The 72,089-nt window shown below is 47.1% G+C and overlaps 1 protein-coding gene and 1 pseudogene across 1 annotated transcript; one reads left to right on the top strand and one right to left on the bottom strand.

The window, feature by feature from the left end:
• Positions 1 to 26,432: 26,432 nt before the first annotated feature.
• On the top strand, positions 26,433 to 68,692 carry LOC112553750 (annotated as a pseudogene).
• On the bottom strand, positions 43,938 to 44,927 carry LOC112554320 (early nodulin-75-like). Its single transcript, XM_025222056.1, has one exon. The coding sequence runs from the start codon at positions 44,925 to 44,927 to the stop codon at positions 43,938 to 43,940; it is 990 nt and encodes a 329-aa protein (XP_025077841.1).
• Positions 68,693 to 72,089: the final 3,397 nt, after the last annotated feature.

Raw genomic sequence — 72,089 nt, 5'->3', positions numbered from 1 at the left:
GAGGTGATAAGGTTACTAACATGTGCTCAACAGGACAACAGATATGTTTCTTTCTTGTCTTTAACACTTTAGGAAAACAGTAAATCCTGCTTTGGCATGAAACCCGAAGCTGTACACGTGTCTACAGACGACAACATGAGCACGACACCGAGAGCAGGTTTGGTGCAACATGAGGCTGATGGGGTATTCACGAGCTCAAATCAATGTTTCTTTACTTGCCTCCCTTTCCTCTGTTGCCTTTGTAGTCTCCAGAACCACTCGTCAGACTGGGATACATTATTAATGCCTTTGTGTTGTCGCTGTCGCATACCCTGAAACTGACCTTATCGACAGTCACGCTTGCCATCAAATGAGCATTTATAAAGTGAGTGCACGGCCAAACGAGTTTATAGCAGAAAATGGTTGGTGGCTGTATTTATTGCGAAATTGTGAGTCGTTGAATTTGTTAAATTTCATTTTCTTACACGCGGAATGGCCATGAATTTCCTGTCATCACAAAGTGAAGCTCTGATGTTTCTGGCCTTCAAATGAGCATTTATAAAGCAGGCTGTGACGGGTAGATCAGAGATGTAGGAGGTAGGGTGACGGGTACATCAGAGATGTAGAAAGTAGGGTGGCGGGTAGATCAGAGCGTTTTCAAGAGGACACAAACTAAACTCCATCCAAAGGCGACCAGGTGAGTTGTATAAGCAGGTGACTGGAAGTCAGTTAGAAGCACGGTAAGCCCGTGCCAAGGCACACACTTGCAGTCTTTCCCAGACATGGCGGAGGGATAAAAGGGAGTAATTTAACAGCCTGGCTTTGTGAAGGTCCAGGTCTTTGTACCTGATTGAAAGCAGCCTTAGTCTTGTGTTAGTCCAGGTCTTGGTAATGCATCTGAGAGATGAAGGCTATTCACAGCAAAGAGCCGCCGTCAGATGACAGGCCGCCTTGTCTTTCAATTTTCTACAGGCAGTGTCACGTGATCGATGACATCCAGTTCTACAGACGCCAGCATCCTGCTACACTTTGATTACCTTTAAGGAATTTTAACAGCATTCCGTTAATACAGCTTGAGTGCCATGGTGCTGTATTAACATCCCGCTCTTGAGAGAGTCCCTTGACTACCTCAGTGAGGTGCCAGCTGTGGAGGAGAACTTTGAGAAAGCCCCTTTGCTATTAACGGGGAGATGATGCTGAATGCAGCAGTAACGAGGCCTAATCATCGAGTTAAGAACCTCGCAGTGGGAGGGGTGAGAGCTTTAGCTTTTCTGAGGACGAGGCGGGGGACTGTTAGGGTGAAAACTTGGACTGTTTGGGTTGTCCTCCCTGGTAATGGGCTGCACAGCGAGGAACGACCACCCAGGGAATCGATAAAGACGATAACGATGATGGTGGCAGGCTTACGACAGGCTCCAGGGCCCGGCTCCACCCGGCTCCCATCTTGAAGTTTGTGAGGAGAGTCGGGGAACCGACCTACAGGTACGACTGTTGGACACAGACACAACTGCAATGACCACATTGTAACACCTGGCAGGTGAGGCCAGAAATGTTTTGTCCGAGAGGATGGTAGGTCTGTCTTTAGCAAAGCCTGAGAGGGCGGAGTGAAAAGGAAAAATAAAAGGGCGAGAACAACATAGAAATAAATGCGAAGGGTACATTGCTTACAGACTCTGTACATTCTCATGACAACTATTAGACACTCTCATCACAGACGACATGTACTTGTATCACAGCCACATTATATTTTTGTGAAAACCACGATACACAATATATTGTGACAGCCAATACACATTCTCTTGGCACTCACTCTGCCCTCCTGTGTAGACAATAATATACACACAGCCTGTGTAGACAGTAATGTACACACACTATGGCATCCTCATCACAGACACTACACACAGTCTGTCTACACAATTATCTATAACAGACAAAAGCAATTAGCTTAGACATCAATCAGCAGCAACAGCAGCAACAGCAGCAACAGTGGAGTTTGACTAGTGACTAAAGCCTCCACTTGTGTCATTGATCGCATCTCTCAGTCTCGCCTGCTGACTGCCTCTCTCTGTCTCTGTCTCTCTCTCTCTGTCTGTCTCTCTCTCTGTCTCTCTGTCTGCTTGTCGGAAGAAACAGGCAGGCAGCTGACGAGAGCGGTTAACAATGTCTAGGAGACATTTCTTAATACCACAGCATGAAATTGGAATGTCTTTGAAACACAGGCTCAGTAATCCATTCAGTAGCTTCCTGAAGAAAGCCAGGATTGCAGCAATGCATTGTGAAGCGCTTCACAGTCACCCAGCATCTCTGTGCCACTAGCGAGTTTCTACTTGTACATCCATTCTTTGACAAGAAAAGAGTGAGAGAAAGACTCACTTCTCCAGGCAGAACAATCTACTGAGGCTTAGTCAAGCCAGAACAATCTTTTATTCTGTCTGAGTTCTCTGGACACAACAATCTTGTGATTGACTGGCACTTGAGACAAAGCAGTCCTCTGCTGTAACTCCCACACCTCCACAAGGAATCGGGGCTTGAAAATACATTTTTAAAAGGAATGGGTGGATGGAGAGACAAGCTGTTAGTCGTGACAAGCTTCCAGAGTTGTGATCCCGCTGTCTGGCAGCTGACGTCAAGGGGTTAATGGCATTGGGAGAGAAGCGCGTGTGTCACGTGACTTGTCGGACCACCTCCAGAAGCCCACACTTACCCCGAGTGTGCGGTGTCTGGTGGCTTTTAGACAGCTACCCCGAGTGTGAGGTGGTTGCCCTCCCATAGTCGCCTTCACCCAGTCTGTGCAGCTGTCTCGAGTGCAGCTGTTTGGTGAGGTTGTCACGTGACCATGCTGACATGAGGAAGCTCAGACAGCGGTGGATAAACAGAATGTGTAAATGAGGTGAATGAACGAGGAATAATAGGAAAAGATAGACGAGCTTGAAGCAACCTTCGTTACTGATTAATTTTGATGAATAATTTTTTATGCCAAGACCAAACTGACAAAATATTCTTTTCATCAAGAAGCGATGTAGGGTCAGCAGGGTCAGCCCTTTAGGGACAAACGAGTCTGGTGCGGGTAGATAGGCGGATGGGAATGTAGTCAGAGTGAAAAGCGGGAAGACTTTAGGCTGAAACTAAATTCCTTTTAACGACAGGAATGATGGAGTCTTAGCCTTAGTTTCCTGCTTGCAAGGGGGTCACTGACCTCAAGGCTGGCTTCCGTTAGAGGGCGCTGGTGTGGGGTCAGCAAAGTCACAGCCAGGGAAACAAGAATTCTGTTCAAGATGAAACCGACCCCATTCCTCAGTGTCACAGTGCCACAGGGTCACATTACCACAGTGCTACAGTGTCACAGTGCCACAGAGTCACATTACCACAGTGCTACAGTGTCACAGTGCCACAGGGTCACATTACCACAGTGCTACAGTGTCACAGTGCCACAGGGTCACATTACCACAGTGCTACAGTGTCACAGTGCCACAGAGTCACATTACCACAGTTCTACAGTGTCACAGTGCCACAGAGTCACATTACCACAGTGCCACAGGGTCACATTACCACAGTGCTACAGTGTCACAGTGCCACAGAGTCACATTACCACAGTGCCACAGGGTCACATTACCACAGTGCTACAGTGTCACAGTGCCACAGAGTCACATTACCACAGTGCCATGTGAAAACACCATATCGTGGTGACTGTGTGGTGTTGGTAGTGTGTAGTAGGACTGCAATGCTACTTGACATCACACTGTCACGTGATCATTTATTATCAGCTTGAAGATAAAGATCGCTGACACTAGCCTGTAGCCTTATTGGTGGCAGTGTGATGGATGGCTGTATCGGCGATTACAGTAACATTGTATTTGTTCAATGGCAGGTGAATGTATTGTGCAGATTGTAGATTGAAGCATTGTGGATTGTATTTTTATTTCTACTTTAAGGTGAGAAAGTAATAAACACAAACTGGTAAAGCTGCCTTCACACAACTGTACCAGCCAATCAGCTTTCACTGACAACAACTTGAGGACAAGGTGCGTCTACTCGGGGTCTGTAATGGAATATCATGCAATAAATATTCCAGACTGTGAGGCAAGAAGGTCATTTACAAATAATGACTGTTTGTCATTTACATAGCAACAAATATCAATACTTCACTTATCAACAATCACTTCACATATCGCTATCATCGTGTCCAGCTTGCTCATCCTTGCAGCCCAGCACCAGGCCGACAGTCATCGCCAACATCTTCAAGGCTGTCAGAGGAAGCAGCAGGGTGACAGGGCAGAGAGAAATGTCGGTGGTAGGTGTGTCGGTGGTAGGTGTGTCAGTGGTATATGTCAGTGGTAGGTGTGTCAGTGGTATGTGTGTCAGTGGTAGATGTGTCAGTGGTATGTGTGTCAGTGGTAGATGTGTCAGTGGTAGATGTGTGTCGGTGGTAGGTGTGTCGGTGGTAGGTGTCAGTGGTAGGTGTGTCAGTGGTATGTGTGTCGGTGGTAGGTATGTCGGTGGTAGGTGTGTCAGTGGTATGTGTCAGTGGTAGGTGTGTCAGTGGTATGTGTCAGTGGTAGGTGTTGTCAGTGGTAGGTGTGTCGGTGTAGGTGTGTCGGTGGTATGTGTCAGTGGTAGATGTGTCAGTGTATGTGTGTCGGTGTAGGTATGTCGTGGTAGGTGTGTCAGTGGTATGTGTCAGTGGTAGGGTCAGTGGTATGTGTCGTGGTGTGTCTGTGTCAGTGGTAGTGTGTCAGTGTGTAGGGTGTCAGTGGTAGTGTCAGTATGTGTCCAGTGGTATGTGTCAGTGGTATGTGTCAGTGGTAGGTGTGTCAGTGGTATGTGTCAGTGGTAGGTGTGTCAGTGGTATGTGTCAGTGATGTGTCAGTGGTAGGTGTGTCAGTGGTAGGTGTGTAGTGGTGTGTCAGTGGTAGTGTGTCAGTGGTAGTGTATGTGTCAGGTGTTATGTGTCAGTGGTAGGTGTGTCAGTGGTATGTGTCAGTGGTAGGTGTGTCTTGGACTGTCTCCTGCACACAGGGTGGAGCACCGCAAGCAGCAGCATTCTGTGAGTCAGTGATGTAATGAGATGCTGATGGTAAAGGTATTTTTGTGTCAGCCCGAGATAAAATTCCAGACAAAAGACACCAGGCTGCAGTTGTGGAGGATCACGAGGCCGTTTTACAGTCGATATCGGAGCGTTATCTCCCTTGGGCCTGACGTCTCGCCGTGACGAATGCGTTGTACACTCGGCGACTGGAGGTTACATGCTGCCTGGGCCTGGGCCTGGTGTCTCCACACTTGCGGTTTTCAACAGGACTGATCTTCAGAGAAGTGTTCTTGTTTATTTGTTTAGAAGGAAACAGAAATGTCATGTAACACCGGCTTACTTGCTTACCGTCTCTCAGGCTCTCTGACACTGAACCTGACCCTGACTCGGTCCCTAGGTCCTCGGATCGCTACCTGCTGCATCATCACTCATACGTGACGAGGTGCTGGCATCTCTCTCCGGCCCATCACCTCCCACCCGAGATGAAGCCCGGGTGGCACAGGCTTTCTTGTCCGAGGGCTATCGATCACCATCATGGCTTCACGCTTACTTCCCCTTTATCTCTCGCTGACATGTTAGCCCTCCTCCCTCTGACACCCCCACCAGCCCCCATATCGATGAACGATGAGCGACCGCTGGGGCGTGGCAAGTACAGACCTTGTGACCAGGAGGCCGGGTGGGCTGATCGCCGTGTGGACCCCACCCCGCGGCTCACCACCACCTACACGCGCGCTTGGCTTTCATGCGCCCGGGCCCTTTCAGGGAGAGAGAGAGCATGGAGAGTCGAGGGTGGGAGAGAGAGAGAGAGAAAACCGAATAGAGCGACTGAGTGTAAATGGGGAGAAGTAAGAGACTCCAGACTCAAATTATATATTGGAGAGAGAGAAGAAGAGCAGTCACGTCATCAAGGCTGTATGTGTGTTTTAGAAAATGAGGAGGACAGCTCCTGAGCGAGAGATTTCCGTTGCTATGGCGCCGGTGCAAAAAGCCCGAGACGGGCATTCATTCCGCTGTGACTGGTTCCTTCCTCATCATGATGACTCGTTGCTCTCGCCGTCTCTCTCTCTCTGTGTGAATGTATTTATCTCATCATGATGACTGTTGCTCTCGCCGTCTCTCTCTCTCTGTGTGAATGTATTTATCTCATCATGATGACTGTTGCTCTCGCCGTCTCTCTCTCTCTCTGTGAATGTATTTATCTCATCATATTTGCTACTCAGTCACTCTTTCTGAGCGTATTTAGTCTCACTCACTCAGCATCATTCATCGTTAGTTGAGTTTTGTTAAAACATTGTGTTACGAACATCAACACATTTTTACCTGGATTCAGGCATGTCTAGGTGGTATTAGCTATGTCTGCATATATATACATGTCTACATGGTACTAGCTTTGTTTACACAGTAGGAGAAATGTCTGCATGCTATTACTTGTGTCTGTCTACTTACAAGTATGACTACATGGTATTATCTGTGCCGATGTCACGTGACAAAAGTCGGTTAAGCTGAAGACAGATGTAAAACAACAATTTAAAGTCAGTAAAAGCAGTTAATGTGACTCGTCATCACGACATACTTACTGACATCTGTGCACATCACTGACATCTCTACATCTGTGTAAAGACAAAGCCTAAAGATAAACATCTACACATGATGCTGACACCTCAGTGGACTGACACTTTCCGGCCATGACCCCGAGCCGACAGGTTGGCGAGCAGGTCGACCCACGTGCTGTGCTTCACTTGCAGGGCGAGGTGGGCGCCACCCGAGTGTAAGCCGCAGACACGATGTCCACCATGGACACACACATGGATGCTTACCGCCAAAGCAAACTCATGCCGAACACCACCGTCTGGCTGCACTGCAGGAAAGGTCAGCTACAGGTGTGTTGCTGACACTACAACAACAACAACAACAACAACAACAACAACAACAACAACAACAACAACAACAACAACAGAGTGAAAACAACTCACCTAAGAGCGAGAACGGGACTGGGGGTGATCCTGTGACTGGCGGAGGGCAGATGGCCAGGAGTTGGGGAGACAGCAGCTGATGAAGGCTGTCAATGCTGGTGTAGTGGGGAGGACGCTAGATACGAGCATTTCATTGGCTTCCTTGTACACAGAGGCGTGGTCAGATGTATCATATATCATATACTCATATCCTTCAGGTTCATCTCCATCCACGCCTCTGCCAGGCCAAAACTATTCTTATGGTCCAACTCTATGCTGCGACCTCCAAGCACGAAGAGAATGAAGTGGAGGATTTTTACCAAGAGGAAGACAAAGTTAGGATGGCAGAACCAAAAAAGGACATCCTCTTTGTACTCAGCGAAGGGTACATGAAGGTCTGCCGACCAGAAGGACAGGACCGATGGACAAAGTTGGCCTTGACCGTGGCAAAACCGACACAAGGTCTCAGACTCCTAGAACTTGTGGAGAGCCAGCGACTCACCTTAGCCGACATCCTAAGCACCTCCTTTCACGAAATGAAGGCACTACAGGGAGTGGTTGATGACCAAACCGACTTACACCTGGTGCCTAAAGGCTTCAAATCAAATCAACAAAGACGAGGACATATCTAGGCACTGACATTTGCAGGGACCACAACCTTGTCAACGAACCTGAAGCTGAAGCTGAGAATAAAACGATGCCTTGAGCATCCCCCACATTCGTTTTGATTTGAAGAAACAACCCTGGGCTACGAGCAACATCATAGACTTCTGTGATCAAAGAAGGGCCTACAAGGGAAAAAGGAAAAGCAAACCCGAAGAAGCTTTCAAGTCCAAAAAATGAATTGTGTCATCAGGATAGGGATGAAGGCAGCTAGGGGGAACTGGATCGATGGCGGGTGCCGGATAATACGGGAGGGAACGGCACAGGGGGACAGCAAGGGACCTACCAAATATTAAAGACCCTCAACTAGTCAGGTCCACACAAGACCTCAGTCTTCATAGACAGCAATGGCCACCTTCTCACAGAAAACACTTGTCCTCAACCGATGGACTGAGTGCTGCAAGGACGTGTACAACTTCCAGCGGCAGACGGACGCCAACATCCTCCAAAACAACCAGACTAGAGACAGTGAACCTGCAGACCTGCCAGTCCTAGTGGAAGTGGTGGAAAGAGCTGTACACAGTCTGAATGGAGGAAAGTCGCCAGGCCTTGATAATGTTCCAGGTGAGCTGTTCAAGCAGGGTGGCGATGAAACAATGAACGCCCTTACTGCTCCGTGCCAAAGAGTCTGGGAACTCAAAATAATGGACAGAGTCACTTATACTCTTTAAAAAATAAAAAAAAGGCAACAGCAAACCGAAGAATAAGGCTAATGCACTAAATACACTAAAGACAACAAAAGTAGAAAACATATTTTCTACAGCCACCCAAGTAAAGTAATACACAATCATATCAACACCGCCGCTCAGGAACTGCCAGAGGAAGAGGCTGGCTTCAGTCCAGTAGGAGCACAACTCAGCAGACCTTTAAGGGTCGCATCCTGATGGAGAAGCATCCATGGAGAAGACCTCTACCATAACATCATAGACTTTAAAAAGGCTTTAGACGGAGTCTGGTAGGACAGGTTATCAAAGTGCACACTCAGCATCCCAGAGGCTCTCGTCTAGGACATCGCAGCTGCACACTGGCCCCCGTGCTGCTGGAAACTGAAGGGTGAAGAAGGTGAATGGGACCTTAGGGAGCTTACGAGACAAACCTCACAACTCTGCTTCATTATTCTTACAAAGCTCCGCACACACTGCTCTGTAACACACTTCTGGCTGACAAGAGATGGATTGAGAGCTATTGCCTGAAGAATAAATAAATAAACAAAAAACCCTAACTGCAGCATCCATGTTTTGCATTTTCGACAACTTGAATTAAATGAGTGACGTACAGCAGCAGGTGTCACAATGCAATGCTTTTGTCAGGTAACACTTGTCAGGGCGAGCCACACACACTGACACGCATCACAGACAGTCACAGATCACTGCGTGTCTTACAAGACGTGACTGAGGTCTACAGACATTAGTGTGTGTCACAATCACTGTGAAGTGTGAGTTGACTGAGGTTTATAGACATTAGTGTGTGCATGTCACAATCACTGTGAAGTGTAAGTTGACTGAGGCTTGCATGTCACAATCACTGTGAAGTGTGAGTAGCAGGCTGACTCTAGTGTGAGGGTCAGAGGTCTTTGGGTCGAGAGCGGAGGAAGGGGATGGCGGTGGTCCATCTAACCCTGAGGGTAGAGGGCAGGTCGCTGATGGGGAGAGCACGTGGTGTTAGTGGAGGAGGGCTGAGCTAAGGGAGGATAACTCTGGTGTAATGACTCTTTCATGTGCAGACGGCGCTGTCGGCAGTGCACTTAAAGCAGTCGGTGCTGTAGGCATGGTAACGAGTCTTTGTTGTCCGGCTTCAATCCCCGCGTGAGTGGCTTGGCCTACGGGGCTATGGCGGATGTGACGTCATACTCAGTCACCAAACACTGTTGTTATAAATAACAACCTAAAAACTCAAACAAGCAAACACACTTGTGGACTGTGCCGCTCCCTCCTCAACTCACGACTCACACACCAGTGTCGATGGGTGTCACGCACTCGTTTGCTGGCTTGTGAGGCTTCGACTCGTGACATTGTGTTGTGGGTTCGAACCCACTGTCCACCACTCAACCTGTCTCCTCATCTTACGTCTGCAGACCACACGACCACAGCTGCTCATAGCTGGGGGCTCAAGTCATGTTAAGGTGACTGCAAGTCTTGTCAAGTCCGAGGATTACACAGCACGTGGTATGGTGGTCCCCAGTGATGCTGCTCCACAGACACGTGACATTCCTGTAGACTAGTCAACAACAACAACAAAAACGACAACAACAACAACAACAACAACAAACTGTCATGTTATGTATGAAGCAAATAATACAAATAATAACGATTAACGCGTTGGCCACAACTACTGGATGCAGGTGCCGCGCATGACGGAACAGATGAGGATGAGGTACCAGAGACGGAGAAGACAACAGAGACAGCAGTGACGACGAAGAGTGAGCTGAAAACACTTGTCAAGCAGACGATAGAGATAAAGGAGAGCGAGCAGGTGAGTGGTGACTGTGTTTAGTAGTGCTGACAGGTAAGGTACAGGTGAGATGCTCAAACAGGTGATGGCGGGCAACTGGCGGAGGTAACAGGGACGAGAGACTGGCGGCTCGTACACCACAGCCCACACCACAGCCCACACCACAGTCACCTTCACCGGGAGCTGGTCACACCAAGGGTGGAGGGCGTCAGTTGTGATGGTCAAGACGTTTAGAGAAATACACTCCGGGTCGTCGTCAGTCACGTGACACGCACGTTAGCAACCAGACCCTGTCCGCCATCTTGATGCCCTCGCGATGTTTATTCAGCGACTCTCAAGCTTTGTTGTCATGTCTGTCTTACTGACTACACAGTGTCACTGCCACCACGTGACACATAGGAAATAATGTGCCAGCTGTGTGAGTCCATCTGTAGTCACAAAACACAGTTGCTACACGCACTTGTTTACCTTTCGCTCCAGTAGCAGTCGCTCAGGTAGCTTCTTTACTGTGGTACGTCAGCTCAACCAATCATAAGCCTTCATCGTTCTTCTACGTCATCTACATATCATGTCATGTCATGGCATGTCATTATTTATTATGTTGTTATTTTAGTACTAGTTAGTAGTGTCAGCACACGTTGCTATATAGTGTGTAGATATGTTATAACATAGTGTGTAGATACGTTGCTACATGGTGTGTAGATATGTTTCTATATAGTGTGTGTAGATATATTGCTATGTAGTGTGTCTGCATTTGTTGTTTTGTAGTCTCAAACCACAGGATGTCTTGATAACCCTGCTGTGTGCTTTACACGGTGACTGCCCGGCTTAACCTATCGCTGGCCTGACACCTGGTGGTGTAAGTGGTGTAGGTGGTGTAGGTGGTGTAGGTGGTGTAAGTGGTGTATGAGACACAGTGTCGCTACTATGACAACTGGTGGTGTAGGTGGTGCAAGTGGTGTAAGAGACACCGTGTCCTGTAACATGTCGTTGCTATGACAACCGTAAAACCGTTAGGACAAAATACGTTTCATAGTTCGCCTCACTGTTCCACCAGGGGAAGCTCCACTCAAACTTGCTGAGTCGCCAGGTGGATTAAACACATTCACGGGTGGGGAGGAGAGCAGCAAGCATCCTCCTTACCCTGCTACCTATCAATCAATCATCACCTCTCTCCTAATGAACACTCATCTCTAAGATGGCGACAGTTTGTAGCACTACAGGCATCTTTCCGCACATTTTCTGAGGTTTGTGTGTCTGGGTAGCGACAGCGTTGGTAAGGGTGGCAGGTGTATGTGTGTTCACTATGTCACACTGATTGTTACATTGAAACTTACTACATCAACATCTGTTTACCTTCAGTTTCACGGAAACCAACCAGCACTTTAGGGAAAATATATAAATAGAATAATGTGTAGCATAGCGATATCACTGGGCGGCCCAGTGGCGCAACGGTTAGCGCTGTTAGCGCCTGTCACCAATACAGTGAAGGTTGGCTGCCCTGAGTTCATTTCTCGTCTCGGGCACGCTGTTCTTTCTCTGCACGTGGCATCTGTTTACAGGGCTGGCCGCCCTCCGCCAAGGACGGTCCCAAGCCCGGCTGAAAAAGGAGGAGGGTTGGGCGTGGGGCCAGCACCCCCACCCCGTAAAACAAATACTTGCTACCGAAACATCGACAAGTTACTGTAGTCGATGGCCTATGCCCCAGGAGGGGTGAAAGGGCCTAAAAAAAAAAAAAAAAAAAAAATAGCGATATCATTCCTATATATAGATATCTGGGACAAAAGCAGACAGAAAGAGGAAAGGACAAACTCGGAGAAAGAAGGAAAGACAGTGTGGGTGTGAACACTGAGCAGCCAGGCTGCTATGAGCATCAATACAATGTCATGAAGTGAGTGGTGAGACGAGGTTCCTATGAACACTGAGCAGCCAGGCTGCTAGGAGCGCTGACGAGAGGTTTGTGAACACTGGCGGGCGATGGAGACTGTGAGCAAGATGAGCAAGAGTCCAGTAAATTACTGGTAAATGACAGGAGATGCACTGAGGTCAACAGTCTCGTGGAGCCGGGGTCAGCACAAGAGCAGAATGACCGTGACACATGTCACGTGCAGTGTAAATAATCACGTGCTGCACTCGCAGCAGACAACGTTTCCAATCGCCTTTGTCAACATCCACACCAACAGCAACCCCATAGGCTCCAGAGGATGGTAACTATGGAAACAGGAAAGACAAATGTTGAAAAGAGGGTTGAGAACTCTTGACACACGCTGGCTAATAATGAGCTCGTACACACAGGAAAGGGGGATGACAGGCTGGATGACGGTTACTATGCTAACACATCATCATCATCATCGTCGTCGTCGTCGTCGTCGTCGTCGTCGTCGTCGTCGCCGTCGTCGTCGAAGTTAGAAACAGCTTTTAGGAGAATCACCAATGTCTTTCTTTACATGGTACATGTAATAATCACACCTATAGCAACACACATCAGCAAACATCTAAGACGACCACTCTCTGTCTTGTCTTATCACTCAATGTCATCAGAAAGTGTGGCTTGAGGTGGGAGGAGACTGCTCCACATGACACACTAGCCTCATGGCATGGAGGGGACAGAAAGACAACCACCACCTCGCAGGCTGTGTTTCTATACATTCCGGAGATACTTTACTCCTAGACAGGAACCCTGACTCCAAAGCATTTTCACCTGATACCCTAGGCCCTGGTATGTACCTAGTCATCTAACCCTGAGTAGATAGCAGTAAGTTCTGTGAAAGGCGCCTGCATTTCAACTTTTGTTATTCAAGAGGTGGCTAGCTGAGTGGTAATGTGTCATTTATTCTGCTGCCCTTGTAAATAAAGTTGTGTCACTTCCATCTGTTTGGCTGGTCTGCCATTATCATTACCTGGCTGAGATAGTCTCTCCAAAATTGACAGAACAGGGTAGCTGTCATATTCCATGCTAGTGTCTCCAAGGTGGTAGTAATCAAGTCTCTCCTACACTGCAGTGGCTGGTCGCTGTGAAGATGCAGCTGATATTTTCTACACCCCAGCAACTAGTCCCTTCAAGGGTGTAGATGCGCTAACGAGGGCTTTAGTACCGTGCAGCCGCTAGTTCAAGACCTCAGCCATTGTGGGAAAGTGCAGGGGAGGGAGAGGCTGGTGGTGGGAGGCTGCAGGGACTGAATTATTGATGGTGGCGATCGTTAGGCGCCGGCTGGTGGTGGGAGGCTGCCTGTGCAGGCCAGACAAGAACGTGTGAAGAAACAAGTCACGTCCACTGCCGCCATGCAGTTCATCACACTCTCCTGCTCGCACCGCACAACAGCCACACCGACATTATCACAGGGCCTTACATCAATGATGGATGAAAACTGCTCGACACTATCGCTGTGAACTTCGACCTTTGTGTTGTTCCCGCGCACTTGACGACTAGGTTTGATGTTCTGGCTTTTTGGGGGAGTGTGTGCCTGATGGAAACTTCCCGGGCATGGATCCCCTCCATCTGTCTCTCTCAGGTCTTGTGCCATTGATGTGTCTGTTGTCAGACCAGCCAGTGAAACAAACACAAGCAAACATATCAACAATAAGCGGAAACACGTGTAACCAACAGTAAACAGAATACACGCCAACACTAATACAAACAGCATAGAGAAACATACGTAAACAATAATAGACAACGAAAGTTAATAACAGAACAATAATATAAAATACGTAGAAAGCATTAAACGATAATGAGAAGAATATTACAAACATAAACTGAAACTGGCATTCTCAGAAACAACGCTCATCTTGAGAAAAGTAATAAACAGTGACACGTGTAAGAAAGGCTGAAACAGACTGAGAGAAACAAATAAAGCGACAAGTAAGAGTGACACAGAGTGACAAGAGTGAGTGACACATAGTGACAAGTAAGTGACACATAGTGACAAGTAAGAGTGACACAGAGTGACAAGTAAGTGACACATAGTGACAAGTGAGTGACACATAGTGACAAGAGTGAGTGACACATAGTGACAAGTAAGAGTGACACAGAGTGACAAGTAAGTGACACATAGTGACAAGAGTGATTATACAACCACTTCAGGCCGTGACACAATCTGTCATTACCAGTCAGTTCAGGTCGTGACACATGACACTGCAGCGACCTGCAGGCTCTTCATCCGAGTACTCATCGTCATGGATACAAGTAGGATGAAGACACCAAGACAAAGACCTGAAGACAGGACACTGTAGAGCAGACAGGATACAAGTAGGACGAAGACACCAAGACAAAGACCTGAAGACAGGGACACTGTAGAGCAGACAGGATACAAGTAGGACGAAGACACCAAGACAAAGACCTGAAGACAGGACACTGTAGAGCAGACAGGATACAAGTAGGACGAAGACACCAAGACAAAGACCTGAAGACAGGACACTGTAGAGCAGACAGGATACAAGTAGGATGAAGACACCAAGGCAAAGACCTGAAGACAGGACACTGTAGAGCAGACAAAGACTAGAAAGCGGGGCGCTAAGGGCAGACAACTCGCACTTGAGGGGAAGCCACTGCTGCAACATTCAAAATGCGATTAAGGAACTTGACGAAGACTATAAACATCGACTGTAGTGACACGTAGGACAGGTCGTAGGACACTGAGGTGTGATGGGGTCTGTGTTTGTGAGGAAGCCTGACTGTCACTGTACTAGTGACAGTGCCACGTGCTACTGGTCAGCCGACTACAACGCCACCTGCTGACAGCCAGGACCTTCAGACGGTAGTGCAGCAAAGCGAGAAGCCCCATCTGCTTCACCAAGTTCTCGAAAACAACAGACAAGATGGCGGCACGCCGACTGCGAGGCTACGACAACGACGACGCCTTCACGTGTTAAGCATTCGCTGGTGCAGCCTCAGGAAATGATGGCATGTAGCACGTGACCAATAGTGAGACCTGCTGACCTGCTGAACTGCTGACCACAGCGTGAACAAGCTCACGTTGTAACAAGCTGACAAAGTACAGAGAGTAAACAAGCTCACGTTGTACATAGTGTAAACCGTGTAAACAATCTCACGTTGTAAGTAGTGTAAACAAGCTGACGAAGTACAGAGAGTAAACAAGCTCACGTTGTACATAGTGTAAACCGTGTAAACAAGCTCACGTTGTACGTAGTGTAAACAAGCTAACATAGTGTAAACCGTGTAAACAAGCTCACGTTGTACACGCCACTCTCTTGTTTACAAGCTCATGCCAATGAATGTTGATGTCAAAGCTTCTTTAGGGATTTCAAGTGGCTTGCCTACTAGACTTCTTTCATCCCCATCTCCAGCCATGTTAGCTTTGATTCTCCCTACACACAAACACACAATCCTACATACACTCCTACACACATACCCACACTCCTACACACACGCGCCTACACACATACCTACACTCCTACACATACACTTCTACACACATACCCACACACCTTTATATTTGTAACTTATATTTATACACGTCTGCTACATGCAGCACCCTAACCTTCTGTCTAGCGTAGTCGGGTGGAAACATTGCAAAGCCACAAATTGAATAAGAACATTGACAAACCAGGAGGGGTGGCTGGGAAGGGACAGGACGGGTAGAGACAGTGTATGACACTGTATGACATGGTATGACACAGACATAGTGTATGTCACTGTATGACATGGTATGACACAGAGATAATGTATGTTACTATATTATGTGGTATGACACACACACATAGTGTATGACACTGTATGACATGGTATGACATAGACATAGTGTATGACACTGCATGACATGGTATGACACAGACATAGTGTATGACACTGCATGACATGGTATGATACAGACATAGTGTATGACACTGTATTAAGTTGTATGACAGATATAATGTATGTCACTATATTACGTGCTATGACACAGACATACTGTATGTCACAGATACACTGTATGACACTGTATTACGTGATTTGACAAGAAGATACTGTATAACAGAGACACATGACACTGTATGTCATAGAGACACTGTATGACACACACGATGTATGACGTAGAGACATTGTGTGACATAATGACACAGCCCTTAACAGACATCAGTGTCAGCAGACAAGGACCAGAGTGCGACTGTAGCAGTCACCGTGACAGACCCTCTACAGTCCGGCCAGACAGACTCTCTACAGTCCGGCCAGACAGACCCTCTACAGTCCGGCCAGACAGACCCTCTACAGTCCGGCCAGACAGACTCTCTACAGTCCGGCCAGACAGCTATTAGTCTCAGCACCGCCACGTCAGCCTCATCAGCTGCAGCCACCTGCGGGTGGCGAGACGTTTGCTTCGAACTACCGGGGCTTCCACCCATCAGGACACCATGGAAACCTTTAAACATGGGCATTACAACGAGCTGAGCATTACAACATTACACAGCGATCTGCACAGGCATGACAATCAAAATGTATTACATCATTACAAGCTACACATACAGTCATTACACAGACTGTATTACATCATTACAAGCTGCACAGTCATTACACAGACTGCATTACATGGCGAGCCGCTTGGGAACTGATAGAAGTGAAGAGAACGATGACGACGACGAGTAGATGATGTGTGTGTGTGTGTCGAGGGTCCAGGTGTCCACTTTCTTGCCGAGTGCTGGCGGTGTTCAGACGGTGAGCTGCCTCCTCATCATGCGCTCGCCGCAAACTGTTCTGTGTGTCACCATGGTGATGGCAGTGCGCTTACCAGCAGCACCTTACCTTGATGTGTGATACCCTGTGATACCCTGTGGTACCCCGTGATACCATGTGATACCCTGTGGTACCCTGTGATATCCTGTTGCACCCTGCACACAGGCGGACCTGTCAACATAGGAAAGTGTCGGCAAGATGACGCTTCAGTGGGTTTGGGAAAACCTGTGTTAAAGGCGTGAAGTGCAGTCTGCCCACAGTGCAGGAAATCGGCATGTTAGTAATAAAAAAAGACCTAAAAAAAAAAGGGAAGAAGAAGTATTTATCCCCACGTAGGGGCGTCTCAATCTTTATTTCGATGGACGAACATTTCGATTCAGTGCTCCGACTTGGTGTCTCTACGATGAGGCCGGACATTCAGAAGTTGGTTTCGGGTAAACAACTTCAAATATCCCACTAATTACTACATAATTAATGGTAAGTACAACTTGTTTCTAATAAAAATGGTATCTGCTCTATTTTTTTTCTTTTTTTTTGTATTTGTGCGGTGAAGTGGCCCGCGACACGGCTGTCCGAAATGGATATGGCCCGCAGGCCGAAAAAGGTTGGGCATCACTGTGCTATACAAAGGTTGCGATTCTTCTTCTTCTTCATCATCATCGTCGTCATCTGTATTTAGCACGTATAGAGTGTATGATAGCTGTGTGTGTTTAGTATTTGTAGTGTAGATATATATAGTGTATATATATATATATATATAGTGTATGATCTATATAGTGTGCATAGTGTATATAGTGTATTGTGTGCATTTAGTGTATATAGTGTATGTATATATCGTATATATATATAGTGCATGTGTATATAGAGTATCTGAGTGAGTGTGAGAGAGAGGGCATGAGAGAGACAGAAAGAGAGGAAGGGTGAGAAAGAGATATAAAAGTCAGACAGATGACGATCGCTTGTCGGCGACCAATCACCAGAGAGTTGTGACTTCCGGAAAGGAGGCGGGTTTGAATAGAGCATGGTCAATAGATACTTGCCTGTCGGGTGATTGACGAGAAAGCATGCAGGATACAAGCCCCGAGTGGAAGGAAACACCCCGGGGGAAGATTCTCTCCCCTAGCGGAAGCCGCTACTTAATCAGACGTGGGGGTCGTTCCGCTCCACCTCGCCATCGCCATATTGCGTGCCACACATTCTGCACGTTTCTGTAGAAAACGCGAGCATTGACTATGGAGTGTGTTACACACATTATTACACAGGTGTAGGTGATGTGTGCAGTCATGCATCTCCTTGTTGACTTGTTGACCTTCAGTTACTCACAGGGTCAGTACACCTCACTCACAGTGTAGACTACAAGAGTTAAACTGACCTTCATAAGGAGATACTACCTTGGTCAGGCTCGTTCTTAGCCCCCGCGGGTCCCGAGGCAAAGGGCATGTGCGGGGCCCTCACGCCACGATCACACGGTTTTAGTTGGGATCTAAAGTCACTTTTGTCCTCAGGGATATCTCGTCTTTTATCATTGACAGCACGCTGCATACACATTACAACATAAGCCTACGATTAATTTATTTGTAACGTTCGTCAATCAAAAGCGCGGGGCCCTAGGCAGATGCCTCGTCCCCTGCCCCTAAGCACGGCCCTGACCTTGGCACTAACATCTACTGGAGACACCACCATGCTATTAGCATCTACTTGAAATAATACCTACTACTAGCATCTACTGGAGACACTACCTTGGTACTAACATCTACTGTAGACATCACCACACTACCAACATCTACTGTAGACACCAACATGGCGCCAGCTTGTAGCAGAACCAGTATGAGACGAGAGAGAAGTCACTAACCATTTGTCTGTCGTAGCCGCTACAGTGGACCACACGACATCGCCACGTCACGGCTGTCTGCTACTTCGTCTGTCTTCTTGTTTCCTTGGTTACCGTGTGTTTAGACATTGACTGTAGTCTGTGAGTGTGTGTGAGTGTGTGTGTGAGTGTGTGTGTGTGTGTGTGTGTGTGTGTGTGTGTGTGTGTGTGTGTGTGTGTGTGTGTGTGTGTGTGTGTGTGTGTGTGTGTGTGTGTGTGAGTGTTGTGTGTGTGTGTGTGAGTGTGTGTGAGCGTGTGTGTGAGTGTGTGTGTGTTCTGTCAACTCGTAGAGCCACAGTATACAGTATACACTGTCGGTGTGTGGCTTACTAACCTCAGCCTGTAGAGTGTCGTTGTTGTCGTGTTGTCGTATTGTCGTTGTGTGAGTTGTTTGTGGTGTCAGCTTGTGTCCTGGTGTTGATGTAGGAGAACTCCTGTGTTCACATCCTGCCTGCATTTCAATCTTTTAATATTTTTACTGCCACGTGTGTGGCATGAGTGTCACCAAGGCTACACAACAATGTGTGTGACAGTGAAGTATTCAGGGTGGGCTGTCAGTGTACAAAGTTCGGGATGAAAAAAGTTTGTTTACGTTTAGGTGATAACTAGTCACGTCACTGAGAACAGAACATGTTGGTCTGTGACTTCCTGTGGTGACGACGGCCGACAGGAGGTGCAGGCACCACAGGCTCAGTCCTGCCAGGTGTCACTGACAGTAAACAGGCTCAGTCCTGCCAGGTGTCACTGGCAGTAAACAGACTCAGTCCTGCCAGGTGTCACTGACAGTAAACAGGCTCAGTCCTGCCAGGTGTCACTGACAGTAAACAGGCTCAGTCCTGCCAGGTGTCACTGACAGTAAACAGGCTCAGTCCTGCCAGGTGTCACTGACAGTAAACAGACTCAGTCCTGCCAAGTGTCACTGGCAGTAAACAGACTCAGTCCTGCCAGGTGTCACTGACAGTAAACAGGCTCAGTCCTGCCAGGTGTCACTGACAGTAAACAGGCTCAGACCTGCCAGGTGTCACTGACAGTAAACGCGCTGGGAAAGAAGAAAACATCTATCAAGTATTTTACATTTTGGAGAATAGAAAGTTTGTAAACAAATACACGAGTTTCGTGGACACAGAGAAGGAAACATTATCCTTCATCAAGATGAATTGTAAGGTGTGAGGAGGGCGGACATGTTTGTGAGGAACTGTATTCCTCTCCAAAGACAGGAAGGGAGACAGTCGCAGGTGCACGTGTGCCATGAGTGAAGGGAGGGGTGGTGTAGTGAGGGCAGGTTGAAGTAAGGTTAGCGACCTTTGACACAGTTCTTGAAGCTTCTCTGAACATAAATACACTAGTTGTGTTGATGTAACGGCGATATTGTGACGTGTAAACTACAGGTGCACTAAGCGTCACGCTAACTTATCTTCACGTCTCAGCACGTTACAAGACAAAGGTCAGCAATCTTTACAGGCATCAGTAGACGTCTAGACTACTGTAGTGTCAGCTGACTACAGCTAATGTTTTGTTGTGTAGTCACTAACTACAGCTAATGTTTTGTTGTGTAGTCACTAACTACAGCTAATGTTTTGTTGTGTAGTCACTAACTACAGCTAATGTTTTGTTGTGTAGTCACTAACTACAGCTAATGTTTTGTCACGTAGCCACTAACTACAGCTAATGTTTTGTTGTGTAGTCACTAACTACAGCTAATGTTTTGTCACGTAGCCACTAACTACAGCTAATGTTTTGTTGTGTAGCCACTGACTACAGCTAATGTCTGCTCCAAGTCTGCTTTGGTCTCTCAATTCTCGTCTTCCTTTGAGGCTTCCAGTCAAGTGCCTGCCTGGCCATGGTGTCAGCTGGTGTGTGCAGGGTGTCCTATCCACCCCACTGGCACTTGATGTCTTGGCTAGTGTCATTTGGATGGTTGTTGATGAAGCTGATGAGGAAGAGATGTTAAAGATAATAAAATATTTTCCACATCAACCCAAACGCCACAGGTGATGGAGATGCGATCACAGACAAAGACACGGACCTTTGATCAACTGTCACAGTGATCAAGTAAAAACGATTGTTTACTACTGCAAAAGGCATAAAACATGGACAATCAACTCCGACTGTGGTGAAGGAGGAGAGCCTGCCCCTCCATGTGTACTGACCGTGTGGCCAACGTTTCACAGGCGCACAGACTCCAGCACACAGCAGGACATGTCACGAGGCGTGACCCACGGTCACACAAAGAACCAAACTGTTGCTGTGCCAGACTTGCTGAGCACCAAGTAATAATCACGTGACGCCCTGGCGGCCATACTGAGCACGTCATCAAGGAAAGTGAACAACAACAGCGGACATCAACTACTGAGCTCTCCTGTGTCGTGTGTCCTCCGTGCCACATGTGACGTCATTCGCCGTCAGTCTGTTTGGTGCTCTCCCTTGTTGTTTGGTGCTCACCCTTGTTGTTTGCTGTTTTTATTTACTCGAGTAAACATCGCACGTATCGCGGGTGGGGTGACAGGTGTCACCTTAGCTCTGCCCTGACACAAGAGGCACAGAACATGATGGCTGTTATTGATGCTGTGTATTATCCACGTGCACGCTGTTGCTAATGTAAACAGTGCTGAGCAGGAAGTGATGTTTACAAGGGATTACCTCTGGGTTAAAATAACCATGAAATAAAAGCTAGACGACTTTGACACCAGTGGTTAATGTCAGCGCTAACTTCACCCTAACCCACCAGTGAACTGTGCAGGGCTGTAGGGTGGCTGTAAGCGGACATACCCGGCAGAGACGGTCGGACGGCTGGGGATCAGCCACTTCGTCAATTACCGATAATGGGATATCAGATGACAGGCAGCATTCAGCAGCGCCCTCTGTGTGACTCGCTTTGGATGATGGGACTTAATGATGAGCAGTCTATAAGCCGACAGACCTGCACAGCGTTAGACGAGTGCATGACGTCACAACGTCATCACGTGACTTCGTCAGACAGCAAACATCGCCACAACGCCCACAACCACCTGCATCAGTGTCATCCGTGTGCCTGTGTCACAGACACTGCCAGTGTGTGTCATGACATCCTGCCAGTGTGTTACCCTGTTGACGTAGCCGCGGCTGTGTGATGGTGGAGGTGTCCATCTTCATGGCAACCGCTTTTCCCCCTGTTTGTGGGGCTGTGACTGGCACCCGCTACACACACACCCGTATGTAGCCTCGTGATGCTGGGTGTACAGGCTGGGCATGCTCACGCCTGAATGTTTGTGTGAGTAGCATGCTATACTCAGTGTGTGAGTATTTTGTGAGTAGCATGCAATACTCGGTGTATGAGTATTTTGTGAGTAGCATACTATACTCAGTGCATGAGTATATATATGTATAGTAGCATACTATAGTCAGTGTGTGAGTATATATAGTAGCATACTGATGTGTACAGGTACAGTGCGTGAGTATTTGTGAGTAGCATGCTATACTCAGTGTATCAGTATTTTATTAGTAGCATAAAAATGTATGAGTATGAGTAATTTGTGAGTAGCATACTATACTCAGTGCGTGAGTATATTATTAGTAGCATGCTATGCTCAGTATTTTGTGAGTAGCATGCTATACTCAGTGTAATCAGTGTATGAGTATATTATTAGTAACATACTATGCCTGAGTATTTTGTGAGTAGCATCCTATACTCAGTGTGTGAGTATTGTGTGCAGTGTATGGCGACTTATGATGTAGAGACGTGGTTCATCGTGTCCAGAGGTTGTAGGGTCAGACACCGAGAGGACAGTAGCCTGGTGTACACGTGAGGGTGTGAGCTAGAGGTGGTGTGAGGCTATCAGTACATCACATTCACAAAACACCAGCACAAGTCTAGTGCAGTCTATGTCTAATTATACATATGTGCAGTCTATGTGCAGTCTATGTGTAAGTCTAGTGCAGTCTATGTGTAATTACTTATAATACCTTGCTACTATTTCCTGTACGGAAACGTTCCCTCTTATCCGGGGTCCAATGGCTGAGGGGTACTGACGCGACCCCGGCAAGTGCAGGACTTGTGAAAATATCACAGAGCGAAAGTTCTCCTGAAGTAGTGCCGACATCTTTATTTCTTGTACACCAGCACTGACGTGGTGGGGCCGGTACACACCTGCACCTTGTACTCTGGTGATGTCCACCTCAGTCACGTGACTGCTGGGTGCACGTCACCGAGAGATGTCAGTAAGTCTAACCCCGGGTGATCGCATCTTCCTACTGCAGCTAGTGCACAGAAACATGCACACGTCACCACGTAGCGCTACGTCTGGTAAAAATAGCTCGTCACACAGAGTGACGTGGCGGCAGGTGCAGCACGTGGGCTCTCCAGCGCCGCCAGGTGGCGCGACTTGTATACACCAAGCCTCCATCTCGACTCTGTGTTTATCGCCATGGCAGCCACTGCAGGCGACTTGGTGCCAGACGTGGCCGGAGTCTGTTCCGACGCCAACAGCTACACTTGTCTTGCCCGCGGTCCCCCCAGCCCCCCTCGCAGTACAAATAACACAGCAACCTGACTCCAGCCCAGGGGGCGCTGTGCAGGGGAAGCGTGCTCGCGCACACGCACAGACAAGACGTCACGCAACGCTCGCAAGCACGTGGACGAACACAGACACACTCGCTCTTACCGCCCCCCCCCCCCATGTGCCGTGTGATGACTGGCATACTGGCATACACGTGACACCTGTACCTACACCATGTACACGTGTACAGTGTACCCGGATGTGTCTATCAGTTTGTCTACCTGTCTGCCGTCAGACACAATCACCGTCGGCTGGAGGAAACTGTGGCGCCCCACGACTACTTCTACTTTCTACAGTCACAACCACAATTTCTTGGCGTTCCCTCCCCTGCAAACTCCCCTTCAACTGAATGTACAATGTACACGGCTTCACCTCCCAAGAAGGTACCCGGGTACACAGACACACAGCCAGCTGTGCAGGTCACGTGAGGTCACTACACACTCTACCAAACAGTCGTACGATCGCTTGACTGACGCCTGACTGTGTAACGGGATGAAACTTCCCAGCAGTACTAAACGTCTCGGTATAGTCTGCGCATGTTACTGATAGTGAATGAAATTGTAAAACGCATGTTGATGCCTAATGATAACTCATGTTACATGCTAGAGCTGCTTGACAATGGGAAAGTAAACTAAGAATTTGGAATTCCATCTGAAATATGGCTTTATTGCTGAATCTGGGTAAATAAGGGCACCACATCAAATATTTCCACTTGGCTCTTGCTAGAAATAAAACAACATTGTAAAAGCAAAATTTATACAAGCATATTTTGAAAATATCAGCGTACTATTCGAAGGCACAGCAGCGAAACCAAACGTCTCGTCATGAAGCGAAGAAAAATAAAGCCTATCGGTCAAGTGAATCTTCGATTGGTAGTTTACTTGAAATTAAAGGACGAAACATTACAGGACATACGAAATAAAATAACATTGCAAAAGCAAAATTATGCAACTCACAATATGCTTTGAGCTGGTTTTGATAAATAAACCCAAGAAAATGTTTACTAATCCATCGGAAGTTTGAACCGAGACGTTTAGTACTGCTAGGAAGTTTCATCCTGTTACAACTGTAGCATCTACTTGACGATTTACCACTTTTGACTTTTCTAAAGGGTTCAAAGGTTAAATTCGGCGTAAGGCACTGTACAGTTAGTGGCACACACAGTGAACAAACATGTCACCTGTCACTGACAGACAGGTGTGAAGAGAAAAAGGTTGACACTCAACGACCAAGTGACGGCTAAGAGTATCAACACCATCACACAGAGTAACACTGTGAACACCACTCACACTCTCAGTTACAGTCACGTAAACACAGTGAGCGCCATTCACACTGACAGTTACAGTCACGTAAACACAGTGAACGCCATTCACACTCACAGTTACAGTCACGTAAACACAGTGAACGTCATTCACACCCACAGTTACAGTCACGTAAACACAGTGAACGCCGTTAACACTCACAGAGATTCCAGCCTGGCGTAACCTCGCACACACAGCATCACAAGCTTGGTGCCAGCCACGTGCTGTCAGCTGTACAACGGTACTGCGAGCATCTGTGTGTGTGTGTCAGTGTTTGTGTGTGTGTGTGTCAGTGTTTGTGTGTGTTTGTGTGTGTGTGTCAGTGTTTGTGTGTGTGTGTGAGTGTTTGTGTGTGTTTATCTGTGTGTGTGATAACATGTTGCTCTGTACACGAGAGCTCTCACGGATAATCTAACAAAGCTCTTGAACTTTACACGTGGGTTGGAGTTGAAGAGGAAATGGGTAGAGCAGCAACAACAACACAACAACAACAACAACAGAATGCAATGTTGTCTGGTATGGAGGAGGTACCAATGCCAGGATGAGCGGTTATGTCAGGAGGGTTGTGTACCGGTGTCAGAGGTCAGCAGGTGAGTAGAGACCTCCACATCTTACATCTCATCGCCCGTTGTTCCAGGAACCTGCTGGCTACACACTTTCTACAGTTCCAGCCAGCGTGTAGACAAGTGACATGAGTTACATACATCTGTGACACTACAAGTGACATGAGTTACATGCATCTATGACACTACAAATGACATGAGCTACATTTATGACTCTACAAGTGACATGAGTTACATACATCTATGACACTACAAATGACATGAGCTACATTTATGACTCTACAAGTGACATGAGCTACATACATCTACGACACTACAAGTGACATGACTTACATACATCTGTGACACTACAAGTGACATGACTTACATACATCTGTGACACTACAAGTGACATGACTTACATACATCTGTGACTCTACAAGTGACATGACAGGGCGTGTGTTGTACACTGTGTACGCGCCTGTAATGACGAGGCAGACGACGTGCTGTGGGCGATGACGTGTCAGCTGTGCGTATCAACACTTTAATCGTTCTGTCTCATCTCGCCGCACTCTACCTCCCTAACGATCCCTACAGGGTCACACGTCACATCCTGCACGGAGTAAGGCAGCAGGCGGCCCCTGCTCTTGTCGTGTGTCACGTGTGCAGGTAGGTGTCCTGTATGTGTAACGGGTATGTGTCACGTGTGCAGTTAGCTGTCCTGTATGTGTAACACCTAACGGGTTACGTGTCACGTGTGCAGGGTAGGTGTCCTGTATGTGTAGCGGGTATGTGTTGCATGTGTGCAGGATACGTGTCCTGTACGTGTGCAGGGTATGTGTGTTCAATGTGTGTAGAGTGTGAGTAGTACACGGAGACTAGTGTTTATTATCTTGTCGCTACACGATACAAGTGTGACGTGCACTAACTTATTGACATGTGTAGGAGAGCAGGCGGCACATTACTAGCTTTGCTTATGTGTAACCTCTGCCTGTAAGTTAGTGTCTAGTTCATTATGTAGTAGTCATGTAGCCCGGTAGCCGACGCTACTATACGCAGTTCATTTCACTCATGAAGGAGAAGTGAGAAGCTGTACAGCTGTACGTGTAGAACATTAGACAGAAAGCTCTACAGGATATACATGTACTTACTAAACTCAATAAACTATTGGTGAGTGGCTGCCTATGACAGACACACGCTATGTCACGACAGCAACACGACTATGTCACGACAGCAACACGGTTAGGTCACGGCTGTGTGGTGACAATAACACGGCTGTGTGGTGACAGCAACACGACTATGTCACGACAGCAACACGCTATGTCACGACAGCAACACGGCTATGTCACGACAGCAACACGCTATGTCACGACAGCAGCTGCGTGTCCCTGAAGCACGGCAATAACATAATTTTCGTGCAGTCTCCAGGTTGCCCTTTGACCTGCGCGAAGGCTGGGCGACTCTCCCGTTGTGGTTGGTTTCGCTTGGATGGCGTTGTCGCCGGGCGTGCTGTGAAGCATCCTCAGGTGAGATAACGACACACACATCTACCTCCCCGCTCTGCTGCCTGCTTGGTAGGAGGACAGCACCTGGGAAACGACAACCGCCGCCGTGAGGAGGGACGAGCAGTGTTGGGGCTGCAGCTGCTGGCGTCAGCGTGTGGCGGCGACGTGCGCGTGCGCCCAGCGCGAGGAAGAGAGCGACTGGCGCTGCTGCTGCTGCTGGTGCTGTTGGTGCTGCGCGCCGTCTCTTTGCTGCGTCGGAAGCTGCGTGTAGGGTGCAGTCAGTGCTGCGTCAGTCGCCACACGAGGACCGCCGCGTCCTGCCCTCCTGCGTCTGGTGCCGTTCTCGTCAGGTGTGTCTTCGCTGTGCAAGAGGTAAGACCGTCCTCTCCTCTGTCCACATCATCATCGTCATCATCATCGTCATCATCATTGTCATCATCGCCACAGTTAGCAGCTCGTGCAGCAGGTCTAATCATGTCAGAGGGCAGTGTGCAAGTGGTTTGAGCTTTTGTGGTTTGCTGTGTTTGTCACCATGGTGCTCGCAAGAATTAAGTTAGTACAAATGTTGCTGATTCGGGAAAAAGATTGAAGTTACAGCAGTTGTTACTGAGTGTAACAGGCTAAAGTCTGAAATCAGTGCAGGTGTTACTGTAAGATGATAAGGTCTGGTCAGTACAGTTGTTATTCACTGTAACACGCTAAGGTCTGGTCAGCATAGTTGTTACTGACTGTAACACGCTAAAGTCAGAAGCCAGTACAGTTGTTACTGACTGTAACACGCTAAAGTCTGGTCAGTACAGTTGTTACTGACTGTAGCACGCTAAGGTCTGGTCAGTACAGCTGTTACTCACTATAACACGCTAAGGTCAGAAGCCAGTACAAATGTTACAGACTGTAACACGCTAAAGTCAGAAGCCAGTACAAATGTTACAGACAGCCAGTCTTTCACGCTGCTGCGCACACGGGTTGAGAAAACTAAAACATTGGATGGGTGAGAGCAGACAAGCGTACCCCGCGCGTTGTTATTATTTACACACACACACCTGTACTCAGCAGGTGTAGATGACATGATCAAGCAGGTGTCTGTGTGTTCCCTTTGACATCTATTGTGCGGCGTCAACCACCTGAATATCTTGCCACCGGCGACCATGCTACGCCTGGCTTCTTGGTGTCGCTTGACGGAGGGGCAAGGGGGGGGGGGGTTATGGGCCGCGCGCGGAGCCACACAGGTGACACAGTGACGTCAGCATCAGCAGGGGGTCGGCCACGTCCCGCTCCGTTAGTGCCCCCCACTGTCCCCTTGTGGCTTCGCCTCATCATCTGTTTCCCCCCGGTCACGGACTCACGGCCTTCCACGCGCGGCTGCCCCCCGGGGCGCCAGACACGGACTGCGCATGGAGAGCAACGTCCGTGGGGCCATGACGAGGGGGGAGGGAGGTCGGCAACTCTTTGTCTCCACTTCCTCTCTCACCCCCCTCCCCCACTTCATGGGCATCGCCTCAGCCAAGTGTATCGCCACTCACATCTCAGCCTCTCCTGCTGCTGGTGGCTGACAGATAATCACACAACTTAAAGACCTACTGGAGTCCAGTAGTCAGCTGTTAGCACACTTTACAGGCCAACCCATGCAACATCCTCTCTTATGATCCGCGTTCATTTCACAAAACTAATTCCACAAATACGAGAACATAATAATGTTGAATGTTCAACACGTGTCTTCAAGCGGCGGCATTCCCAACGGCCATTAGGAAAGCAGAACAAATTTCTCTCCGACACTGGAGAGCTCCCTGAGTAGTGTTTGTGACAGTGAGTGTGGCGCACTTCAGTTGATCGTGGATTTCGACCCTGCAGATTGAAACTTCATTTAGAAGCTTGGACGGAAGTCCAGAAACAATCAAAAGGTCCAAACGGAATTCACTCCACAGACTGGTTAGCAAATCTTCTCCACGAGCAGCAACCCCATCACAGTCCACGCTTCATTCTTGTCTGTCACTAAGTCGACGCATTAGGATTAATTTTTTTTCATGTGTATTGTTGTTAAACACATTTCAAGTGTGGGTTTGTCTGAGATAAACGCATGACATTTTGTTTATTGTAGGCGGCTAATTTCCAGCATTACATTTTTATTTTGTATTCACAAGTGACTGACGACAATGACATGGCTAGTCTAAAGTTTGACACACATGTCGGTGTAAACACGTCCTTGTTTACGTGAACGCAGGATGCACTGTTTACTTCATGCATCCTGTTTAAGCTGCTGGTGCGTGTGCTACCATCATTCCTTCATGAGTGGAGGCCTGACACTGTCAGTTGTTAATCTTGTGGTGGAGAGAGATAGGACTGACGATGTGGTTGTGACTGTCACGATGTTGCTTGTAGACCACACGGTGTTGATAGTGTCAATGTTCATATCTGTTGCTCATTTTGTCTGCAAGCTCTCTGCAGCAGTCGTAGCTCGTAGTTGCAGCAGCTCGTGCTGTAGTACAGTCGCCGCTGCTGTAGGAAGATGTCTTCGCTTGCCTCCAGGTCCAGGACTTGCTTGTTCTGTATCAGTGACTGGGTGACGATTGATGTTGAAATGTTGTGAGTCAATCTTGAGTAGCGTGTGGGGATGAAGTTCACACGGCCCGTTACAGCAAGCAGAGATGTGATCTGTGCACACATCTGTGAACAAAGTCAATTCACGGGCGTGTAGCCAGCATCTCTCGGATTCCTTAAATGAGTTCAAACTCCACCCGAGTGTCGACAAGAGCATTCAGCAGCAGCACACTGTGTCTTGGTCTGTTTTCTTTCACCAAGGATTCACCTCGTGCAGACGTCGCTCCTTTTAGAAATACTTCCCTTTCGTCACTTCCTGTTTATAATATTCCTCCTGCCTCTTCCTCAAAGATTGCCACCGAACTCTGCTCCTGTGATACTTTATTCCGCTGTCCTACAACGCCATCGTTAGCTTGCCGCCACTCCTTTGTAACAAACAAACAAACAAACAAACAAACAAATCTGCGCCACTATTGTTTCCCCTTTGGGGAAAATGTGAATGGTAAAAGCACACGTTGACTGGTGTAAATGTACACGTTGATGTCAGTGAAGGCTGCAATCATCCAATGGCAATGAAACGTTTGCCTTGTTGACGTCACAGCTAATTAGGAGAGAGAGAGTGAGAAAGAGAGAGACTGAGAAAGATCATTAAGTCCAGCAGGGCGGACATCGTTGTCTGCTATCAGTTAGTATTCAGCAGATGTTTCCTGGCTTGTCTCTACAATCACCGACTACAGATGTTGATGTACACGACATCAAAGTAATGTCAGGCACACACACACACTGATATAACACGGAAGGCTGCGCTCAAACAAACACCTTCCACTCATATGAAAAGTTGGAAGTGTGTTGGATATTGAAGACTGTGCCACCATCATACTGACGACAAACTAAGGAGAGAGAAATTATGAATCAAGAAGAAAGTACATTATCATATATTTTCATGATGGCCGCCCCCTTCTTCTTGTTGGAGTGACTCACTTCAGAGTTTTGCTGTCCTTCAAAAATGTTTCCATGTTTACGAGACTGGCTGTCGTGACTCGAAATTATCTTTGCTAGTCAGCGAGGAATTTTCCTATTTTCTTGAAACATTTTTACATTTATTTGTTTGTCAGGCCGATAGATTGGACCTTCACCTTGTAACACGTAGACAAACTGTGTCGCGAGCAGTCACCTGCATCCGCCACTAGGCCCACCATCCTGTGGTCTTGGCTCCTCATCTGAGACACAGCTGTGTGCTGTAGTTTGCTGTGTGTTGTGTAGTTTGTCTCGTCTCATCTCATCATCTCAGCACATGGTGTCAACACATCATGTAAACACATCGTGTATGTGTAAACACATCGTGTATGTGTAAACACATCGTGTAGTTTGTGTGTTAGTACCGTGTCCTGCGTGTGTACCAGCTGCACACTGTACACAGGGCAGTCTTACTGTCATCAACATAGGACTGACAGACAGTAGACCAGGGGTCTCAAACACGCGGCCCGCGAAACATTTTTGTGCGGCCCGCGGCCACGTCCGCGGTGTATATGTATGTTGTGCTTAGTGTTTTTTATGGGAACTACAGTTTCTGCTTTTTTATTTAGTGACAGAGACAACGTCAACTTATTTTAATAAACTAAACTGCCTGTGCATGTAATAAACTACACTAAATGTAATTAATAATTATAAAAACTTTATTTTAGCATTTAACTGCAGTGACAGTAGTGTTCGTAAATTTAATGAAAAAACATTTTGTTTTCGTGGTGCGGCCCGCTGACTGGCTGTTACTTTCCACTGCGGCCCACATGCTAATATGAGTTTGAGACCCCTGCAGTAGACAAAGCGAGTGTCAGCTTTATGCCAACACCAGGTGGCGCTAGGGAGCATGCCTGCCACTGTATAATGTACAAGTTGTACAGGGTGCGTACAAAGTCCATGTACCCCTGTGTTCGGGAGGATTTTGAAAACTACAGGCTGCCTGTCGGGAATTCCAAACATCTGAGTGAGTGTCTCCATGATCTGTGGAGAGTCACAGGCACCTCCAGCTTCTCCCTCTGATCGTCTGCACCTTTGGCAGGTGACTGTGGAGCACTGCGCAAACCGCATGTTTCTGACAAAGATAGTGACTGGGAGCGCCCCCTGTACAACTGTACAACCACTGTGTCAAAAGCCACCCGTAACTTGTATGAGGTGATGCGGGTGTTAGCCACCGTTTGTGGTAGCAAGCGTCACGTGACAGTGCAGCTCATCGCCTCTCCCTCTCGCTCCGCTATGTGCCTCCCTCTAGCGCTCTCTCTCTCTTATGGTGTTTAATTACTTTAATTACTCACTTTATTCTTTCCCTGTAAATGCGAGTGCTTAAATGAAAAAGCTTTTTCTTGCTTATTTTATCTTATTGTGTCAGTCGTCTAGCTCTGTCTCCGCCTATCTCCCTCTCTATCCGCCTAGTCCTCGAGCTCTCTCTATCCGTCCTCTAGCTCTCTCTATCCGTCCTCTAGCTCTCTCTATCCGTCCTCTAGCTCTCTCTATCCGTCCTCTAGCTCTCTCTATCCGTCCTCTAGCTCTCTCTATCTGTCCTCTAGCTCTCTCTATCCGTCCTCTAGCTCTCTCTACGTCTCTAGCTCTCTCTATCCGTCCTCTAGCTCTCTCTATCTGTCTCTAGCTCTCTCTATCCGTCCTCTAGCTCTCTCTATCTGTCCTAGCTCTCTCTATCCGCCTAGTCCTCGAGCTCTCTAACCGTCCTCTAGCTCTCTCTATCCTCTCTAGCTCTCTCTATCTGTCCTCTAGCTTCTCTATCCGCCTAGTCCTCTAGCTCTCTCTAACCGTCCTCTAGCTCTCTCTATCTGTCCTCTAGCTCTCTCTATCCGCCTAGTCCTCGAGCTCTCTCTAACCGTCCTCTAGCTCTCTCTATCCGTCCTCTAGCTCTCTCTATCTGTCCTCTAGCTCTCTCTATCCGCCTAGTCCTCTAGCTCTCTCTAACCGTCCTCTAGCTCTCTCTATCTGTCCTCTAGCTCTCTCTATCCGCCTAGTCCTCGAGCTCTCTCTATCCGTCCTCTAGCTCTCTCTATCTGTCCTCTAGCTCTCTCTATCCGCCTAGTCCTCGAGCTCTCTCTATCCGTCCTCTAGCTCTCTCTATCCGTCCTCTAGCTCTCTCTATCCGTCCTCTAGCTCTCTCTATCCGTCCTCTAGCTCTCTCTATCCGTCCTCTAGCTCTCTCTATCCGTCCTCTAGCTCTCTCTATCCACCCTCTAGCTCTCTCTATCTGTCCTCTAGCTCTCTCTATCCGCCGTGTGAAGGCAGTAAGGAAGACGGCCTGTGATTACTAACATAAAAGTTGGCGTGGAAGCACTCGAGTACCATCAAGCAAACACCCGATATTGTTGTGCTTAGTGTCTAAACGACAGGAAAGGGGAGAGCTGGGGTGGACTACAGGTAAGGGAGATAACCCTGACTGGCAGCAGACGACGAGCGCCTCCAGTGAAGTCTGGTGTCTCCTTGGCACCAACGTGCTCCTCCCCCTCTAGACATCTGTTACATCTGATCATTCTAAGATTGAGTGATTAGATGATTAATATTCAATAATGAGAGGATTAAACTAGCTTTAGTTAGCACTCGTCTTCCATGGCTTACCTCCCTTCAAAGAAAACATTAAAAATGTACATGGTGGACACAGTTTTACGGAAGTAATGTTTACTTCTAGCAGATTGACGAAAACAATTGTGTTAGCAACAAAAAATATCATGTCATGTAAACACAATGTCAACAAGTAAACAACAATACGACACATCTATAATAAACACAATATCAACAAGTAAACAACAATACGACACATCTATAATAAACACAATGTCAACAAGTAAACAACAATACGACACATCTATAATGAACACAATGTCAACAAGTAAACAACAATACGACACCTCTATAATAAACATAATGTCAACAAGTAAACAACAATACGACACCTCTATAATAAACACAATGTCAACAAGTAAACAACAATAACAGTAGGGCTAGGATCAACCAAGTGAACATCCACAGCAGACGACAGCTCGTGCTGCTTGTTCTGCTTCTCGAGGGCTTCTCTCTACATTGTCTGTGTACAAGATGCTTTAGTGCACACTTGACATCCACTTGATGCTCTCATTTTATTGTTTATCTTCATTCAATTGGGACAACAAGTAGAAGTGTGCTGTGTGCTTGTATGTCAAACGGACGAAGCTGACATTCATCCTATTGATACCCGAGTTCACGTGCGCCTCGCCTGAGTGGGGGGCAGACTGGAAGTAAACGGCGCCCTCCCCCTCACGGAACTATTCCTGACAATCTACAGACGAGGCGACGACGGTCTGTGACTCAGGCTGCTGACAGCAAAGACACTGAGCCCCACAAGTACCCGACATGTCATTGCTTTTGCACCTTTCTCTTGCGCACCTCCAAACCTGTCCACAGAGGCGGGTGGGTACCCACAGCTTGGGTCCACTTGGTGGAGGAGAGGAAGTAGGAATTCGCGCGAGTATTGACCCGGCGCCTCCGGGTTCCCCCCCCCCCCAGTGCTCTCTGTCCGCTCCCTCCCTCCATCCCCCCACCAGGTGCTGTAACAACTCAGCTGTGTCTGTAACAAGCTGTTACTTCAAACGACTTGAATGTAACAGCTCGCGAGTGAGTGCGTGCTGGCATCTAGTAACGGTCACCAGTATAGTGGCATCCGCACCACTACACCAGGTGCAGCACCATCAGCAGTGCCGACAGCCACACAAGCCGCGCGATGGCCTGTCTGGCTTTTCAGCTTCGGGCGTCGCCACCTGGTGGTGGTGTGGTGGTGGTGGTGGTGGTGGTGGTGGTGGTGGTGGTGGTGCTGGTGCTGGAGTAATCTCACAGCATCTTCAGCTTGCACCGGCCCGGATCAATCGGTCCGCCATTGTCGGCAGACACCGCCTGATGTTTCACTTACTGGCACTGGCAGCTTGGCCCCGATCAATGTTATACCCGTATTGTCAGGGATATACCCGTATTGTCTCATCGCAGCCGTTTCCTTTCACTGACAACTACCTCCCCGCCGTCATCCCCACCCCACCCCGCGACACGTGTGGTTGCAGTGACACAGTGGCGACAGATGCTGAGCAAGTACAAGTACCCGGTTTTCCCACCCAAACGTCTGGAGGGTGGAGTCAACATGGGAGGGGTGGCAGGCACTCGCTGGGTAAACCTAGAGCATGTCACGTGACGCTTGACGTGCCTGAGCTCTGACCTGCGTGATGTCTCCGAGTAAATGGTCTTCCCTCGACGCCTGGCTGCTGCGTCCGTGTGTCGCATGACTACCTGCAGATGTCGCTAGGGATGCAGCTGCTGTCGGCAGACACCTCAGTGGCGTAGGCAGATGCTCGGCTTTTTGGGGGGAGGCGAGGGAGGGGATAAACTCCATGCTAGCACATTCTTGCCTCCTCATTATCTTTTTTGAGAGCTGGCTGTCCCTTTCCCCTTGTCTTACCCCCGGTTCCTCCGCCTTCACCTCTATATTTGGCAGAGTAAGGAGCCTCACTGAGCCTGCAACTCACAGAGTAAGGATCTCACTGAGCCTGCAACTCACAGAGTAAGGATCTCACTGAGCCTGCAACTCACAGAGTAAGGATCTCACTGAGCCTATAACCCACAGAGTAAGGATCTCACTGAGCCTGTAACTCACAGAGCTGGTAGAATAACTGAGCCTGTAACTCACAGAGTAGGATCCTCACTGAGCCTGTAGCTCACAGAGTAGGATCCTCACTGAGCCTGTAGCTCACAGAGTAGGATCCTCACTGAGCCTACAAGTTGCCAGCATAAGGATGGCAGACACTCGTTCCACAGTCGGCGTCACTCGTCCATTGACTCAAGTGCTACAGATGCGCGTTGGGTTGGACTAAAGTTCATAGGTCAGGTGGGGAGACAACTCAGGCCTGACAGTGGTGTCGTAGCACCTACAGCGGATCCTTCTGGTCGCACACCAAGGCGCTTTGTCACGTGACTATCCTGGCGCTGAGCACCTTTGTGGTTAGGGTGTGGGCACGGAGGGTGGATGCACAGTCCTGTTTCCTCTCACCTGTCACAGCGCGGGTAGAGTGTGCGCACGTGTTACATCACACACTGTCTACACACATGTCCTCATTAGTCTCATCTCGTGTTACATCACACACTGTCTACACACATGTCCTCATTAGTCTCATCTCTTGTTACATCACACTGTACGCGAGAAGACTTGTAGTGTCACATCGTGTGTTTCTGATTGCAGCTTATTCAGTAACAATTCTAATTCTAATAATAATTATGGGTGATCACATGCCTGTAGGAATATGTGTGTGTGTGTTATATGTATATATGTGCGTGTATATATGTGTGTAAATATAATAAATGTAGGAAAATAGAAATGTCCATAGAGAGTGTCACCTTGACCCTAGAGGTGAAGGCAATGGGTTGTGTCCCACCCGACTGTGTGGCACCCGACTGGTGTCGGTGACTGCTGCTAGCGCGCTGCTCTGTAGAGAATAGAGCTTGTGGCTGGAACCTCCATCATAAACAACAACAGCCCCGGCTACAAACTGTCAACAGCTTCTCTCCCTGTACTATGTCTGTGCTCGTGACGGGTGTGACGTACCCGAGACCGTCCTGCAGGGAGAGTGTAAGCAGCAAATCGAATGGGCAAGCAGCAGACGGGGTGGTTGACTGACATCAAGTAGTGGGTAGGCCGTCAGAACCTTCTGGAAGGGGCAGGACAGGTCCATGGTGGCCTCTAATTATGTCCCCTCACCCCCTCACCCCCACCCACACACACACACACACACAGACGGACACACACACAGACCAGCACACTTACACACAGACAAACACACACAGACAAACACACACAGACGAACACACTTACACACACACTTACACACAGACGAACACACTTACACACACACTACTCGTGGATGCTAAGGTAGCGCGAGATCATGTCGCGGCTGTCAATACAGACTTTACTTCAGTCCACAGGGTTCGCTACCTCTTCCTTCCTTCCGTGCACGCTGCTGTTAGGTTTCAGTGCATACCTCGGTGCTTGAAGACAAGACAAGACTGATGCAATAAAATGAAACTGTCTTCTTTATGAATCTATTATTACTGTTTCGAAATATTAATCAATAAGTACTCATAGTATGCTAATCATTAATCAAATCAAACCTTATTGTCTGTCCGAGGAAATCCAAGGCAGAAATTTTTCTTTTGCTCACAAGCTCAGCCATATGTAGAACATAATCTGAGTATATCTATACACAGCATGATGGGCAGACACACCTACCATACAACACACACGCACACCCACACCGTGTCACACACACACACACATGTCAACTAAGGAGGAGGCCAGGTAGTGCGACAACCTGCGAGTCCCTGTGTCTTGTAGTTGGATGGCGATGGCTGCTGGCACCAAGACTTTCATTGTCTGGCATTTTCTGTTTCTACATATTTCAATGAACCGTTCGTGAACATTGCAGAAATATTATTGTTGTTTGGTGCGACAGCTCAACGACTTGATGGTCCAGAAGCCGAGCTGGTGTCAGTAGAGTTTGACACATGACATTGATGGTGACACGACTAGTGGCGACACAATATTAAACAGCAGGCAGGTCTGTGGAGCTGATACTTTCAAGTACCACTCCATCCAGCCTCACCCTCCTCCCATATACGTCACCACCACATTCCTGCGATTTCATCACGTGCAATGGTCCAGAAAGAGGCGGTAATTGAGTCTCTAGTGGGATGCTGTCCCCTAATTAGGTCCGGACATGTTGGAGACGAGGGCCGCGTGATAACATTTTCACTGACTTGTGTTCCCGACAAGTGCAGCTCTGTGCTTGAGAGGCTGTCCCTGCAGGTCAGGGTTCGATTTCCGCTCTAGGCACGGACCGACAGACCATGTCAAGAGCAATGATAAACTCTGAATAACCTGTCTGGCAGCTACATTTGTGTGGTATAACCCCAGTGTAATAGCTACATAAGTGTAGTACAACACAGACTAATAGCTACATTTGTGTGGTATAACCCCAGTGTAATAGCTACATAAGTGTAGTACAACACAGACTAATAGCTACATTTGTGTGGTGTAACCCCAGTGTAATAGCTACATTTGTGTGGTATAACCCGTCTAATAGCTACATTACATTTGTGTAATATAACCTGTCTAGTAGTTACATAAGTGTAGTACAACACAGACTAATAGCTACATCTGTGTTGTATAACCCCAGTCTAATAGCCACATCAGCATAACAGCTGTCTAGTGGTTATATCTGTGTGCTATAGCTGCAGTCTAGTGGCTACATTTGTGTGATATAACCTTAGTCTAGTGATTACATTTATCATTTCTTGATGTTATCTCCATCAGCTGTGATTGCAGTCTGTTCTCTTTCTCGCGGCTGGACAGTTGACATGTAGCTAAGCAGAGCAGATGTTCACATGTTATTTCTCACTTCACACTTCACGGCGATTGTCAGTTACAACTGGGCAATTCTGAGGTTAAAGGTCACTAGGCCGAGACCTAGTCATGCCAGGTAGCTCTTCCAGCAACATTATAAACATTTGTTAATGGCGTGGCCTCTCTTTCAAGACTTTTAAGGAGCAGACACCATGTGAATGTTGGACAATCTGCACACACACATACATATGTATGTATAAAGGTGAAAGGTCTGACACTGAACATTCAGCTTTTACAGTTTGTGACACTCACTCTGTGGCATGTCCGTCTGGCTCCTCGCTCTGTGGGCAGGTGGGGAACTTATAGAGGTCAAGCCAGTTGGCCGCTGCTTTTTCTGGTCAATACATTGATAACAGCATCATGTTGTTGTCAATACATTGATAACACAATCATGTTGTTGTCAATACATTGATCACACAATCATGTTGTTGTCAATACATTGATCACACAATCATTTTGTTGTCAATACATTGATCACACAATCATGTTGTTGTCAATACATTGATCACACAATCATGTTGTTGTCAATACATTGATCACACAATCATTTTGTTGTCAATACATACATGAGAGAATCATTGTATAGTCAATGAATACATCACACAATCATGTTGCTGTCAATGAATACATCACACAATCATGTTGCTGTCAATGAATACATCACACAATCAGTTCTTATTGTTGACACCTTTGTGCTGCTGATAACACACTGTCCTTGTAGACACGTTCATACTGTTTATCGTCTACTTCTCTCATTATTTACTTACATACCATGCTGCTTAGTCTTGTGTAGACCTTCAATAATACTTGAGAGTTTGTTCCTGAGCCATTTCTTTATGATTGTACCTCTATGTCCACTTGTGTGTAGAAGTATGCGATCTACTTGACCTATATATCAAGTTGTGTGTAGAAGTATGCGATCTACCTGACCTGTATATCCAGTTGTGTGTAGAAGTATGTGATCTACCTGACCTGTATATCAAGTTGTGTGTAGAAGTATGTGATCTACCTGACCTGTATATCAAGTTGTGTGTAGAAGTATGCGATCTACCTGACCTGTATATCCAGTTGTGTGTAGAAGTATGTGATCTACCTGACCTGTATATCAAGTTGTGTGTAGAAGTATGTGATCTACCTGACCTGTATATCCAGTTGTGTGTAGAAGTATGTGATCTACCTGACCTGTATATCAAGTTGTGTGTAGAAGTATGTGATCTACCTGACCTGTATATCCAGTTGTGTGTAGAAGTATGTGATCTACCTGACCTGTATATCCAGTTGTGTGTAGAAGTATGTGATCTACCTGACCTGCATATCCAGTTGTGTGTAGAAGTATGTGATCTACCTGACCTCTATATCCAGTTGTGTGTAGAAGTATGTGATCTACCTGACCTGCATATCCAGTTGTGTGTAGAAGTATGTGATCTACCTGACCTCTATATCCAGTGGTGTGTAGAAGTATGTGATCTACCTGACCTGTATATCCAGTTGTGTGTAGAAGTATGCGATCTACCTGACCTCTATATCCAGTTGTGTGTAGAAGTATGTGATCTACCTGACCTGCATATCCAGTTGTGTAGAAGTATGTGATCTACCTGACCTCTATATCCAGTGGTGTGTAGAAGTATGTGATCTACCTGACCTGTATATCCAGATGTGTGTAGAAGTATGCGATCTACCTTACTTGTATATCCAGTTGTATATAGAAGTATGTGACCTGACCTGTATATCCAGTTGTGTGTAGAAGTATGTGATCTACCTGACCTGTATATCCAGTTGTGTGTAGAAGTATGTGACCTGACCTCCATGTCCAGTGTCGTGTACGACTGCCGTTGTATTTCCTTACCTGTAGAGAAAGTCTGTAAGCTCCGTGTACGATTGAGGCTGCAGGTCGTAATGATGTAGATGTAGGTGTATCACGTGCGTTTCCCTCTAATCAATGTCTCTACAGCTCCTCAGTCTCCACCATTTGCTGTGCCCATGGCGACACTGTCTCTGTAAGAGACTCGCTAAGGCTCCCCCTTCGGTCTACTTGTGGCATCACGTGAGACACATCTCACCTCCCTTCCTTATCACCAAAGATTTCTTTGTCCTTTTTATTGTTTCCACGTCCAAAGCACTTCCAGTCCTCATCTCAGGAATAGAGTTTTGTGTTGAAAATGTCTCGTGTATAGATAATGGTTTGAAAATTGGCATCGTGCACCCTGGCAACAGCGTTACGCTGACCTTTTTTTTCTAAACCAGAGGCTCTTAGCAAAACATGGGATGTTGGGGGCTATTCTCACCCGCGAGTTGTCCCCCCCAGGATGTGACGTGACTGCTGGCCTGCGCATGGCGGTGTTGCGGCGCTTTGCCCGCTCATTACCCAACCTGTCGTGACGCCGCTCTGCCCGCTCATTACCCAACCTGTCGAGACGCCGCTTTGCCCGCTCATTACCCAACCTGTCGAGACGCCGCTTTGCCCGCTCATTACCCAACCTGTCGTGACGCCGCTCTGCCCGCTCATTACCCAACCTGTCGTGACGCCGCTCTGCCCGCTCATTACCCAACCTGTCGTGACGCCGCTCTGCCCGCTCATTACCCAACCTGTCGTGACGCCGCTCTGCCCGCTCATTACCCAACCTGTCGTGACGCCGCTCTGCCCGCTCATTACCCAACCTGTCGTGACGCCGCTCACCAAAGGACGTCATTAGCCCTCGTTAGCGGCCGCCGTGATTTGCAATTTCCGCCGGGCGCACCGTGTGGCTGTCAGGTGAGGCTGGAGAGGGCAAACAACTCCGAGAGACAGAGAGGTTACTGGCCCTGTGGCTGGGAGACTGGCTAAGAGCTGCAGCAAACTGCTGGAACCTCCACTTCAAATCCCAGGTTTGGTTCATCACAATCCGTAGAGTGGCAGTCGGGGCGGCGGCTGATGTACTCTACTGCACGTGGTGAGGGTGAGACTCCATCGCTTTGCTTTAGAATCTCGTTTGACTATTGGTTGAACATGGATGCTGTCATCATTGAATACTAATCACGCTTTGTCATCGCCGCTCTTTTCTGCTATATATACTTTTCACATACTTTATTTCTGTTCTATTCTTTCAAAACCTTTCGATAGCAGAATGTTAACTGCGCCGACATCTACACGTGCGACGTATGTAAGTACACCACGTAATGCTTCGATGACCAGTGACACAGACAAGTATTGAAATGTAGCGATGATTGCAACAGTCGTCCTCACCAGCATCTATACATCCCTGACGTCACATTCAGAGGTAGTCAAGTCTGCGGACACGCACGTGGTCATTCGTAGAAGCTTCCGAGTGCGAGTTAGAGGCCTACCCCGAGTGCTACCTGTAGGTACCATAGGTTTGTCACAGGTAGAATGTGTTTACCTGTAGGTTTACCTGTAGGTAGCATAGGTTTGTCACAGGTAGAATGTGTTTACCTGTAGGTTTACTTGTAGGTACCATAGGTTTGTCACAGGTAGAATGTGTTTACCTGTAGGTTTACTTGTAGGTACCATAGGTTTGTCACAGGTAGAATGTTTACCTGTAGGTTTACCTGTAGGTACGATAGGTTTGTCACAGGTAGAATGTGTTTACCTGTAGGTTTACCTGTAGGTAGCATAGGTTTGTCACAGGTAGAATGTGTTTACCTGTAGGTAGCATAGGTTTGCAGGTAGATGGGTTATGTCAGTGGATCAAATACCTGCAGACACAGCCCTCAGCTCTATGTTGCTTAAAAAGCAATTCCTTCATCACTCTGTGAAGGAGCCAGTTGATAATGTCTTTTCGACGACAGAATCATCACAAGTGTCTTGCTCCATCTTTACACGTGTGTAGATTTTACACCTGTGGTGCGACTGTTGCCATGGCACTGGACCGTCATCACTCGTGACCTCCACCTTGCTTACTGTCGCGTACCGGACGGGTATCAAGGGGTGGGTGGCTAAAGGTCGGGGGGAGGTGGGGGAAAGGAAATTCTCTGCAACACGAGCAGCCTTCGATTGGTGGGATGACAGCGACACGCACGGCACCTTGCAGCTATTGACTGCAGCACACAGCGCACAGCACACAGCAGCACACACAGCAGCACAAAGCAGCACAAAGCAGCACACAGCACACAACAGCACACATCAGCACACAACACAAAGTTGCTGTCAGTCAGATGTTACACACACCGATACTGTCCATTACACATGACAACACTGGTGCTGAACACGGGGAGAACAATACATCAGATCACGTGGTGTGGGGCTGGCGGCGCCTTGCGGCTGTTGACTGTTGCTGTCAGCGCTGCCTACACACGCCTGTAGGTGGCATGGCGACACATACTGCACCAACCTGCTGCCACACCAACCTACTGCCACACCAACATACTACCACATCAACCTACTGCCACACCAACCTACTGCCACACCAACATACTGTACCAACCTACTGCCACACCAACCTACTGCCACACCAACCTGCTGCCACACCAACCTGCTGCCACACCAACCTACTGCCACACCAACATACTGTACCAACCTACTGCCACACCAACCTAGTGCACCGCTACAATCAGTCAAGTGCAACTTGCTGCAACATTCTGCAATCAACCTACGGCAACACACTGCAGTGCCACTGGCATCAAAACACTGTTACCAAGGTTACGGCACGCTGACCCCAGTGCACTATAATCATCTACTGCCATGTACTGTCATGTACTTACATCTACTGTCATGTACTGTCACAACCTACTGAAGTATACTGACGCCATGTGCCGTCACCAGGGAAGCAACATACGTTCATGAAGTGAGGAGGACCCCATGGCGTGTGTACAAAACACGATTTCTCGTTGACTTCCTGAGACAGTAAAGTGACGTCGTCATGGAGAACGTTACGTAACATTAGCTTTTCTTATTTAACTGACATCACATGCCTGTGCCAAACAGAGACAGAGAGAGAGACAGAGAGAGACAAGGAGAGACAGAGAAGAGGTGAGACAACTATCGATCTGACGTAGTAGTCCCCCCCTGCCGCTCGCCGCGCGGTTACAGTTACAGCCGTTGATGCGAGCGACACGCAGCCGGCGGGCAAGTGCGTGCATGCGTGTGACGTGCGACAGTATCAGGCGCGGAACGTGTTACAGCGCCGTCAAGGTGCCGCCAACTTGGTCGACGGAGGGGGGCACTGCAGCAGGACGGTACAGCAGTCAGCGGCAACGACCCCAGACACAAGGGGAGACCATCTTTGCGAGGAGGAACCTCAACCCGACCCCACTCCCCCCATCCCTTTGTTCCTCCCAACTGACGTTACGGGGTCCGTTGTGAAGACGCACGGACCTGCTGTTGGCGCCGTACAACGTCAGACACACAGCTCCGGCAACTGCTGCCAGGTGCGCACCAGGTGAGTTGCCGTGTTGACGTCACATGCCGTAGAGGAGGCCGGCCAGCCAGTCAGCCTGCCAGCAGCCATCTGCATGCTTTAGCTGAAGGGTGTGGTGTTTGCATGCAGTGTGGTGGTGCGTGTCTGTGTGACACTGTCATGACAGCTACAAGGTCGTGGCACAATGTGCAGTGCTTGGTGACGCCACCTTCATCGAAATTTAGCAGAGAAGCAGAAGTCGCACCTGCCATCGACGTGTGACATGACAGATCCCATTGTCATGACTTTATCTTGCCGACATGGACTTGTGACATGACAGTTGCAGTGACAGTATCGCTTGGTGAGCACTGTCACCGAGCGTCTGGTCCTCATGACGTCACTGAAACTGTTTAACATCACAGTGTAATGACGTCATTGGAGGCCATTACACATTGGGATTGCAGGTAATTTTCCCAGGTGTAAGTCTGTGCAACGAAGAGGAGCATTTTGTTTTCCAGGTATTTTTATTTTTGTGGCTGGCGTTATTCTTTTATTACTGCTTATTTAATATGGAAGAGATTGTTGTTGTTTATTTAGTACAGGAGGGGCTATTGTTGTTTATTTATTATAGAACAGATTATTGTTGTTTATTTATTACAGTACTGATTGTCGTTGCTAATTTAACAGACAACAGATGACGGGCCACTAACAACAGACATCGGGTCAGGGGTAGATAACCAGTACATGCATACATGGGGTCATTTGCGCGTGCAGTCGAGCAACAAATGCTAACATTGGAAGAATAAAAATAGCAAAGGGAAGGTTAGGAGGCTGGTAGGTGTGTAGCAGAGTGTGGTCAAGCAGCATCAGTCCACGAGTTGTTGATGCAGCATCAAGCTCAGAGTGTGGGCGGCCAGTACAGAGACGTGGGTGAGGCTGTGGACTCTCAGCATGTTGTGAACTTACAAACAAACATCACAAATGGCACTCAGTACGGGATGGCTGAACAGCAGTAAACGGACGTGTAAATAATTTGAGATGACAGTTTGAAGCTGGCAACAGTAAGTTGACGGATGTAAGTATAAAGTAGACATGTTCAAAAACGTGTTCAGCTGACTTGAGACTCTACACGTGCAGCAGAGGCTGTTTGTTCAGGGGGACTGTGGTGTGAGGGGACTGTGGTGTTAGGGGACTGTGGTGTGAGGGGCTGTGATGTGAGGGGCTGTGATGTGGGGGACTGTGGTGTGAGGGACTGTGGTGTTAGGGGACTGTGGTGTGAGGGGACTGTGGTGTTAGGGGACTGTGGTGTGAGGGGCTGTGATGTGGGGGACTGTGGTGTGAGGGACTGTGTGTTAGGGGACTGTGGTGTGAGGGGCTGTGATGTGGGGACTGTGGTGTGAGGGACTGTGGTGTTAGGGGACTGTGGTGTGAGGGGGCTGTGGTGTGGGGACTGTGGTGTGGGGGACTGTGTGTGAGGGGACTGTGGTGTGAGGGGGCTGTGGTGGACTGTGGTGGGGGGACTGTGGTGTGAGGGGGATGTGATGTGGGGGAATGTGGTGTGAGGGGCTGTGATGTGGGGGCTGTGGTGTGGGGGACTGTGTGTGGGGGACTGTGGTGTGAGGGACTGTGGTGTAGGGGGCTGTGGTGTAGGGGCTGTGATGTGTGGACTGTGGTGTGGGGGACTGTGGTGTGGGGGACTGTGGTGTGTGGGGACTGTGGTGTGAGGGGGCTGTGGTGTGAGGGGCTGTGATGTGGGGGACTGTGGTGTGGGGGGACTGTGGTGTGAGGGGATGTGATGTGGGGGACTGTGGTGTAAGGGGACTGTCGTGTGGGGGGACTGTGGTGTGAGGGGGATGTGATGTGGGGGACTGTGGTGTAGGGGGACTGTGGTGTGGGGGGACTGTGGTGTGGGACTGTGGTGTGAGGGGGATGTGATGTGGGGGACTGTGTGTGGAGACTGTGGTGTGGGGGACTGTGTTGTGGGGACTGTGGTGTGGGGGACTGTAGTTTGGGGGAACTGTGCTCTGTCAGCTCGATAGTAGAGAAATGTTCTACATGTTATTATTGTCCATTCAATAAGTCTAAATGTGCCACTCATTGCAATGCGTAAGCTCGGTGTAAGATTTTGCTCCTACAATGTACAATTAACAATAAGTCAATAGCTACCTATGCACAAATAACAATAATGTAGCAGTTACAAGGAACAGTAAGTTAATAGTTAATAGTTAATATTAAGTCCTTGGCTACTAATTACTACTGTACAAGTAACAGTTAATAGCTACTAATTACTAGTGTACATGCAACAGTAAGTCAGTAGCTACTAATTACCACTGTACAAGCAACAGTAAGTCAGCAGCTACTAATTACTACTGTACAAGTAACAGTTAATAGCTACTAATTACTACTGTAGAAGTAACAGTTAATAGCTACTAATTACTACTGTACAAGTAACAGTTAATAGCTACTAATTTACTACTGTACAAGCAACAGTCAGTCAGTAGCTACTAATTACTACTGTACAAGCAACAGTAAGTCAGTAGCTACTAATTACTACTGTAGAAGTAACAGTTAATAGCTACTAATTACTACTGTACAAGTAACAGTTAATAGCTACTAATTTACTACTGTACAAGCAACAGTCAGTCAGTAGCTACTAATTACTACTGTACAAGTAACCGTTAATAGCTACTAATTACTACTGTACAAGTAACAGTTAATAGCTACTAATTACTACTGTACACGCAACAGTCAGTCAGTAGCTACTAATTACTACTGTACATGTAACAGTTAATAGCTACTAATTACTACTGTACAAGTAACAGTTAATAGCTACTAATTACTACTGTACATGTAACAGTTAATAGCTACTAATTTACTACTGTACAAGCAACAGTCAGTCAGTAGCTACTAATTACTACTGTACAAGCAACAGTCAGTCAGTAGCTACTAATTACTACTGTAGAAGTAACAGTTAATAGCTACTAATTACTACTGTACAAGTAACAGTTAATAGCTACTAATTTACTACTGTACATGTAACAGTTAATAGCTACTAATTTACTACTGTACAAGCAACAGTCAGTCAGTAGCTACTAATTACTACTGTACAAGTAACAGTTAATAGCTACTAATTTACTACTGTACAAGCAACAGTCAGTCAGTAGCTACTAATTACTACTGGACCCGGTTGCATTGCTCGGGCGTAGCTAGTCCCCTGCTAGTCCCGACTAAACCCCCTTATACCCGACTAGCTAGTCTCCTCACTTACGCCGGTTGCACTGCTCTGGACTAGGCTCGCGACTAGCCACGTCCGAACTAGTAACTACGGACTAAGGGTTTTACAAAAACCTTCACGGGTTTCCACCGCGAAACGAAATTTTCACGCGGGAGATCACTCTAATCTCGAAAATGTCAGATGCAAAAGTGAAAGACAAATTGAAAAATAAAACGTCTATGGATTAATAGTGACAGTCGCTGCAAATCAGACTTTGCTCTTGTCAAAATTTCGAACGGACTGCAACTAAAAGAAGCAGCGGAAAGATGTGGTGACGACGGTGTCTGCCCAGTCGTCGGCAGAACGATCAATGCATGAGGTAAATAAACTGTTTTAAGTTTTTTGCACGTAAACAACCACAAAAGTAATGCATAAAAATAGTTTTTTTGGATAGGTGGAATCAATTTGGAAAATAAAGTATCGCTCTGGCTGACACAGATTGCAATTTGTTATTTTCAGGCAATGAAGAAATGCTCCGCGAGTGATAAACAATGTCCACAATGTAAAGCGGCCCTGTACAAAATGAAGTCCACAACCTCAGATTGCAGAGTGGATTGATGCAATCCTAAATTATGTTTGGGTTGCATAATAATGATATGTTTCAATAACATGTTACTCTCAGCTCTTGTTATTTAGTTCCTCTTTGTTTTCTGTATTTGAATTTATTCTTTGTTAGTACTGTTGTGTATTCTTTTATAGTTCATATGTTATTTGTTTTCCTGTTCCTCGCATGTTGTCCATGTTTTGTTCTTGTTCTTAAGAGCTAAGAGCAAGCTCCTTAGGAGGGCATGTGCTTTACAAATTTTGCATTTGTCATTATTAATCCAAGTTTCAATGGCGTTGAACACATCAGTTACTAAAAAATATTTAAACGCTCTGTTAATTGATCATTCTTCTCTATTTATAGCCAGTATCATGAATCATGGCAGTTTTTTAAACAACATTAATAGTTCTTAAATATTAATGTAATTTTTATTTTACTTTATATATTATTGTAATTAGTTGGAACTTACTAGCTGTAGTTCTTTTTTGTGTTGATTCATTAAACTTTTCAGTCTTATGTCCTCATAGCTGAATGTGTATTAGATCATGTCACTATTAGTCAGCATTCATGTACTGGTTGATGAATTGAGTGCAACCTGTATGTCTGTTATGCTGCATGGTACCAACATTCTAACATGTTAAAATGCACACATTTTTTGAGGGAATTAAAAAAAGAAAGTGCAAGAATCCTAAATCATTGTCTTGAAAAAGGAGTTGACAAACGTGATATATATAAAATCTTGTTTTTTTTTTTTTTGCAATCATTAAAAGTAAATTCTGCCGTACACTATGTATTGGTTTTCATTCTAGTCAACAGCAAGCGAGGAATGTAATGTTACTGCTCTCTCCCCCTATTGAAATGAGCTCAGGACTATTCAATAACAGTTCAAGTGCTCCCTCTCTACTTTATTCAGGTGATAATGAAAATTGTTCAGTTGAAAAGGTGAATCCAGGTACAAACATAATTGTAGTTCATGTATATCTGTTTTTTGCATATTGTGTATTATAAATGAAATATTTTTCAGTACGCAATCTTGTAATTCCCATCTCAGACATGTCCCACAGTTTGTTGGGATGTCGCCAGTTTCAGTAACCATATGCTTTTATATGAATGAATTGTTAGTCGATTGCCCAACCCCTTTAACCTAGAGGACCAGTGAACCACTTTTGATCTCTCCAAAATGGGTGACAATGCCAGGAGCTAATGCTCCTGTCGGCATATTTCTGGGGGTCATTGTGACAAGCATGCCACTTGACCATGGCAAAGGGTGGTCCAACAGAGGGAAAAAAAACATGTGCACACTAAAATCTGTAATATACACCTGTAAACGCTAAGAACTACAGTATTTACATGTAGGCTCGAAAAAGTACAATGTCTGCTTATTGAGCCACACAGATATTTAAAACTAAGACAAAACTATTTTCATTGAAAACAGCTCTTTTACTGTAAAAAAAATTATAAAAAGAGAAAATTGCTTGAATTATCTGGCTTCATACAAATTTAAACCACTTTCTAGAAGCACATCTTTTTCCCAGTTGGTACCCTCTTCATTGTAAGCCCTGATAGGGAGAGTGTCACAAAGAATCATATAGCTTCCATCATCTGGTCCCTGCTGCAACACTTGTGGAAATGAGAGTCCCTCTGTGCTGCAACATTCCAGAATCAGGGAAACATACACTGTATTAGTAATAATGAGTGAGGGTGGTGACCATACAAATAAAATCATAAGTTCCAGTAAGGAACATTTGAAGCTGTACCTGGGTAAAATAACTAGGTGTTGTGCTTAGTTTAAAGCTCCCACTGTTTGAAGATGTTCACCATCCAAAATCATCAGCACTTTTGTTTCTACCTTTCATGGTGATGGGACATTTGACCTCCACACATCCCTCCCCACAGTAATCACACCTTCCTATACGATTAACCAAATACAGGGTAATCATTATTTAAAACTAGTCCTGTGTCGCATATTTGAAACTCTTTATGAACTTTCACCAGGACATCTTTATACAAAAGCTTCTAAAATTACTGACAAGGCTGGCTGGTCTACAAATATGACAAACACTGTGCATGTTTGAGGCTGTTATTTATCCAGCCTTCATCTTAAACCTCTAGGAGGACTTATGCTGATCACAAGTTTTGCTTAATCTGATGAAAAAGACACGTCTGAATTTTAACTTTGAAATTCTGCGTAAAAATAAATTGTACTTTACCATCAAATATTAAAGCTCTAGGAGAAGGATCTGTGAATAAGGGATTCTTGCTTTGTTCTTGCACTTAAGGCTTGTTGACCTCCATAAAGTTCAACATCATGATTATCATCATGCTCATCATACAGAATGCATACTATACTTGTGCAATAGTATGCATGCCATGATGATAACTATAGCTCTCTTTGGACTGTACCTGCAAATAGGCAAAAAGGAATCATATATTCTGCATCTTTATACAAATGACATGGGCACACAACAACTGCTTAACCTAGAAAATGATAGTAACCAAATTAATAACAAAACTGAACAGTATACATGAGAAAAAGCTTAGATGTAAGTGCATAAATATATGTTAATTTATTTCTTTAGGGGAAACATGGCTTGAAAGGTGTGCATGTGTTATACATGCAAAAGTTTTACTGAAGAGACACATGTGAACACATTCAAACATGCCCATTACTTTCTGCTCTTTGTTATTTGTGCAAAATATAATATATTAATTTATTAACATGTAAGACACTAACTTGAAAAAAAACCATAAGGCAGTTATGATAATTTTCTCTTCCTTCATGTGGACATAATACTCAAATATAATGTAAAAATGTTGTTTCCAAAACTTATGACTCCAATATAATTTAGTATGACATACCTTGATATTTCTTTAAAAGGCAAGGAAGGCGTGTTTTCAGCACACTGTTGCATCTTCAATTCTTTCTTGAGTTTATCCCCTGACTAATCAAGGATGTACTTCATAAGCTCGGTACAGCTTTGACTCGGTCAAAATCCTGGTGTCATGACTATTTCCAGAATACTTCACAACACAGTTAATTATATTTATGCCACTATCACAAACTAGCTGTACATTTATTGAATGATAACCTTTTTTATTTACAAATTCACGTTCGTGCTCAGACGGTCCCTGTATGTTCACATGTGTGTCATTTATGCACCCAAACACGCTTGGAAATCCAGCGATTACGTAAAATTATGATTTCTGCTTTTTTCATCCCTCTGGCTAGGTATTTGATTTATTTAGACGATTTGTAAAGAGCCTTAGAAACACGGTGAATTGTTCGAGAAACTGTCAACTTATGCGTGTTGATCGTATCTCCTGAAACTGTTTGAAAACATCCCGAAGAATAGAATCGAAAACGTGACTCCGAAGGCTCGCTTTCGCCGTATTTTGTTAAAGTTCACGATAACGATTAACAAGTTTAAGGTCCATTTTGTAAAAGTATATAACTTTCATCTACCAAAAACAAGTTTCACATTGTCGTCCTACGTTTCTTTTGTAAAATTTATAAACGAAAACCGAGTTGCTGTGGACGCTCGTCAGTTAGTCACTTGCTAGTCGGCAGCTACGCCAACCCCCTGGTTGGACTAAAGTTACGCCCGAGCTGCGGACTAAAATTCGCCTAGTCGGGTGCAATGCAACGGTCGTAAATTTAGTCGGGTACTATACCCCTGCTACGTCCCGACTAAGGCCTTGCGCCCGAGCAATGCAACCGGGTCCTGTAGAAGTAACAGTTAATAGCTACTAATTACTACTGTACAAGTAACAGTTAATAGCTACTAATTTACTACTGTACAAGCAACAGTCAGTCAGTAGCTACTAATTACTACTGTACAAGCAACAGTCAGTCAGTAGCTACTAATTACTACTGTACAAGTAACCGTTAATAGCTACTAATTACTACTGTACAAGTAACAGTTAATAGCTACTAATTACTACTGTACACGCAACAGTCAGTAGCTACTAATTACTACTGTACAAGCAACAGTCAGTCAGTAGCTACTAATTACTACTGTACAAGTAACCGTTAATAGCTACTAATTACTACTGTACAAGTAACAGTTAATAGCTACTAATTACTACTGTACACGCAACAGTCAGTCAGTAGCTACTAATTACTACTGTACATGTAACAGTTAATAGCTACTAATTACTACTGTACAAGTAACAGTTAATAGCTACTAATTACTACTGTACTAGTAACAGTTAATAGCTACTAATTACTACTGTACATGTAACAGTTAATAGCTACTAATTTACTACTGTACAAGTAACAGTTAGTCAGTAGCTACTAATTACTACTGTACAAGTAACAGTTAATAGCTACTAATTACTACTGTACATGTAACAGTTAATAGCTACTAATTTACTACTGTACAAGCAACAGTCAGTCAGTAGCTACTAATTACTACTGTACAAGCAACAGTCAGTCAGTAGCTACTAATTACTACTGTAGAAGTAACAGTTAATAGCTACTAATTACTACTGTACAAGTAACAGTTAATAGCTACTAATTTACTACTGTACAAGCAACAGTCAGTCAGTAGCTACTAATTACTACTGTACAAGCAACAGTCAGTCAGTAGCTACTAATTACTACTGTAGAAGTAACAGTTAATAGCTACTAATTACTACTGTACAAGTAACAGTTAATAGCTACTAATTTACTACTGTACAAGCAACAGTCAGTCAGTAGCTACTAATTACTACTGTACAAGCAACAGTCAGTCAGTAGCTACTAATTACTACTGTACAAGTAACCGTTAATAGCTACTAATTACTACTGTACAAGTAACAGTTAATAGCTACTAATTACTACTGTACACGCAACAGTCAGTCAGTAGCTACTAATTACTACTGTACATGTAACAGTTAATAGCTACTAATTACTACTGTACAAGTAACAGTTAATAGCTACTAATTACTACTGTACATGTAACAGTTAATAGCTACTAATTACTACTGTACAAGTAACAGTTAATAGCTACTAATTACTACTGTACATGTAACAGTTAATAGCTACTAATTTACTACTGTACATGTAACAGTTAATAGCTACTAATTACTACTGTACATGTAACAGTTAATAGCTACTAATTTACTACTGTACATGTAACAGTTAATAGCTACTAATTTACTACTGTACAAGCAACAGTCAGTCAGTAGCTACTAATTACCACTGTACAAGCAACAGTTAATAGCTACTAATTACCACTGTACAAGCAACAGTTAATAGCTACTAATTACCACTGTACAAGCAACAACAAGTTAGCCCTTTGAGGACCACGTGACATATTTGTCCCATATTTTTAAATGGACAAATGTGATGAAAGCAACACAGAGCAGCCAAAGTTGTATGAAAGCATGAAGTGTGTCACAGACTTTATAGAAATAAGTTTGGTTTCGATATGTATGCATTACTTTCATTGTCAGATTGAGAGGAATTGGTAATTGAAAGGCCAGCCACTAAAGTGTACAACACTAACTGTCTGCCAAGTGGACAAACTGCCATTAGTGTTGCTTGGAGGTGTCCCTCATGCCATCTATGAATATTTTTGTTTCAGCATTGTTCTGCTAGTTTTCGAAAATTATTTGATATTTTGCTGTGGGACATACATGGCCCTATGGGTCATAGGAGAATTAACTTTTATATTGCGCCTTTATTTTTTGTGTTTTAAAAATAGTTGCAACAAGGAAGAAAAAGAAGAACCCAATGCTTTTGGGGTATTTAAAAACTTTTGTGATTTGTCTGGCTTGATATCTCTTGATGAGCGAAGTACATGTAGCAGAAGAGAATTCCTGTCCAAGTCCATACGCAAGAAATCCTTTTGTTGTTGGGAATGAATTTTGTACTGGGATATCATGTGGTTCCATCCTTGAGGCACTGCTAGTCTTCTCAACCTGACCTGCAGGCTTCACATGTTCCTCATGTGATCTTTAGAATCGCTTTGAACTTATAAGTAATGCCTTACATTTTGCGAACAATGAAGATGCTTCTGAGAGCAGATCCCTTCAGTCCAAGCTTTCAAAATGTACGAAACCCAAACAACAGCCCCCCGTTAGGGGGAACAGCCCCCGTTATGGGGGGAACAGCCCCCGTTAGGGGGGGGGGCACGTTCGATGGCAAGAGTGACCAGGATGAACGGTATCTGTTTTGAAATCACTGCAGACACTACCGTCTGAGATTACGGAAGTCATCCAAAAGACTTGATGACACGCATGACCGGTACCAACAACGGGTCCGCCACGACCATGACCAGTGGATGGGGATGGCCAATGTTGACCCGTACCACCACGACAGTGTGTGGGAAGGACTGGGGAAAGGAGTAGTGATGGAATAGTGCACGAATGTTTGGTCAGCAGCACTCGTCTTTTAGATGAACGGGTCACAATACACTTCGCCATCATGAAGTCTGAAAGTACGTCGACAGCCATGGTGGACATGGTGGACATGGTGGACACGGACTGCGAGTATGTCACAGGGTCAGGTGCTGAGATAGTTCCACACCCACTCATTGCTGGCATGTGCTACATCTGTTTAGGTCTGCTGTGGGTGTGGAGCCGCTGCATGCGGATGCCAGGTATTGCGAGAACCATTGCAGGTGTTGGGGAGCCAGCCATGGAGGCTGTCACGGCACGTGCACACGGCAGCAGCCATCAAAAGGATGGAGTGCCACCTGTCGACGATGTGTCATTACAGGCAGGAGCCAGTGGCGGTCCTAAGAATAATGGTTGCTGCCTCATGCGCTTGCTAGGGGTCGTTCTCATGGACGAGGGGTCAGTCAGCTGCGTCCCAGCTGTCATCAGTGCAGACGGCGAGCCTGAGCACGTGACCAAACCGTCAGTACTGATACAGACACAGACGGAGGGGTGGGGGCCAGTACACAAAAGCCGACGGTCAAGGTAAGCGCCTCCCCCATTCTTTACAGAATGTACAGAAGCTTCTAGAAGTGACTTTTCCGCCGTAAATACAGAGATGAAGAAGCGGAGGGAAGAGCGGATGGTGCCAGCTGTTCTCAGAGAAAGGATGAGAGCTGAAGGAGGGAGGACTCACTCATACCTGTCGGCAGCTCGACTTACAGAGGAGCTGTGGTTGTTGTCTCAGATGGAGCAACGTGCGAGAGTTGCAGCAGGTAGGAGCACACACTGTCGTTATGGCGGCACGTGACATTGCATGGAAGGGTCGTGACATTGGAGCGGCGCGCATGGGCAGTAAGGGTTGAGGTGGTTCTCACCCTCGGTACCACCTACCCGGGGTTACCCAATCGGACGCAGAAGCAGTCTAAGCACAAAGATTTAGTAGCTACCAAGCTTTCACTCTTTCTTCTCTCTGCATTTCAGCATCTTCATTGTGTTAACTTGTTGACTTCAAAACATTACAACTTTATATTTACACTTGGTACAGACCTCAGAGTTGGCTGAGTGTTTCTTTAGACATATCTGAACATTTCTACAGAGGCTTGTTAAGAAATATTTAGTAGTATGTTAGTTACACTGTTTGCAATTAAAATTTCTTAACTTTTAATACACAGTTTAAAAAAAAAATAACTAAGATGATTTTGCTAATTTTCTCTCTACACAATTGTAGACCTTTACTTTGGTCATACATTTCAAAAAGAATTTTGAATCTACTCACAACATTAACGAAGTTATAATCTTTTAAAATGTTTGTTTTGGAGCCATTTGGGGTTATTTCCATGGCAACCGATATGCGCAGTAAAACGTTTAATTGAACTGTCCACAGCAAACTAGTTGATACAAAAATAGCGAAATCTTGTGAGACTAATTTTGTTTTGTTTGTTTAGGGACGTGTCGGTAAGTAAAGTCAGTACAGCCTGGTGCAATAATACTGATTGAGAGAAATTGAGATATTTTTGAAATAAAAACAAGTGACGAAGACCGTTCTACAGACTACAGACCTCAAAGCCACAGCAAAATAGTGGAAACATTTATCCTTGAGGTCACCGGGTCACCGTCTTCTTCTTCCTTGATCTTTCCATCCTTTTGCTCACCTACTTGGTTCTGTGGCTTTGTTCAGCCTGAATATAACGATTCGATCATTCCTGCATGATGGATGTCATGGCGACATCGCTGTCATTCAGTAACTCAAACTCTACCTTCGCACATCGCCGAACACGACAGCAGGAGCTGAGTGAGCGAAAGTCATCGTATTTATTATTCCTTGGCCCCTCCCACCGTTCTCCCGCGCCATCTGTAAGAAAGAAACGGAACATCGGCGACAGTAATGGGCGGTAACTCAGGGGTTAGGGACAGCAATGGGCGGTAACTCAGGGGTTAGGGACAGCAATGGGCGGTAACTCAGGGGTTAGGGACAGCAATGGGCGGTAACTCAGGGGTTAGGGACAACAATGGCCGGTAACTCAGGGGTTAGGGACAGCAATGGCCGGTAACTCAGGAGTTAGGGACAGCAATGGGCGGTAACTCGGGGGTTAGAGACAGCAATGGGCGGTAACTCGGGGGTTAGGGACAGCAATGGCCGGTAACTCGGGGGTTAGCGGGAGCGGAAACAAATAAATCGGGAAACGCTCGGCCCGTTATAGTGACGTCATGACCAATGATATCGTGACTGTAAACATATGTCAAGTGTAAACTCCTGGCCATTTTTTATTTGATAGATGGTTGATTTCCAGTATTGCATTCTGGATAGTTAAAACTGACTTCTTTCACCTGTTGATATGAGAGTAGACGGGGAGCCTGGAAGGCTTGATGGGAATGTGCTCTCAGTCCTGTGACAAAGTAAGTAAAGGAACACGGAGTAATGGCTACCTGTGATTTTTGTAGCAGTGCAGTGCGGGTGGAGCTGAGTGACTCACCGTGTGAGAGGGGAAACCCCAAGTTTTAGTTTTATCTCTTCATCTTAACCTCTTTAATTCTGTCAGCTCCTTACCTCCCTGCTGACTGAGATGTGCACCTGTGTCTGCGCACCTTTCTCGGGGCTAAAATTTATCAGTCAGTTCGCCAGCTTGCACCGATGCTCCTAGCGGGAAGAGCTACCGTCCAACTTAGCCTCTGTGCGCATGTCTACAGACACCCGCGGTTTTAAAGCTTTGATGTCTCTACAGAGAGGCTTGCACCACTTTCACACATACAGAAAATATATAGCCCGAGACATGGGACCTGTAGAGTGGTTCATCGTGTCTCGAGCAAAGGACCTAGGCGTCTATCCTCGCTGTCGTTTACCTGCGGTAATAAGTCCGCCATTAGTCAGTGCTGGGTGGTAGGACAGAGGCCCTTGTATTGACCAGAACCTTTGGCTTCCAAGTCGCGCGACTAATTATACAGCAACGGCGACTCCCCGGTGATGATGTAAGGTCATGATGGCGAGTGTCATGGCCCTTGGACCTGATGGACCTCACCCACCCAGTAACATTCTGCGCTGTCCCCTGCTGACCTCTTGGTTCACGTCAAGGACGCCGTGGGGACGCCCTTTGAAAGGATCAAACAGTTCCCTACTTTACAGCCTGGAATATTATGGGCCAGGAGCCTCCCACAACCCATTGGAGAGTGACTAAGGGGAGTTAAGCCTCCGCTGGCCTAGCCTCCTGTCCCTCTTGGAGGTTAATGACTGCATTCCTCCGGCTTAAGGTCAGGCATGAGAGGTCAGGGGGACATGAAGGCCTGGCGTGCGGCCCCTGTTGTCAGGACAACCGGTCGATAGGCGCTCAGTGGGAGGGAGGCTGGCTTAGCGACGGAGAAGATGTTTTGTAGGACTGGCTGCTGCAGGGAGCCGATTGATTTCAGTTTAAATTCAAAACTCTCTTTGCTTTTCTTTCGTCTTTTAGCTTTTCACGTCTGAAGGTGGTGCAGACAGCAAGTGTGCTTTAATCGAGGAACGAGCGCTTTGCTTTTGTTTCTTCTGTTCATTTGACGGGAGGGAGCTAGCGTCTGTCGTCTTCACACCCGCCTGCTGGGAGATCCTTTGCCCTCTGGTTGTCTTTCCCCTCCAGGCCAGCGTTGTCATTGGAAGCATCCAGAAACACAGCGAAACACGAGAAATGATTCTAGTACAAGTAACTCAGATATACAGATAAAGAGAGAAATGATGGTGATATATATATATACACACAGAACGCGAGAGGAAAACTGAGTGTAATATATACTATAGAGAGTGAGTGAGACAAGTAGGTGAGACAGCATTGATTGTAATATATTGTAATAAAATATTGTAATATATTGTAATAAAATATTGTAATACATTGTAATATATATATAAACACGATACAAAGTGAGAGCGAACTGATTGTAAGTTATATACGCACTTTACAGAGTGAGAGAAATGATTGCAATATATATATACACTATACTGAGTGTGTGATGATGTATGATATGACGTCAGTCTTGTGTGATGTGACGTCGGCTATGGCAGCTGTCTTGTGTGATGTGACGTCGGCTATGGCAGCTGTCTTGTGTGATGTGACGTCGGCTATGGCAGCTGTCTTGTGTGATGTGACGTCGGCTATGGCAGCTGATTTATGTGACTGACTGCCTCTCTTTGCTGCAGACTGCCTGCCACAAGTCCAGGCCGCCATCTTGTCCTGCAACGTCGATCGACTGAAGCTTCATCAGTGTGTGATGAGTGACAGCGGACGAGGCACGTGACCAAACGTATCCAACTGACACTGAGAGGTGGGCGTAGCCTGATGCCCGAGAGCTGTGAGAGGACAAGTGAGGCTGAGCACGCGCCACAGCTGTGTCCCTCTACCGGGCAGCTCACTGTACCCGTCTGTAGGTGTGATACCCTGAAACTAGGGGTCCAGCCACAGTGTTGTAAGGCAAAGTCGCTGTCAGGAGTAAGTCTCCTCCCGTGGCTGTCACAAAGTCATTGTAGTCACGAATCTTTGAATTCATCAGAGAGCTTAGTTGTCTCCGTGTCGACAGTCTCCGCCATCACTACTTCCCCAGCCACTGGCGGCCCGTGACTACAGCAGGAAGTCTCTGACTCTATGTCGTGACGTCACGTGACCGGATTCTGGCTGGATGCACCCAAGTGACGTCATGGGATGTTACCCCCGCTGACAGGTCGTTGTGTGTAGGTGTGGCGCTGAAGTCGTATCTATTGTTGGAGGAAAGAGCAAAGTTTCAAGGGCCGCAAGTCTTCCCCCAAAGCCGCCGTCACCCGTTTCAAGTTATCCGTCTACTTTGCTGCTGACAGTTGGCCAGGCGGGTGGAAGCGTGCCAGCCACTGACGTCATCAGGTCGTGCCGGCCACTCCGCTCAATCGAACAGATTATCTGACGTCATCAGTGCTCGTCTACCAAAACATAAAAAAAGAGGGGGGGACACATGATCGGCGGCTGAGTGCCAGGAAAGAGGAAGAGAGCAGCCGGGGTTGGCGGGCAGGTGTGTGTGTGTCTGTGTGCGGTGTCTGCGCGTGTGCGAGCTGGCGGCGGGGGGAGGGGCAGTGTCGGGGGTCGCGTGGGGGTGGGCTCGCGGCGAGTGTATAAAGGCGGCGGCATGAACCTGGAGATTCCAGAAGGTCTGGGCGACCTGCTGCGGGACTTCACTGTGGCAGTGCTCAAGGAGCGGCCCCCGGACCTGTATGACTTCGCCGTCGACTACTTCAGCAACGCGCGCGACAGTCGACGGCCGCGAGACGTCCCCATGTACATTATCGTGGAGGACGATGACGAGGCAGGCGAGCCGGACCCCGTGCTCTTCAAGCCGAAGTCGTCCTCATCGCGCTACGGCACGGCGTCAGTCCGTGTCGGCCGAGCGCTACAACCCGAGGAAGACGAGGAGGAGGATGACGGGTGGTGTACCCAAGACGGACGAGCAGAGGGAGCGGCTGGCGGAGGCGGTGGGTGGCATCCTTCTCTTCCGCGCGTGGAGCCGGAGCAGATGCAGGAGGTGCTAGACGCCATGTTCGAGCGAGCCGTGTCACCAGGGGAGACGGTCATCGTGCAGGGCGACGACGGCGACAACTTCTACGTCATTGACTCGGGGGTGTATGACGTCATTGTGAACGTCAAGGGGGAGGAGAAGCGCGTGTATCAGTTCGACAACAAGGGCAGTTTCGGCGAGCTGGCTCTCATGTACAACATGCCGCGCTCCGCCACGGTGCGCGCTATCACGCAGGGGACGCTGTGGGCCATGACCGCAAATCCTTTCGCAAGATTCGTGCTAAAGAGCGCCTGCCGCAAGCGCAAGAAGTTCGAGCTCTGCTGGAAAGCGTGCCCATCCTGCAGTCGCTCGACCCCTACGAGCGCATGACCTTGGCCGACGCCTGGTGACCCGCGTGTACGAGGACGGCGAGCCAATCATCGAGCAAGGGGACCGCGCCGACGGCATGTACTTCGTGGAGGAGGGCCGCATTCGCGTCACCATCAGGTCCAGTGACGGCCGCGAGCAGGAGATCGCCACGCACTCCACCAGCACCTACTTCGGCGAGCTGGCCCTCATCACCAACAAGCCCCGCACTGCCAACGTCTATGCGGAGGGCAGGGTCAAGGTGGCCTTCCTGGAGCGGGACTGCTTCGAGCGCCTGCTGGGGCCGTGCGTGGAGATCATGAGGCGCAACAGTGAGCTGTACACCATGTACGTGGACGGCGAGTGACCAGCGACCTTTGTAGGAGGACAGGTGGCCCTTCCGCTACCAGCAGATGTCGGCAGATGCGAAATGTGTCACACAACCATTTATGTTTACTTGTGGGAGGGAGAAGGCAGGTAGGGGTCAGTGGGCATCAACACTGACTCGAGACTAGAGTGACAAAGATCCCTGTCTGTAGCGCCCTTTAACCCTTGTGTCTGAGCGATGACAACATTGTATGTCGTGTATGTGAGCGATGACAGCAGTGTGTGACGTGCACGTGGACGAGACAGTCTATCAGCCAGGAGCTGTGACGTAGCGGTCTGTTCCAGTGTCAGTTAAAGGCGAGCGTCAGTGGTTTGAGTGGCAGAGGGTCATTGTAATGGTCAGTGACATGCCGGCGTCAGTGGCTTGACTGACATTCCTTTCCCGAAAGACAAACGTCTTTGTCAGCGCAAAAGTTGTCAACACTGTAAGCGCCACCATCACAGTAACCTGTGTAACCATGGCAACCACGGTAACCTCGGCTCGCATCGTTCGTCAACGAAACGTGGTTGGGCAACACTGTGATGATGAGTGATGTTAGTTGTCGATGTATCCACTGCCTGCACTGTGTACATAAGTAACATTGTTTTTCATGGCCAATACGTCACACGAGGGGGAGGGGGACTGTGTCAGCGTGACGTCTGACTGCTGTGTCCATGGGGGACATTTTGTCACAGCAGTAACAGGTGTCACCACACTGCACTAGAGTAGAGCTACTGGTTAACACCAGGCGGCGCTCCTAGCATCCTGTCTACAGGGGATAAACACCAGCTAACATCCTGTCTACAGGTGATAAACACCAGCCGGCATCCTGTCTACAGGTGATAAACACCAGCCAGCATCCTGTCTACTCGCAATAAACACCAGCTAACATCCTGTCTACAGGTGATAAACACCAGGTAGCGAGTATGAAGGTGGAGTTGGCTGCTGAAACTGTTTGCAAATATCAAGAGGACGTGTAGTGTAGTGAACTCTAGTCACCCTGGGGCAGACAGTTCTGTGTGAAACATGTCACACTACACATGTAGGGGTCAACACGTGTCACACGGTGTGTAGTGTAGAGGACAACAACACAAACATGTTTACCTCACCTCACAGTCGGCCCCGTGAGTTGCTGACACATCGTCCTCCCCCTCCACGTACCCGGAACACTTCATCTCCCCTCAAGTGTGATGTAAGCGGGCATGCGACATTACATGCTGACAGGTGATGTCACTGCCCTGCCTGTGTGTCATCATAGCACGGACGTCTTGCTGACAGGTCACGTGACTGCAGTGTATGTCTGTGTGTGAGAGTGCGTGCGAGCGTGGATGTTTTCACGTGTCAATGTGCATTCTCGTGCTGGACCTGTGGGTGGGTGATGTAATATTAGCATCTGTCAGTGAGTAGCACAAACGTGTGCGTCAGACATTTGTTCACGTTTCGACTTTTGCTTTATATAGTTGGGTGACGTGGCAGTGTCATGTCATAATCGTACGTCTTTAGCGTGTCATTGTCAGTCGGCATAAGCATATGCATATTCTATTCCTTGAAAATGTTGCACACCAATGTCATGTCACAGTGGACAGAAGGTTACACCACGCATGTGACATCACATTACACAGATAAACGTCATGCATGAATGTGACGTTTTACGTAGAATAACATTTAGGCGAGACTGAGAAGCGATTTTGGCATTGGTCAGTTGTCGTGACTGTTGATATTTCCGAAGTGGTGTGGTCCAAAGCTGCCGGGTGAGAGGACAACTCGTGTTCGTAACACTTCCCTCACAATCCCCACACGCCCTCTCTCGTAGCACAATCGTGTTCAATCCACTTCAATCCGAGCTGTCGCCTGTCACACGCTGTGTGGATGTTTGTGTAGTGTGTCCTTCCGTCTCTTGTGGTCACGCGCGCTGTAAAGAACACTTTATGTCTCCTATTTGTGCCAGGAAAGCGCATCACGTGATCTATACGTCACTGTCGATAAGATTCTCTGGGTCTGCTCTGACTCTCCCGTCTCTTCAAACACCTGACAACAACCTGTTGGTGTGTCTGTTGAGGACTGCCAGATGTCGGTATGCTGGGATCGCGTCCTCAGACACAGAGCTGCATGTGTCATCTGAGACTATTCATCAAACACGTGGGCTAGGGCCAGGGCTAGGGGCAGGGCTAGGGCCAGGGCTAGCTACTCATGACACGTGGGGATGGGGCTTGCATCATCGCCCTATGATAATGGAACTTCTGCCAGATAAACAAACACAGCTATCGCACATAAATACAGAAACAAAATGATGTTAAAATGTTGTCCACTGACTGCTGAAAGTAACGTCCGCATGAGTACAGTTACTGTCAGTGTTCCATCACGTGATCATCACGTTATTGTCACGTCCATCACGGTGACACTGCGTTATCTCAGACGAGCTACTCTAAAGACTTTGGGTAGTTTTATCTGTTATCAGCTCCGTGACCAAAACAAAGCTGTTTATGATGTGACAGTGTTTATGCTCTCTCGGTCTGCTGGTGCTAAAAATGTTGACTATGCTAATGAGTGGAAGAGACGACGTAGCCATGCTAACAAGTCCACCCTGAACTAGGAGGTCACCACGCTAGTAGCATGACCCTGTGTCAGTAGTATGGCAGTCGACTGGCAAGCAACTGTTAGATGAGTCATAAAACATGTACTGTACAAGTGTGACGTCATGTACACAGGAGCTTGTTGGTGTACAGATGTACAGATGTACTGTGTGTACTGTGTGTACTGTGTACAAATGTCATGTGTCACTGCACACCAGGCTTATCGCTTAACTGTGGCAAATACCATTAAAGACGACCTTCACCCGGTAATCATCTTGTGTCGTGACCCTGGTGTGAGGCTTGTCAGTGGTGTGGTGAGGCTGGTGACTAGGGTGGTGTGACATAAACAGGGTTTTACTTCTGTGCGCATGCGCGCGCGTGTGTGTAAGAGAGAAAGGAAAATAAAAAAAAAGTAAATTGTAGCAAGTTTTGCGTAACCTTGCCCAGTGCGTTTGTAATTTTGAAATAACGAATAAATGATTAAACGACAATATAGGGATACAGGTGATAAGCTGGGGCCGTACACTTATGTTGTACGTACATTCTAGAATGTAAGTGTCCCAGTGAACAAGCAGGTGCTGATACAGGGAAGAGAGGAAGAGAGCGCACAGCTGTGGGTAACAGTAGGATATTATGCAATACAATCAACGCGACACAACATCGGACACAACCTAATGTACAAGGCTGTTGCTGTACTGTAGATGACGCTGTAGAGCGCACTGTCGAGGGCACAGACACAGTAGAAACTTGCAGCTGGCGGGAGGAGAGGCCGAGTGCAGGTAAAGACGCTGTCGGGATGTGGATGCGGGAGGCGGATGGAGATCGATACAGTTCCAGCCGCTAGCAGCACCTTCTGCGGCAGACGCACATCGATCAGACCTACAGGTTCCCTCAGCCCTGAGATGGGCCGCTTGTTTACCTTCCTCCCTCCCTCAGTCTGTCTGTCCTCCTGTCATACACACACTTCTCCATCTTACGGCAGTCAGTCATTTTATTTAAATGTAACTGCATTCACTTCTGTAGTCTGTTCATCAATGGGGAAGGTAATAATGTGACCTAGAGTTCATGTTTTGCTGCCCTATGCTCCACTGGGGGCGAAGAGGAACAAGAAGAAGAGTTAATGTTTAATGTCTGAGCAAGGTCGCATTCCAGAGAGGAAAATCTAACAAAATAAATTTCATCTTTCCTCTGTTCCCGTAAAAGCCGAGCGTTGGAATCATGGGCAGAGCTGACCATGGATCGTGGCTTGATGACACACTTGATAGTAGATGGCAAGCTGCCATTCAGCTGCCATGAAACAACTGAACTGAGACTTTCCAAATGGAATGATAATTATCATGAAACACCACAAGGATCATTAAGTGCAGCTTCCCTAAGAAAGGTAGATCTTTTGGGACAGGAGTGTGTTTCTGTAGGCAGATGATCTGATTCCTCTACTGAGGTCACTCTGATGATGCCTCTTGGCGTCAAATGAACGTCAAAATATCACATGACGTCGACGCTACGTATTTGTATTTTGTCGTAATACTTGATGCAGACATCCGGTCATGTGGTCAGTCTCATGACAACCAGTGTTGCGGCCCAGACGTGACAACACATGACAACATGTCAACAAATGGTAGCGAGCCTTCAGTCTGACATCGATACAGTCAGCGATGACATCATCAGAGTCCGATAACCTGCCGTTGGACTTGGAGTTTGAGTGACGTCACCTGTGGGCTGCAGTTGCCACAGTTTTACCTCCTACCTCTACATCTACCTCCACTCCCTCCGTCAGCACTGCGACTGTGTCCATGTAGGTGAGTGTCTGTACTCTCCGCTTTCTGTGTGTGTGTGTGTGAGCGTGTACATTTAGTGTGTGTGTATTTGTGTGTATGTATGTGTTTGTGTTTGTGTTTGTGTGTGTGTGTTTGTGTGTGTGTCTTTGAGCGTGTACATTGTGTGTGTGTGTGTATTTGTGTGTATGTATGTGTGTGTGTTTGTGTTTGTTTGTGTGTGTGTGTGTGTGTTTGTGTTTGTGTATGTGTGTGTGTTTGTGTTTGTGTGTGTGCATTTAGTGAGCGTGTGTACTTGTGTGTGTGTGTGTGCGATAGCAAGACCAGAAGTTTCTGTTCACTCTTACGTTGTGTACTCGCAACATCATTATTTCTTCCCACTAAGAGCACACTGGTCAGTCAAGTATTTTCAGTACTCGAACCATGCTGACCCCAGTACGTGAACCATGCTGACCCCATCTGATGGCAAGAGAAAAGGAGCAGGCATCAACAAACGAGTGGGACATTAAGGGGTGTCCCATTAGCTCAGAAGAACACGAAATACGTCTGATTGAGTTCCATCTGGACGTGGAGAGGGGTGAGACTACCATGTTGTCGTTGTGTAGGTAGTGAGACTACCATGTTGTCGTTGTGTAGGTAGTGAGACTACCATGTTGTCGTTGTGTAGGTAGTGAGACTACCATGTTGTCGTTGTGTAGGTAGTGAGACTACCATGTTGTCGTTGTGTAGGTAGTGAGACTACCATGTTGTCATTGTGTAGGTAGTGAGACTACCATGTTGTCATTGTGTAGGTAGTAAGACTATCATGTTGTCGTTGTGTAGGTAGTGAGACTACCATGTTGTCGTTGTGTAGCTAGTGAGACTACCATGTTGTCGTTGTGTAGGTAGTGAGACTACCATGTTGTCGTTGTGTAGGTAGTGAGACTACCATGTTGTCGTTGTGTAGGTAGTGAGACTACCATGTTGTCATTGTGTAGGTAGTGAGACTACCATGTTGTCATTGTGTAGGTAGTAAGACTACTGTCGCGTGTCACGATTTCGGCCTTTCTGTCAGCGCCTGGGGACGCTCCTGTTCAGTAAGGCAGCTCACAGCAGACGACGGTTGGCGGCTATTTTTTGTACGGTGTGCAGGGGAAAGGTCAAGGCCTTCTCCCTCTGACCGTAGCCGTGTCTTACGTCACGCTCTGGTTACGACACGTGACGTCGGCTTGAGTGCTGTGTGCTGCCGGTGGGAGCTCTGGGGGTGCACTGGTCGGGCCCCTCCCTTCCATGTCCAAGGTTTTGGCGTGAAAAGCGTTCACGCGCCTTGGCATGGGCTGGGTGTCGTGGGCGCTGACGATTGGTCACAGCCCCTGGGCGACAGGAAGTGACCCCCAGAGAGCAGCGTCCCTCGTGGCAGTTCTGACCTGGGCTCGGTGGAGAGAGGAGCGTGTTGTGCCTAAAAGGACGGCGGGAGGCCAGGCCATTTGGGCAGTGTAGGCTGCGCCGTGTTACCCAGGCCGTTGGAGTTTCCCTTGGAAAGTGTCCGCGGATTTCCACGGGAGAGTTTCTGCCATTCCCGTTGTGGAGGGCAGCTGACCGTCGGGTACCATCACAAGCCGATTTGGGTTAGTAGAGTCGATTTTCTTTGAGTTCTACACGTTTCCAGTCTATGGGGCCCTTAGTTGGGGATTGGAGTGTGAATGGGTTCATCTTTATATGTTAATGACTATGTTCACGATTTTTTGTTTTGGAGTGTAAGACTTGTGTCCGGTTAGAATGGCTATTGTATTGGCCGGGTCGCAGCGCATGTGGCGCGCACCCGTGTTTTATTAAATGGATTTGTATGCTTTAGGACCGGCGCTGTAACGGTCACATGCATATACGTGTGCTAGAATATGTGTTTAGAAACTGTGCAGTTGTGGAAGAGCTGCCTGTTTATTGGAGGAATTGTTTGTTTGTTTTTTCTACAGGCTTTTATCTGTTCTACATGTTCGCCATATTTTGCAACACATGTTGTCGTTGTGTAGGTAGTGAGACTACCATGTTGTCGTTGTGTAGGTAGTGAGACTACCATGTTGTCGTTGTGTAGGTAGTGAGACTACCATGTTGTCGTTGTGTAGGTAGTGAGACTACCATGTTGTCGTTGTGTAGGTAGTGAGACTACCATGTTGTCTTTGTGTAGGTAGTGAGACTACCATGTTCTGTAGATGAGTAGTGTGTAGCGTAGCCAGCAGACATGTTGTCACTTCTGTCTGTGTCGTTATCAGATGTAGGTCGTCAGATGATGATGTTAGATACTGCAACTGAGCCTGCTGCTGTTGTCATGTTTCCTGTCGACTCACTTTCCATGTCACTGAACATTTTCATTATTGCCTGTTGAACCGTCAGTATGTGAACAGAAGTAGTATTTGTGTGTCAAGTGCAGTGGCTGTCAACAACTCGATACAAACAACAACAACAACAACAACAACAACAACAACAACAACAACAACAACAACAAGTCCACGGCCCACAGGGTGTCGGCCACCGGCGTCAAGCGTTGGTCATGGCCACAGTCAGACACTTACTGTGTTTACGAGTTTTATTCCTATTCCTGAGAGCACGTGATCAGAAATAAACAGTTTCTACATCTCTGGAAGAAAGCAGACTTTCACTTCATACCCAAGACTGGCTGCTTCCTGCTCCAAAAGTCCACTCAAATGAAATGTGCAAAGTTAGGAAAGCGGTTTGTTATGGACACACTGGACACACTGGACACACAGGACACACTGGACACACTGGACACACAGGACACACTGGACACACAGGACACACTGGACACACAGGACACACTGGACACACTGGACACACAGGACAGGACACACTGGACACACTGGACACACTGGACACACAGGACACACAGGACACACAGGACACACAGGACACACCTGGACACACAGGACACACAGGACACACTGGACACACAGGACACACAGGACACACTGGACACACTGGACACACAGGACACACTGGACACACAGGACACACTGGACACACTGGACACACAGGACAGGACACACTGGACACACTGGACACACTGGACACACAGGACACACAGGACACACAGGACACACTGGACACACAGGACACACAGGACAGGACACACTGGACACACTGGACACACTGGACACACAGGACACACAGGACACACAGGACACACAGGACACACAGGACACACAGGACACACTGGACACACAGGACACACAGGACACACTGGACACACAGGACACACAGGACACACTGGACACACAGGACACACAGGACACACAGGACACACTGGACACACAGGACACACAGGACATACTGGCTTAATACTGGCTTCACAACAGAACTCTGTCAACTACCAACTAGTAGAGTAGGATGTCACTTCCAGTCGTTGAGATGTGATGTGAACAAGAAATGGTAGAAGCAGATGACACGCCACTGCCGGCTGCTGTCATCGCCGACAACAGTGAAGGTCTGGGAGGACCTGTGTCCGCCATTCTTCACGCCTGTCTGTTTGAGAGACAGAGACACAGAGGGAGAGAGAGAGACAGAGAGAGACAGGGTGTCTGACGTCAGGTGTGTTGAGTAGTGCTGTCAGATGAGCATTTCTAGCTTAGTACTTACCTGTTGACAGGACTGACCGTCCGTGGATGTCCCCGGGTACACAGGTTTCTGCACTGTGTGTGTGTGCGCGCGTGTGCGTTTGTGTGTGTCTGTGTGCGTATGTGTGCATGTCTGCTCCTCTGTGTGTATGTCTGTCCGTGTGTGTGTGTGTGTATGTCTGTCCGTGTGTGTGTCCCTGTGTGTGTCTGTCCCTGTGTGTGTGTCTGCCCCTGTGTGTGTCTGTCCCTGTGTGTGTGTGTGTCTCTGTATGTGTGTGTATGTCTGTCCGTGTGTGTGTATGTATGTCTGTCTCTGTAATGTGTGTATGTCTGTCCCCTGTGTGTGTGTATGTGTCTGTCTGTCCCTGTGTGTGTGTGTATGTCTGTCCCTGTGTGTGTGTGTGTGTCTGCCTCTGTATGTGTGTGTGTTATGTCTGTCCGTGTGTGTGTGTATGTCTGTCACTGTGTGTGTGTCTGTCACTGTGTGTGTGTGTGTCCCTGTGTGTGTGTATGTCTGTCCCTGTGTGTGTGTGTGTGTGTGTGTGTGTGTGTGTGTGTGTGTGTGTGTGTGTATGTGTATGTCTGTCCGTGTGTGTGTGCAGGATTTGAGAGGCAGGGTGCCGAGAGCAGACCCCGCGGTTTCTATGCCAACGTGGAGGACGACGTGGACTACGGGGCGAGCTGCGCGGTGTACGACTTTGCGGACAACCACTGCGTCAGTGAGCACTTCCAGCCCAAGAAGAAGAAAGAAAGTCCGCGTCTGCCAGCCTTGGTGCTGGTGTATGTCAGCAAACTTGTCAAGCTCCTGCTGGTGCCTGTGGTGTCCGCCGCCATTCTCCACCTTGTCTTCGCCGTGTCCGTGGCGATAGGGGGCGCTGCTGTGGACTGTACTCTGTACTTGAAGCAGGGGCTGGAAGATCTGGACCTCCTGGTGGTTGCCCTGGGGGCAATGGGCACCACCGCCGTGGTGGTCCTCTTGCTGACCTTCCTGACGGCAGCTGCCTTTCTGCTGCCGCTCTTGACCATCAACTTGCTGGACATGCTAGGTCTTTGCCACTCGCCTTTCCTTCCCCCTCCACCCGGAAGTGACGTGTGCTAATGGGATTACTCAGCGTCGGGTACTGTGTGAGAGCTAAGGGGATCAACACTGCACACACGGATGTTGACAGCTCAAGGTTTGCTGGCATGAGATTATTTACTTGTCCAGCGGGACACTCGTGCTTTGTCCTGCCATAGTGTCAGAGCCTCGTCCACCTGACGACACGTGTTAGCAGTCAGCTAAGCCTTGACTAAATCATCTTCACTGGTCACACTTCACAATGTCACAATAGCTAAGCACGGATTGTGACCAGACAGAACAGGATTGAGGAGTCAGCGATGTGTGGAGTGTGATTTGAGTGAAGATAGCTTAGCCAAGATTTAGCATGCTAAAGTGATTTAGTGATTTAGCAAGATCAAGATGAATGTCAAGTATGGTTTCTGTCAGATAAAATATTAAAGGCTGTAATAGCACCGTTGTTTGACATATCCTGTCAAGAAATATCTTGGAGCTGCACATATTTACAGCTCTGCGCTGTTTAAACCTTATTTTCTGCAGTTCTTCTCTTCCCACCCTGAAGATTTGTCTGTGCTGGTCGACACGGGAAGTGCAAAGTTCGCTTCCTTTACAGCTCCAGTGCTCATCTGTACAGTCCGTCAGTCAGTTAGTCCGTCAGTCAGTCAGTCGGTCTGTCAGTCAGTCAGTCAGTCAGTCAGTCAGTCAGTCAGTCGGTCAGTCAGTCGGTCCGTCAGTCAGTCAGTCAGTCCGTCCGTCAGTCGGTCAGTCAGTCAGTCAGTCGGTCCGTCAGTCAGTCCGTCAGTCAGTCAGTCAGTCCGTCCGTCAGTCGGTCGGTCAGTCAGTCAGTCAGTCGGTCCGTCAGTCAGTCCGTCAGTCAGTCAGTCAGTCCGTCCGTCAGTCGGTCAGTCGGTCAGTCAGTCAGTCAGTCCGTCAGTCAGTCAGTCGGTCCGTCAGTCAGTCAGTCAGTCAGTCGGTCGGTCAGTCAGTCGGTCAGTCAGTCAGTCCGTCAGTCAGTCAGTCAGTCGGTCCGTCAGTCAGTCAGTCAGTCAGTCGGTCAGTCAGTCGGTCAGTAAGTCAGTCAGTCAGTCGGTCCGTCAGTCAGTCGGTCCGTCAGTCAGTCCGTCAGTCAGTCAGTCCGTCAGTCAGTCCACTAGCATCTTGCTGTCACTGGCAATGGCGAAGATGATATTTTTGTCAAAAGCCCTTTTTTCTGACATTTTTGGTGGCAACTATTTATCTCCCATCTTTATTTAAATTACAAGTCTGCGAGTGTCTTCCTTCTGGGTGTAATGAACGTGCAATAAAACATAAAATAAAGATATCAAATACGAGGACGCAATTTAGCATGTTTACATTCTGGTGTGAGGTCAACAACCTTCCATAGTTTCAGATGAAGATGTTTGTAACCAAGACAGTAATGTCATTAGCAACTGTTTCTGCTATTTGTAAAGAATATTGTAATGTCTTGAACGTTCTTCTACTATCTGTAAATAAACAAAGAAAAAAGTGTTTAGAGAGTTTTACTTCTAGTTGTAAGGAAAAGGAATAATAATAATCATAATAATCATAATAATCATACTAATACAATGAACGAATGTACCGCCAAGTCCTATTGGCAAGCTCACTTCGCTTTACAGAAAAAGGTACACACAGATGTACACACATGTATACACACAGATGTACACACATGTATACACACAGATGTACACACATGTATACACACAGATGTACACACATTGATACACACAGGTGTACACATTCATATGTACACACATGTATACACACATGTATACACACAGATGACACATATGTATACACACAGATGTACACAGATATATACACACACAGATGTACACACAAACAGATGCACACACAGATGTACACACACAGATGTACATATGCATACACACAGATGTACACACACACAGATGTACACACATGGATACACATAGATGACACACATGTATACACACAGATGTACACACATGGATACACACAGATGTACACACATGTACACACAGATGCACACACACAGATGTACACACACACGTGCAACCAACATTATTGTCTGTGTGATGCCACAGGAAAGGAAAGGTGTGCATCCAAAGGTTGTCCCCAGCTGTCACAGTTCATTAAAAAACTGATCCATGCTGCACACGGTCCTTTCCACATGACAGGTCAGGCATAGAACCGATGTGACAGGTCACGGTCTTTGTTTGTTTGTTTGTTTGTTTGTTTGCTGCTCAGTGGGATGTCTGAAGAATGACTCACAAATCAACATGAGTTCACAAGCAGTGGTGAGAGAAGCAGCGAGTCCACAGACATCCTAGTGTCAAGACTTACATTCGGCATCCTACAGGAGTGGCCAGCCGGACACCTTCATGCATGGCTTAGTCTGTTAGTGGCTTAGTCTGTTAGTGGCTTAGTCTGTTAGTGGCTTAGTCTTTTAGTGGGTTAGTCTGTTAGTGGCTTAGTCTGTTAGTGACTTAGTCTGTTAGTGGGTTATTGGCTTAGTCTGTTAGTGGCTTAGTCTGTTAGTGGGTTATTGGCTTAGTCTGTTAGTGGCTTAGTCTGTTAGTGGCTTAGTCTGTTAGTGGGTTAGTGGCTTAGTCTGTTAGTGGGTTATTGGCTTAGTCTGTTAGTGGCTTAGTCTGTTAGTGGTTTAGTCTGTTAGTGGGTTAGTCTGTTAGTGGCTTAGTCTGTTAGTGGCTTAGTCAGTTAGTGGCTTAGTCTGTTAGTGGCTTAGTATTTTACTGGGTTAGTCTTTTAGTGGGTTAGTCTGTTAGTGGGTTAGTATTTTACTGGGTTAGTCTTTTAGTGGGTTAGTCTGTTAGTGGCTTAGTATTTTACTGGGTTAGTCTTTTAGTGGGTTAGTCTGTTAGTGGCTTAGTCTGTTAGTGGGTTAGTATGTTAGTGGCTTAGTCTGTTAGTGGCTTAGTGGCTTAGTCTGTTAGTGGCTTAGTCTACAAGCTCTGTAGACATGTTCTTGTGTGCTGTTTGCTCCCAATATGTAAAGAGTAAACAACATAAACACCCTTCATGTTGTGTGTCGTGACATAGCGGACACCTATCCCTGTCGGACATTGCTGTTTGCTACTGTTGAACTTGTAAAAAGTCAGTGACATGTTGAATGAATATGCCGCGGTATCCATGTTTATGGGTGTGTGTTTCTAAATGTTTATTGTGAGGTCTTGCGTGAGTGGTTGTGTATCAATTTTATTCTTGCTTTTAATTGCTCTATATTTTTTCTTATGTACACGTGTAATTCCTCTTGAAACGAGACTATGGCCTACTCACGAAACACGTTTACTTTTGAGTTCTTCTGGCGTGTAGCTCCTCCCACAACTGTCCTAGCGATTCTTGCAAGGACTGACAAGGAGTTGCTGCCAAAGTGAGGAGGAGAAGCTTGGGTGGGGCATCTCGCAGTCTGCCAGCAGCTGACCGTCAGAGACCACGTCTCCAGCTGATCACGTGGGACACAGACTAATCGTGGGAGGGTCGTTACTGCGTCGTCATGACTACACCGGCGGGGCTACCAGACCTAATATCAGCTGCTGGAGGTGCGGGGTGGGCAGGCTGATTGCCAACACCCGCAGGCTACCCGCCTCAAGTCGTCCGCCACCGGCAGGTCTTCACCACCCACGCGCCTACGTCAGCACGTGCCGCCTGTGTTTATGTCTACACCTGTACTGATACACAACGCAGCTTTACGACACAGTTAGTAAACCTTTCTGAAGCCCGAAGGGGATGCAGCCTCAAGAGAGATGAGCACCACTTACCTGGACAGCAACCTCAACACAGCCAACATCAATGTGAAGGTCAACAACAGGGTCAAAGCAAGTGCTGCCTGTG

The sequence above is a fragment of the Pomacea canaliculata genome, linkage group LG13 (assembly GCF_003073045.1).
Source record: "Pomacea canaliculata isolate SZHN2017 linkage group LG13, ASM307304v1, whole genome shotgun sequence".
Taxonomy (NCBI): domain Eukaryota; kingdom Metazoa; phylum Mollusca; class Gastropoda; order Architaenioglossa; family Ampullariidae; genus Pomacea; species Pomacea canaliculata.
The sequence above is the reverse complement of the archived record's forward strand: the minus strand, read 5'-3'. Positions and strand labels throughout refer to the sequence as shown.

Bases quoted from the DNA above. Each gene is read 5' to 3' on its own strand.
- LOC112554320 (XM_025222056.1), bottom strand. From the start codon at position 44,927: ATGAGTGGCACATTTAGACTTATTGAATGGACAATAATAACATGTAGA.